This window comes from Marmota monax, unplaced genomic scaffold, assembly GCF_021218885.2.
Source record: "Marmota monax isolate L192 unplaced genomic scaffold, Marmota_monax_Labrador192_F-V1.1 WCK01_AAM20220418_F8-fsc00118, whole genome shotgun sequence".
Lineage (NCBI taxonomy): Eukaryota > Metazoa > Chordata > Mammalia > Rodentia > Sciuridae > Marmota > Marmota monax.
The window spans coordinates 6,739,216-6,811,304 of record NW_026695231.1 but is presented as its reverse complement, the minus strand read 5'-3'; positions in this window follow the sequence as shown (position 1 = coordinate 6,811,304).

Below are 72,089 nucleotides of genomic sequence, written 5' to 3'. Positions count from 1 at the left end.
CAGCTAGGCATCCTGTGCCCTAGCACAGGAACATTCCCAGGCACCAGACATGCCACAGTCATGAGGTCATCAGAGAGGCCAACTCAGACACTGCTCTCTATCCCATGCTTTCCTATTTGCTGTCTCCCTGTCAGCAAATAGGGATAGTTTGAGTCCCCCCGCCCCCCGCGCCCCAACCTTGTATCCCTTTGATTTCTTTATTCTGTCTGATTGCTCTGGTTAGACTATATTGAATAGAAATGGTGAAGGAGGGCATCCTTGTCTTGTTTCAGTTTTTAAAGGGTACACTTTTGATTTTTCTCCATTTAGAATGATGTTGGTCTTGGGTTCAGCATGTATAGCTTTTACAATGTTGAGGTTTGTTCCTACTATCCCTAGTTTTTCTAGTGTTTTGAACATGAAGAGGTGCTATATTTTGTCAAATGCTTTTTCCTGCATCTATTGAGATAATCATGTGGTTCTTGTTTTTAAGTCTATTGATGAGATGAATTATGTTTATTGATTTCCATATGTGGAACCAACCTTGCATCCATGGGATGAACCACACTTGATCATGGTGCATTATATTTTTAATATGTTTTTTTTGTATGTAATTTTCCAGTATGTTATTAAGAATTTCTGCATGTATGTTCATCAGGGATATTGGTCTGAAGTTTTCTTTCCTTGATGTATCTTTGTCTGATTTTGGTATCAGGGTGAAACTAGCTTCATAGAATTAGTTTGGAAGGATTCCTTCTTTCCTATTTCATGGAGTAATTTGAAGAGTATTGATACTAGTTCTTCTTTGAAGGTCTGGTAGAACTTGGCTGAGAATCTGTCTGGTCCTGGGACTTCTTTTCTTGGCAGGCTTTTGATGGTATCTTCAATTTTATTGCTTGAAATTGATCTGTTTAAATTTTCTATGTCTTCCTGATTCAATTTGGTTAGGTCATATGTCTCTAGAAATTTGTTAATGTCTTCAATATTTTCTATTTTATTAGAGTATAAATTTTCAAAATAGTTTCTGATTATGATCTGTATTTTCATGGTATCTCTTGTGATATTTCCTTTTTTATTGCAAATTTTAGTAATTTGAGTTTTTGCTTTCTTTTTCTTTGTTAGCTTGGTTAATTGTTTATCAATTTTATTGATTTTTTTCAAAGAACCAAATTTTTGTTATGTTGATTTTTTTGGATTGTTACTTTTGTTTCCAATTCATTGATTTCAGGTTTGATTTTAATTATTTACTAATTTTGGTGTTGATTTGTTCTTTTATAAGGCTTTGAGATGTAGTATTATAATGTAAATATATGTATATTTATTTGTTGGCTTTCTATTCTTTTAATGAATGAGCTCAATGCAATAAATGTTCCTCTTGGCACTGACTTCATAATGTCCCAGAGAATTTGATATTGTATTGCTATGCTCATTTACCTCTAAGTATTTTTTAAATTTCATCCCTGATTTATTTTGCTATCCATTTGTCATTCAGTGTATTACTTAGTCTCCAGGTGTTAGAGTAGCTTCTATTTTTAATTTTATTATTGATCTCTAATTTCATTCCATTGTGATCTGATAAAATGCCAGGCATTATCTCTATTTTTCTGTGTTTGCTAGGAGTTACTTTGTGGCCTTCAATATGGTCTAGTTTAGAGAAGGATCCGTGTGCTGCTGAGAAGAAAGTATATTCAGTCATTGATGGATGAAATATTCTCTATATGCCTGTTAAATCTAAATTATTAATTGAATTTTTAGTTCTATAGCTTCTTTATTTAGTTTTTGTTTGGAGGATCTATCTAGTAGTGAGAGAGGTATGTTAAAGTCACCCAGTATTATTGTGTTGTGGTCTATTTGCTTCTTAAAATTGAGAAAGGTTTGTTTGATGTTTGTAGATGCTCCATTGTTTGGGGCATACATATTTGCAATTGTTATGTCTTTTTGATGTATATTTTCCTTAAGCAGTATTAAATGTCCTTCTTTGACCCTTCTGATTAATTTTGACTTGAAATCCACTTTATCAAATATGAGAGTAGTAGAAAATTCACTTTATCAGATATGCTTGTTTGTGAGATCAATGTGAATGTTATGTTTTTTCTCATCCTTTTACCTTCTGTCTATAGATGTCTCTGCCTATGAGGTGAGTCTCTTAGAGACAGCATTTTGTTGGATCTTGCTTTTAAATTCAATCTTCCAGTCTATGGCTTTTGATTGATGAGTTAGGGCATTTACATTCAATGTTATTATTGAGATATGATTTTTATTCCCTGTCATTTTTATTTATTTCTGGTTTTTAACTTGAATTTGTTTCTTCATTGACTCACTGTTCTTTTAGTGTATGTTCTTCCCTTTGCTGATTTTCACTTTTATTTTTCATTTCTTCTTCATGAAATATGTAGTTATGCTTTGTAGTGTAGGCTTTTTAGTTGTGAATTATTTTAACTTTTGTTTATCAATGAAGGTTTTTATTTCATCATCAAGTTTGAAGCTTAATTTTGCTAGGTATAACATTCTGGCTGGTAAAAATTTTCTTTCAAAGCTTGGTATATATTATTCCAAGACCTCCTAGTTTTAATGATCTGGGTTGAGAGATCAACTAAGATCTGGATTGGTTTCCCTATAAATGTTACCTGTAGTTGTTCTTCTTACAGACTTTAAAAATTCTGTCCTTAATTTATATGTTAGGCATTTTCATAATAGTGTGTCTAATGTGTGGCTCTGTTGTAATTTTGTGTATTTGGGCTCCTGTAAGCCACCTGTATTTGATTTTACATTTTGTTCTTTAGTTTCAGGAAATTTTCTGATATTGTTCATTGAAAAGATTGTGTATTCCTTTTGTTTGTATCTCTGAGCCTTCATCTAGTCTTCATCTAGTCCAATAAATCCAATAAATTTGATATTTTTGGTTATCTCATATTTCTTGGAAGTTATATTCATGGTCTCTTAACATCTTTTCTCCACAGTCAACTTTGTTTTCAAGATTATATATTTTGTCTTCATGGCCTGAAACACTGTCTTCCAGTGATTTAATTAATTAGTGATAATTTCTATTAATTTTTTAATTTGGTTTATTGATTCCTTCATTTTGATGATTTCTGCTTAACCTTTTTCAGAATCTGTATATCTTTATTGAAGTGATCTTTCAACTTCCTGTATTTTCTCTCTGATTTCACTCCTTATACCATCCTTGACTTCACAGATCAGTTTAACTATGTACATTCTAAGCTCCTTCTCTGACATTACTTCCACTGTGGTGTCAATAAATTCTGTTATTGGAGTATCTTGGTTTGTTTGGGGTGATTTGATTCCTCCCTTTTTCATGTTGTTTGTAGGTCTACCCAACTAACAGTATGGATCTGAGGCACTAGAGTTTTTACCCTATGGAATCAGAGTATCCCTGAAGGTTTCCAGTACTTCACTTACTGAGAAGCTGCCTGTATGCTTTCTTGGTTCCATGCTATGGAGCAACCAGAAAAGCAATCTCCTGTATTCCACTATCTTGAAACCCCCCTAATATAACTCTTTCTCAATGCAACAGGAAACAGTGATACTTTGTTAAACAATTAACAACCAGCTTTCTGCAAAACAACAGGAGCAGTGTTTTCCAATTTTGTGATGTAAATATTTACACCCCAATGGATTTCAAGGTATCAATGTGAAGACACTGAATATGGAATCAGAAAAAGATGTATACAATTAGCTCTCATGACAGGATATGAACCACTTTAGCATACCATTACGGGGAAACATGAATGCATTCATGCTTGGCCTGTGATCATATGGACATATTAATAGTCCAAAGTTTATCTGTAAAGTAATGATTTTTGGAGAAGGACCATTTTGTCATTTTCAGATATGATCAAATTAAGCATTGGAGTTAGTCTACATTAAGTTCAAATTTCAGTCCTAACTTCATAGGCTAAACAAATTTATCTTAAAAATCTACTTTCATATAAATTTTTGGAAATATTCATTTTATGGCATCAGAGCTGGGTGGAACCTCAGGAAAATATTCTGTTTTGCAATTTGATTTTAGCTAGAGATGCTTGTCTAGACAGACATTTTAGCTTGGAGACTTTACCATATGTCTCAGATTTTTAATGAGTGCTTTATCATCCTCAAGAAAGCTCTTTTCTAAGAGATATGAAAGCTCCCCAAATGTAATCTAAATCTTTTCCCTTTGTTTTAATTGCTGAGACATGAAAAGCAATTGATTGGCTTCACCTCTTAGAAACTCTTCTGCTTTGACTCATGATGTTAAAAGATACCGTTACTAATTCCAGCTTCTTTAAAAATAGGCTTTCATCATTATATACAGGAAGATTTACACTCAGGCAAGCTGTCATTATTGGTCACCTAATAGTACAATCTTAAGACCTCTCAGATTTCCAGGCAGGAATATCCTGGTGAGATTTTGACATCATCTCGTCTTGATTTCATCCAGTGCTGAATTTTATATGTTAAAAACATTTAACATGAGCTCTACTCCCTTAGCAATTTCTTCATGCACAATAATATGGTATTGTTAATTATAGGTCTGGTGATATAGGGCAGATTGCTAGAACTTATTCATCTTGTGTAACTGAAAATTTATGTTTTTTAATATCACTTTTTTTTCTAGTGGTAGATGTTTATTTTTATATATTTATTTTTATGTGGTGCTGAGGATCAAACTCAGTGCCTCACAGGTGCTAGGCAAGCAAACTACCACTGAGACACAACCCCAGCCTTAAAGAGTTTCACCATGCATATATTTCCAGTGATGGAAATGATTTCTCATTTATCTTTTACCAAGTTTAGCTATGAGAGACAGACCCATTTGGAACATCTTGGCTGTATTATATTTAGTAAAATAGGAAAAGTAATACTGCCCTTAACTGGCATGGTCAAATTGTGCAACAGGTAGGGAGATAATTCTTATACAACAAATTTGATTTTATATGGGAAGGCATGAAAATAACATAAGGTAATAATTTTTTCCTTTTATTGCTCTTTTTTTCCTACCTCCACTTCATGTACTTATGATGGTTTAAAGTATTTAGATGAATTTTTAATTAAGCTATCTAAAAGGATGGCATAGAAAAGTATCCTAATGCCCTCTTTCCACCCTTTCTCATTGCGCACTGGTTTTGCTTCTATTGTTATTGTTGTCATGAGAAAATTAGATGCTGAATTTCAGCCTCAGTTTAAATAGAAGCAGAAGATCTTTCAGGAAAGTTACAACCTCTGACTTTCATGTCCCCTGAGTTATATCCTGATGATAGGGGCAGCAGGGAAATCAGATGCTGGTGTTTGAGATGAACAAGAAGTTTGGATAATAAAAGCTATGGAAGATAATAAAAAAGACGGAAGAAACAAACAAGCAAATTCTGGAACACAATCATGAATTATTTGCTGACCACATGAAAAAAGAATGAAAACTTATCTATGACACAGCTTTGCTTGCAACTGATCAATTCTTACTTTCTGAATTTATCACCTGAATCCAAGCTATTGAGAAGTTGTTTGAGAAGAATTTGTTGCAACAAAAAAAATATTCATTGACAAACTATGATAACTGAATAATTTTTTACTTCTTTCTAGACAGGCAGCTATAACTACATTTCCCCCAAATCCCTGGCTATTACAAGTGGCCATATAACACAGTTTTGGCCAGTAGAATTTGGGTAGAAATAATAAGTAATATATCCAACCTTTGTCTATAAAACACTTTCTTCTACACAAAATGTTATTGCTCTTCTGTCATTTGATATTTGGTCTGTGACATCCAGAGAGACTTGTGAAACCACTGAGTTTGGGGGTTTATCTGCTGCAGTGGCCTGTACGGTATCTGGAATTTTTGCAAGGGGAGTGATTTTAGGTCCTTTTATCACACAAATGTGTAACTGCAAGATGATGATTATGTTTATTTAACTGATTATTGTAACCTTTCCACCATGTATATCAAAACAGCTTGTCAGGGCTGGGGATATAGCTCAGTTGGTAGAGTGCTTTCCTTGCATTCATAAAGTCCTGGGTTGAATCCCCAGCACCAACAAACAAACAACAACAACAACAAAAACCCAGCTAGTCACACACCTTAGATATATGCTATAAAAAGAATTAGGGGATTGCAAGATGGCAAAATAGAGGAAGGAGGCACTTTTTATCTGCTCTGCAGTTTGGAATTGAAATGACAGGAATATGGCTTTATAACAGGAAGGATGTCAGAAGAAAACCATTATAAATCAATATTTGTCAGAGATTCGGAGAAGCCCAGGGATTCTGGTCTAGTGAATGGAGGGTATAAGGAAATACACTGCAGCCTGGCAGTAGCAAAGGGAGGGGCAGGGCAAAGGGAAAGAGAGACACAGACAGGCTTGGCACACAAACACCAGTGGAAGGCAGTCTATATGTAGCTGATAATGAAGTCTGCATAGTGAGCTGAGATCTAAAATGTGTTGTTTCTGAATTCTTTTTCTTTATTTTGGTACTGGGGATTGAACCTGGTGCTTTGCCACTGAGCTATATCCTCACCACTTTTAATTTTTTATTATGAGACAGCTTAGTTTTCCTAAGTTGCTGAGGCTGGCCTCAAACTTGTGATCCTCCTGTCTCAGCCTCTTTCATTTTCTGAAATTACAGGTGTGCATCATTATGCCCTGATCCATGTTTCCTAACTCCCAAGTAAAGAACTGAGGGGGAGATCCAGCTAGAGGAGTTTATATTGAATCTCTTTCCTCAGGGAACCTGAGTCCTTAACAAATACTTCTACTCTGTCTCAGCCAGTACTCATTGCCTGATCTAAAGTGCACCTGCCAAATTCCAATCCAAAAATGGTTATACAGACTATTGGATCCAGGCACATTCAAGACAGATGTACAGAGGAAAGTTCAGCCTGTCTTTCCTTTGAGCCTCAGCATGTGCAAACCACCAGTGGAAAGGGATAGGGGAAATTGACCAGGCAGGCATAATTATATTGGGAGCAGGAGAGTACAACCCACTTTCTTTTGGGGGCTCTGTGGCATTAATGACCAGCTGGAAAGGATTGGGAGGAACCAATCAGGTGGGAATGATTACTTTTGGGTGTGGAGAATTGGACATTTGTATTTGGTGGTGGGTGGACTACGGAAAACCTGCAGTGCACCGTCTACCTAGAGAAGTCAGTCACACTGTCCTGTGGGTAGAACTCTGGGAAGATGCTAGAAGCCTAGATGTCCAGCTGAGATCAACATCTCCTCAGCTCTGGGGGTGTAAGATTTAATTGATCAGGAGTATGTACTCTAAACAAAATTCCAGAGTTACATTTCAAGCTTGACCCCAGCAGTCAGGATTTCCTCAATGTTCTCTGCAGTACTTCCAACAAGGGAGAGCAGCAGACTAAGACATCCAGACAAAATCCCAGTAGAAGATGCTTCCAGTTCTATCCCCCCTGTACTGGTGAGCAGAGAAGATGAGAGCTATCTCAACCAGCTACACTTCCAATCCACTGCAGCAGGCAGAGTGGGAAAGGTCACAAAGGAGGTTGGGTTTAATATGACCAAGTTCTGGTTCTAAAAGACACATAGCCCAAGAAGTAAGGAATAGAAGAACAGTTTGGAATAGAATGTAAATACTCGACTTCAGCTACCTCAGTGGAAAAGTTCACACATTGAAGAAAAAAATTGGGGGTGGTACCAGGGTTTGAACCCAGGTACATTTAACCACCAAGCCACATCCCCAGCCATCTTTATGTTTTTTTTTATTATTATTTTTTAATTTCAACACTGGTTCTCACTAAGTTGCTTAGGGCTTTGCTAAGTTGCGAGGCTGGTTTTGAACCTGCCTCAGCCTTCCAAGTTGCCAGGATTACAGGCATGTGCCACCATGCCTAGCTCAAATTCACACACTTTTAATTTAGAATTTTTCTTTTTTATTATTATGTTTTTAGTTGTTCTGGGTATATTTGCTGATTGGTTCATGGATCTATCTATATCTGTTTTTATTCCCTATTTTATCATTTATTTTTCTTTTATTAACCTTTTACTATTTCATTCTGAAATTGTTGTGAAGTGGCTGTAGTTACTGGGGATTAGTATCTCCTTCAATGGGGTGATAGAGACTGGACACTCAAATTGAATGAAATATTAACAGCAAGATATTTATCCAATCCAGGACACATAGTAAAGAAAAATCAGCTCACCAAAAAGTCCCTTATGTGAAAGTAGGAGAGGTAATATTCCCAAAAGATGGGAAGAAATACTAACCATACGAAAAAGAAGGGAAGAAGCCACCCCAAATATCTCACAGCACAACTGACCCCATTGACACCACAATGGAGGAAATACCAGAAAAAATTTAGAAAGTTGATAACTAAAGTGCTCAGTGAACTAAAAAAATTCCAAGGAATGCACTAAGAAAGAATATGGAGAAAGTAAATGAGAATTCAATTAAGAGATTCTGAAAAAAAATCCCAGAAATGAAAGAACAAATCAAATTAAAAATTCAATAGAAAGAACCACCTATGGATTAGATTACAGATTCTCAGGACTTGAAGACAAAAATATATAATCTTGAAAATAAAGTCAACTATAAAGAAAAGATATTAAGAGACCATGACCAAATTATAACAGAAATCTTGGATAATATTAAGATACCAAATATAAGAATGATTGGCATAGACAAAGGCACTGAAATACAAACTAAAGAAATGCACAAACTTTTAATGAAATGATATAAAAAAGTTGTTCAAACCTTAGGAGGGAGATAGAAATTCAAATACAAGAGGTGTTTAGAACCCTAAATAGACAAGATCAAAAAAGATCTTTTCCAAGATACATTATCATTAAATAATATATTGAAGAAGGATATAATTCTAAAAGCTGCAAAGGAAAATAGTAGGATACATTTGGAGTTAAGCCAATTAGAATGTCTACTGATTTCTTAACTCAGACACTAAAAGTCAGGAAGGTTTGGAGTTAATATTTACCAAATCCTGAAATGTAACAGATGTCAACCAAGATTGCTATATCCAACAAAACTATCATTCAGAATCTTTTGATTCTAAAATAAAAAGTTCCCATGATAAGCAGACACCAAAATAATTCATAACCATTAAGCCAGCACTATATAACATATGCAATGAAATAGTTCACACATAGAAGAAATAAAAATTGTCAGAGCCAGTGTAGGGATGAATCTCACTAAAAGAATAATCCATGAAAGGAAAATCAAGTCTGCATTAAGTACTAGAAATAAACAAAAATGGCAGGAAGTAAAAATCATCTCTATAATAACAATGAATATAAATGGTCTAAACACTAATCAAAAGATGGATTGGCAGAATGGATCAAGAATAAACAACATATATGGGATGAATATACTGTTTACAAGAGACTCACTTTATAGGCAAAGACATCCACAGGATGAAGGAGAAAAGATGGAGAAAAGATGGAGAAAAATATGCCACACAAATAGAGATGAAAAGCAAGTATGAATAGCTACTCTCATATTTGACAAAGTAGACGTTAAGCCAAAATTACTCAGAAGAGACAAAGATAGTCATTTCATACTGCTTAAGGGAATCATCCAACAACAAATATAAGATTGTAAATATTTATGCCTATAATGTTATACATCTATGTACATAAGATGAACCTACTCAACTAAAAAACATATAGTAAAATAATAAAATAATAAATAAAAAACTAGTAAAATAATAATGGGTAATTTCAACACAAACTCTCATCAGTAGATAGGTCATCCAGATATAAAGTAAGAAAAAAATCTTCAAGACTAAATAATACTATTAACCAAATGAACCTGAGAGGTATCTGTAGAATATTTAATCCATCAACAGCTGAATTCACTTTCTTCTTAGCTGCATATGGAACAGTCTCTAATATAGTTCATATTAAGACTTGCTTTGTGCCTTAACAAAATATAGAGGCAATTGCTTGCATCTTATCAGATCATAATGGAATGAAATTAGAAATCAAAAGATGAGCCAGGCACAGTGGCATACACCTGTAATCCCAGTGGCTTGGGAGTCTAAGACAGGAGGATTGCAAATTCAAAGCCAGCCTCAGCAATGGTGAGGCCCTTAGCAACTCAGTGAGACCCTGTCTTTAAATAAAATACAAAATAGGGCTGAGGATGTGGTTTAGTAGTTGAGAGCCCCTGAGTTCAATCCCAACCCCCCAAAAAATTAAAAAGATGAAAACAAATTATTTGAACATGTGGAGATTAAATAATACAATTTTAAATAAGGAATGGTCATTCAGGAGAGAAGTAAAAAATTCTTAGAAATGAGGACAGAGATACAATATATCAAGATCTTTGGAACAGCATGCAGGCAGTTCTAAAAGGAAGGTTTATTGCATTAAATACATACATTAATATATATCCCAAATAAATAGTTTAATGTTACATGTTACATCTATAGGCCCTATAAAAAGAAGAAAATAACTAATTCCAAAGTCAGTAGAAGACATGGAATAATTAAGACCAGAGTCAATTTAATGAAAATGAGAATAAAAATATAAAGGATAAATAATTTATAAATATAAACAATAATTTATAAATATAAACAAGATTGATAAATCTTTAGCCAAACTAATCTTTTTGATTAGAGAGAGATGACCCAAATCAACAAAATTAGTGATGAAAAAGGAGATATCACCAGAGATACTTCTGAAATCCAGAGTATAATTAGAAACTGTTTGAAAATATACACAAAAATTAACAGAAAAATCTAGAACACTGACAAATTTTTTAAACACACTTGATCTACCCAAATTGAACTATGAAGATATATAAAACCTAAACTGATAGGTATGAAGAAATGAGATTAAAGCTGCAATAAAACCTTCCAACAAAGAAGAGCCAAGGACCAGATGGACTCTTAGCTGAATTCTACCAAACTTTTAAGGGAAAACTAAGGCCAGTCTTCCTCAAATTATTCTATGACATAGAAAGGGAAGGAACAGTTCTAAATTCATTTTGTGTTGCCAGTATCACTCTGATACTAAAACCAAAGACATCAAGAAAACTACAGAACAATATCCCTGATGAGCATATAACAAAAATTCTTAATAACATATTTTCAAAGTACATACAAAAACACATTAAGTAGATAGTACGCCATGATCAAGTTGGTTTCATCTCAGGAATGCAAGGTTGGTTCAAATATATGAATCAATAAATGTAATTTACCATAGAAACAGAATTAAGGACAAGAATCACAAAATCATCTCAATAGATGCAGAAAATGCCTTTGACAAAAATTTCACACCTATTCATGTTAAAAAAGCTGGAGAAACTGGGGATGGAAGGAACTTATCTCAACATTGTAAGGCTGTATATGACAAATCCAAAGCTGACACCATACTGAATGTAGGAAAACTGAAAACATTTCCTCTAAAATCAGGAACAAGGAAAGGATTCACTCTTACCACGTCTATTCTATATAGTTCTTGAAACTCTAACCAGAACAATCAGGCAAGAGAAAGAAATTAAAGGGGCACAAATAGGAAAATAAGTGAAATTATCTCTGCTGATGACAGGATCCTATATCTAGGAGACCAAAAAATTACAACAGAGGACCTGTAGAGCTGATAGACCAATTCAGCAGAGTAGCAAGATACATGATTAATATACAAAAAGAAATCAATAGCTTTCCTATACTGTAATAATGAACCTGCTGAGAAAGAATCAGGAAAATGCTTGTTCACAGTAACTTAAAAAAATTAAACTACTTGGAAATAAATTTAACCAAGGAAGTGAAGGACCTCTACAATGAGTGATACAGAACACTGATGAAAGAAATTGAAAGAAGACCTTAAAAAGTGAAAAGACCTCTTATGTTCTTGGATAGGCAGAATTAATATTGTTAAAATGGTCTTACTACCCAAAGTGCTACACTGTTTCACTGCAATGCCCCTCAAAATATCAATGATAATCTTCACAGAACAAGAAAAAAAACAGTCCTAAAATTCATTTGGAAGAATAAGAGACTCAGAATAGTCAAGGCAATACTGAGCAAAAAGACTCAGAATAGCAAGGCAATACTGATGCAGCATCACAATACCTGATCTCAAATTATACTACAGAGCTATAGCAGAAGAAATAGCATAGTATTGGCATGAAAATATATATGAAGTCTAATGGAATAGGATAAAAGAGACAAACTCAAAGAGATGCAGTCATTTGATACCTGGCAAAGATACCAAAAAATCTATGTTGGAGAAAAGACGGCCTTTTGAACAAATGGTCCTGGGAAAAAGGGATACCCATATGTAGAAGGATGAAATCAATCCCTGTCTTTCTCTCTGCACAAAAGTCAACTCAAAGTGGATCAAATAAAGAATTAGAAATTTCACAACTTTCAATACAGGTTCAATATTCCAACATATTGGTTCAGGCACTGATTTCTTTAATAGGACCCCTGGGCTCAAGAAATAAAATCAAGAATCAATAAATGGCCAGGTGTGGTGGCACAAGCCTGTAATCCCAGCAACTTGGGAGGCTGAGGCAGGAGGATCGTAAGTTCAAAGCCAGCCTCAGCAACTTAGTGAGGCCCTACGCGACTTAATGAGACCCTGTCTCAAAATGAAATATAAAAAAAAGGATAGAGAGATAGCTCAGTGGTTAAGTGACCCTAAGTTCAAATTCCTGGTACCAAAAAAAGGAATAAAAAAGATGAGATAGCATCCATCAAATAAAAAAAGCTGCAGTACAGCAAGGAAAATAATTAAAGAGCATGGAGAGAGAAACTTCCGAACGGGAGAAAAAGTTTTGTCATCTACTTCTCTAACAGGAATTAATATCCAGAATATAGAAAGAACTCAGAAAACTTCACACACACACACACACACACACACACACACACCACACACACACACCCCAATCAATAAATGGGCAAAAGAACTAAATATACCCTTCTCACAAGAAGAAATATAAATCACCAATAAAAAATGTGAAAAAAATGTATAACATCTCTAGCAATTGGAGAAGTATGAATCAAAACTATGTTCAGGCTTCATCTCACTGAAGCTAGAGTGGAAATGATCAAGAATATAAATAATAATAAATTCTGGCAAGTATGTGGAGGGAAAAGTAACACTCCTACATTGTTGGTGGGAGTGCAAATTAGTATAACCACTTTGGAAATCAATATGAATTTTTTCCCCAAAATATCATGAATAAAACCACCATAGGACCCACCTAGTTCCACTCCTTGGTATTTATCCAAAAGAACTAAAATTAGGCATACTATAGTGATATCGGCACATCAGTATTTATAGCAGTGCAATAGAAAAGTTATGGAACCAGCCCCAGTGCCTGTCAACAGATGAATGGACAAAAAGAATGTGTTATATGTACACTATGGGGTTTTGCTCAGCTCTAAAGGAGAATGAAATTATGGCATTTGCCAGTAAATGGATGGAACTGGAGAACATTATGCTAAGTGAAATAAACCAGACTCAGAAAGTCAAGGGTAAAATGTTCTCTCTCATACATGGAAGCTAGAGCAAAATGCGGGGGGAAAGGGAGGACTTCATGAAACTAGAAGTGAGATCAGTGAAGTAAAGGAAGAGGATTGAGGGGAAAGGAGGAAGGACAGGAAAAGGAGAAACTATCAAATGAAATTGGCCAAATTATGTAAGATACATATAAAGATATACCACAATGAATTCCAACTTTATGTATATCTATAAAGCACCAACTAAAAAATAAATTGAACAAAGACCATAGAGTAAGGAAGGGGAGCAAGGGGAGGGAGAAGGAAAGAAAAGAAATGGATCAAAGTATATCCCATGCATGTATGATGTAGGATTATGTCAACATGAGCCCCGCTATTACTTATAATATACTGTACTAATAAAAACATTAAGAAAATGATTAACACAGATATTTGCCTATCTCAAAAAACTAGGTGTTTTCTACATTTAAGAATCTATTTGTAACTGTTACTTTACTCAAATTTTAAAGCTCTTGTAATCATTTTTATTATTCATATTCGATCCTTAATCCTTGAACTGCTTGTCAAATGTCTTACAAGATGAAGTGAAGAGAAAGTATATAGCTTTAGGTAAAGAAATCAGAAAATAGAATATTATTAGAGTATGTTGATTGTTACTGGCAGCACTTAGGTGGCTGCTTTGGTTTACACAAGTGTCCCCTAAAGGCTCATATGTTACAGGCTTTGTCACCAGTGTGTGCCACTAAGGGAGGTGGTGAAATCTTAGGAGGTGGGATCTATGGAGAGGAGGTTAGATCATGTGGGATGGGCCTTAAAATGGGTATTGATACCCTAGCCTCTTTCTTCTGCCTCTTTTCCCACCATGATATAAATAGCTTCCTCCACTACATACTCCTACCATGATATTTTGCCTTGCCATAGGTCCAAGAGTAATGGGACCCAACTAACCATAGATAGAAACCTCTGGAACTATGAACTCAAACAAACCTATCCTCCTTATAAGATATTTATCTTGGATTTTTTTTTTATAGTGATGAGAAGCTCACCAATACACTGGTTTTTCAAAGAGCTGAATTCAGGCAAGAATTGACTGATTTGCTAGCAGAAATGCAAAACAAACATACAGAACATAAATGTTGGGGCCAAAACATTGTCACCAGGTCTAGAAAAGATAAGCAGTTGATAGGTGTCTTTACTGCAACGCAAAGCAATCGATAGGAAACCTATTGAGTTTTGAGGGTGTTCTATGTTCAAGAAACCATGACTCTGAAGTAAAAAAAAAAAAAAAACTTCATGATTTATGCTTTTGGAAGTCAGGCTGACATACGGAAATGGACAGAAGTGAACTGTGAAATATGTGCTATGCTTAAGAGAACATGTCCTCCCATTTCATGTGGTATTTCAGAGGAGAACATGCAGGGAAGCCCCTTTCAGAAAGCAAGGAATGGACCAACAAGACAGAGAACAGGGAGTTCTTTCTAGAAGCCTCCCTTATAACTGGGGGTGGCTGAGTCCTGGCAAATACAATGAGGGTGAGTCTGATGTGCACCCATATACAGGTAAGGGTTCTAAAACTCACATGTGCAATTCTCTTTCTTAAACTGTTGCTTAGGTGTTACTCCACAGGATAACCCTGGAAGCCAGTGAAATATCTAGTTTTCTCTCTCTCTCTCTTTTTTTAGTTTAGTTTTGTTACAGTAGCTATTAATACCTCAGTGACAAAATTAGCCCCATTTTAACACCCTTCCCTTAAATGCCAGCACCTAGCATGCTCCTTACAGTCACTATGTTTGTCAGTCACTTGCTAACTGTGACATGTAGTAAAGCGAAAATCTGTTGCAAAATCAAATGCCAAATCAAAACAACATGTAGATTTAATAAAGCCAATGAAAATGATATTGAGTAGCTACTTGAATCATCTGTAAATACATTGTCAAATGAAGAAGTGGTAGAGTTTAAACAAGGAACACTTGAAAAAGAGAAAATCAACAAGTTAATTGGCACATATTTGCTTCCCAAGAAAATGGGTTGAATCCTAAAGAAGCCCTTGAATATATTTTTTTTAAAAGAAAGAACCCTCATTATGAGTATCAGATGCAAAATTGTCCTAGCATGCTGTCATGCCATTTGGTAGGAATAATTATGTTCTAAAAGTCAATGTTTGGTTTGGTTTAAGAAATAGCACAAAAGTGGATTTAAAACTTTAAAAATGTAAACATCAATAAACTAATTTCTTAATTTTTATTTCTATTTCCTATAATAAAGGTTTTTAAAAGCTATTATCAAATTTTGGTACTGTTTTAAGTGAAGGAAGACAAGTATCTTGAGACAGTGCTCCATTAGAACTAAACAGTGAGAAACAGAATAATGGTGCCTGGTAAATAGAGTCAAGGGTAGAAACTAATGAGAAAGAGGTGCGACAAGAGACACATGGTTTATCTGGTGCATTGTGATTCAATAGATTATTTTAATTTTTTTCCAATTAATTAGATGAAAATAGTCTATTTACATAAATATGAGCAACATATTCTGCCCAAGTGGGCAGAATCTTAAATCTATATTAAGTGCTTCAAATTTCTGTGATTTTTAAAAAAATATTGCTTTACTGGTTTGATTCATTTATTTATCTATTTTCCAGGGCAACCATAATCATGCTGAATATATCCTTAAGACATTTTGTTTCAACAAGACAATGAAACTCATCATTTGTCTTTCATTAGGATCTGAAAATAGGACATTGCAATAGCAAAAGATTTTATTTTAAAGAAGAGTCCAACTGAATAAAATAAGCTACATTCTTAGAGGAAGCTTCCCACCTCCTCTGCTTGACTTATTGAAATGTTTAATTTTTGAAGTAATGAGTTTTATTTGAGGCTGGACGAATAAGCAAGATCCAGTAAGTGGGGTCTATGAGTCTTAAATGTGAGGAATTAGAAAACTCTCTCTAGTGGAGCAATCAATGAATGAAGTCTTACAAGTTATCTTGTAAAGGGGCATATAAACATAAATAGAATTTCTTTCTTTCTTTCTTTTTTTTGTTTTAGTTTTTGTCACACATCTTTTGTGCAGCCGTTTGAGAAAGTAACCATGTACAGAAATAAATTTACCTGTTGTTATTTTCTATATTAATGAATATCTTGGATGTTACCTCAGAGCAGTTAGGTTTTGGAAACCCATGTGGGTTATTTCTCATTTAATAGGTCTTTTCATCTAGATGGAAAGAAAAAAGGAAAACTTGCCTAAGAAGCAAATCCATAGTATTTTATTTCAGGTTTGTAAATGATAGAAAATGCCTCCAGCTAGCTTAATTTAAGCAAAAGGGATACATGTAAAAAAGATGATGAGACATTTCAAGAGCCTGCAATACTGAACAACAAGAATCAGAAAGAAAGAGTTGTTGCTCTCCCTGGCCTGAACAGGAGGGTTCGTGAATGCTGTCTTAGGAATGATGCTCTTAATACTGAGGCATAAAGTCTGACAGCCTGTGTTTCCCAGCATTACCCTTTATAATGCCAGGAGACACAAATTCATTATCCAAGGAGCAATCAGTCTAAAATTAGGCAACTCTTTTTTTTTTGTATGTGTGTTTGTATAGACAACATTTGAGAGTTACTGCATATATCCCATTTTTAGGTTAATTTTGCTGAATTCCTTTACCGTCTTTTTGTAAAAATGTTTTTCAGACCTTTATTAACATCCAGTTTGCTTTTGTCTCAAATGCAGCCCTCTTCCACAGTGCTCTTAGAAGGTAGTACTACAATGTTGGCTGACCCCTGAAGAGCACACCTGAGCTCCCTTCCTTTGATGTGCTAATGGAACCTCATCTTCCATTAACTGCCTGTAACAACCATGCCAACCTCATGGGCTTATTTTGAAACTGTAGTCAATTAATTTGAAAAGCCTTTGATTTTGTTTACTTATTTATGTCAACTTTTCCTCCCTCCTTTCCCCCACCTGTTCTCTTTCTCTTTTTGAATATGAACCTGTTCAATAGGTTTTGCTTCCCTTGCTATTTTGCATTATATAGAACTGAATCATAATATAGATTTACATCTGTATGTTTTCACTTTTATGTCCCAATCGGCATTCCAAATTATATAGATTATTTTAATTTTTAAAATCTAAACTTCATGTCTTCAAATTAAAACTTTATATTATAAAATCAATTCAAACTTTGGGGAAAAAGAAAAATATAAGAAGAAATTACAAGTCAGCTGTAGTCCTGTTTCTTAGGGACAAAGTAATATTTTAATGTAATGATTACTTTAATGTACATGGTCTCATTTTCTATAGTAGCTTGCTGTGAAGCGATCCTGTTTTGGCTGTACAATCATCCCAACCCTCATTTACAAACCCGCCTGACTGTGTGAATAACTCCACAGAATTTGGCAAAGTTTTGCCAGTTTCCACTGTGAAGACAGATGCACTGAGACTCCAGGGGGCCCCTCCAAGTCTGTATAGATTCATTATCTTCAAACACCAAAAGGACTAACAGAGAAGCAAAAGCATCTAACAATCAACCAGTTATTCTGGCTACATGATGCAAAACAATCAACTTCAGAATATTTTCCTCCCTTAATTGATGGGCTATTTGAGACTTAGTCCGAAGGTCAAAAGACTCATACCAAAATGTTCATGGCAAGAATCTTTTATTCTTGTTCATAAAAACTTCTTACATGTACTAAAGACTTTTTTTCCCCTTGAATGGATTCCCCAAGTAACTTAGGACTCAAATCCTTTTCAAATCAGGTAAAATTTGCCAATTCTGTGGTTTTCAACAGAGAAGGATAAGAGATGTCTGGAGCTTCCAACACAGTTGGACAATTGGTCCTTATTCTCCAGTGTTCTTCCCTACTAGATGGGATATGATCTATGTGTCATTGCTTCATCTACAGCAGGAAACCATTGTGTCCTTTAGTCATTTGCCGGGCACAATCGTAAGTTGCTTGAGGAAGAAGTCTCCTTTTGTTTGAATTCTGAAAAATGAGCTTGCAAACTACAGTGTTTATTTGCATACAAGTAAGAGAATTGTTGGTTCTTTTCAATGAGCTAATTTTGACTCTTGTCCAGAATACAAGTGAAGTGGTGTCAAAGTGCCGGACCAGTTGTTATAAGACCAGTTTGCTCTTGGCAACAGTAATCTGGAATGTGACTGTGAGATGTGTCACCTCAGTTTTCCCACTGGTGAAATGACTTGAAGAAAAATGGGCTCAGTGAGGCTCACCTAGGAAGCTGGCAAGCTGAGCTACGTAGTGACGCTAAGGATCATGGTTATGACAGTTTCTGCTCTTTTGTACCTAGTTCTTGGCTCCTCAGTGATCCTTGTTCCCTATACCTGTGAATATTTTCATGGATCAGTAAGGATTTAACAGCAATGTGTTAAGTGATTTTGCAAGTAACTTTACCTCTTTCTGTAAAATAAGAACATCAGACTCAATTTGTTATTATAGAATTTTTTTTTATTTTTTAAACTCATGGTGTCCCTTCTTTGTCACCTCTCTCTAGCTTGCCTGCCTCTTTCTTTCCTCTATGGACATGTTGCTGCCTCAATTGAGGCCAACACCTCTCACTTGCATTGTTGAAGCAGTGTCTCAGGTATTTCTCTGTCTCCTCTTCCAATTCATTTCCCACATTAAACCAGCATAAACAAAAATACAAATCTATTAATGTTGTACCACTTGTTTACAATTCATCCACTATTTTCCCCCCAAATTGATCTATACACTCAATCCATCCAGTAAGAGTCTCCCTTTGCTTTGTTGTTGTTGTTGAAGTTGACAAGCTGATTCTAAATTTATTTGGAAATGTAAAAGATCTAGAATAATTGAATGTGGCTCAAGTGATAGCACTCTCGACTGGCATGCGTGGGGCCCAGCTGGGTTCAATCCTCAGCACCACATAAAAATAAAATGTGTGTCTACTGAAAACTAAAAAATAAATATTAAAAAATTCTCTCTCTCTCTTAAAAAAAAAAAAGAAAAAGTAGAACAGAGTTGGAATACTTTTGTAAGGGTCCGGCGAACGTCGGAGGAAGAGACCACCAAGAGACTGGCTCATGCAACAGCAAAAGGGGATTTATTGAGGATCCAATCCAGCGCGCTGGGGCTCCAGGCTCACTCAACAAGGGAGAGCGGCCCAGAGCCCCGAGCAGGGGTTGAGCAGTGCTTAAGTACACTTTTTGGGGAGGGCGGGGACTTTACATACATCACAGTCTCCTTTAACAAATCACCATACATCGCGGGAAAATTAAACAACAATTCTTAGACATGATTAGTACATTCATTGGCGGGAACAGGTCGGGCAGGAGTGATAGGTCAATCCTAAGAAGGGGGGTACATTCAAACTGATTGGTTTGGGCCCTGAATGCCTACGTGCCAAACTGCACAGGGTCCAGGTTATTAAACAACTAAATGGTCAGGGGGAATATCTACTGGGCAGTCCCAGGAATTGTCCTAACAGCTACAGGAATTTCAGGTTTTGGGTGTAGCATAGGAACTTAACAATACCTGGTCCTTTACATTTTAACTCAGGCTTTGCAGCTTAGAAACTTTACAATACCCGGTTTTTTTACACTTTAACTTCAATTTCTTTTACTCTTACACTTTCTCTGCATAACTTCAAGATAGAGATATTGAGTTAAAATATTGGTACTAGCAGGATGATTAACAAACTAAATAATAGAATAGAATAGAATAGACCTGCATTGTTAGCCCACGTTTATATGTACAGTAATTTGATTTTCAACCAAGACAGAAGAGCAAGCCAGTGGAGAAAAAGAATATCTTTTCAAAAAAGGTGCTAAAAGCACTGGAAATTCATATGAAAACTGAATAAATCCATATGAAAATCCATAATGTAAAAATGGATTTTGATCCTTACTTACATAAAAATTATATAAAAATTAATTCTAAATGCATGCTAGACTTAAAAGTCAAATTAAAACTATGAAGATTTTAGAAGGAAACATAGGAGGGTGTTTTCATATTTATTTTAGGATAGGTATAGTTTGGGATAGGCATAGTTTTCATAGGATATATAGAGAAATAAAATTGTAATGTGTTACATTCATAAGAATATCTAAATTTTAAACCTGATAATACCAAGTGTTGATGAGGATATGGGGGTAATCAGAGCCTTTATTCACTGCTGTGGGAAGGGTTAAAATGGTAAAATCACTTTTGACAAAGTTCTGCCAGCTTCTTAGTTACACATATTCCTACCTTGTAACAATTTCTCTACTAGGTATATATCCAAGGTAAATTAAAGCATATGTCCACAAATGACTTTTAAAAGATTATTCATGACAGCTTTACTTATAATTGCTAAAAACATGGAAATGGCCCTGATGTTCAGGGAAAGAAAATAACAACAAAACAAAACAAAACAAAACTACAATATATCTATGCAATGCAAATCAAGTTCAGCAATAAAAGGGAATCAACTTCTCCTATATGCAACAATGAATCTCAAAAATATGGTAAATGAAAGTTCTAGAATAGGAAAAACTAACATGTTGAAAAAAAAAAACACCCAAAAAACAAAAACGATGGTTTCATCTGGGGGTAAAACCAGATTTACTGGGAAAGGAGATAACGTACATTTCTGGGATCGATGTATTATATCTTGATAGGGATTTGGCTCATGTAGATGTATGAATTTATTCAAACCTTATGAATGAGACATTGAAGATTTGTGCCTTATCAGCTACCATGCTTTCAAAGTCTCATTTTTTGGAGTATGAATATGGAACATATGGTATATTTAGCACTAAATATTAGGAACAGACCGGTTTGGAATGGACTTTATAATTTTTAAGGAAGGTGCTTGCTTAGAAGTGCAGGGAATTGGAATTTTCTCTACAATAGCCAATTTGGACTAATAGATTCAGATAAATATTTTCACAATTGTTACAGCTATTTAAATTTAGACTTTTGGTGAAACTGTCTTAATATATTAAGGCTTTATAGAAACAAAAATTCATTAAAAATGATTGACAGGAATATTTTGTGCAGATTTTATAAGGTAATCATAATCTGATACTAAAAATAAGGCAAAGACATTGAAATAAAGATCAACATTCTTCATGGACATAGACACAAAAATCACTAACAAAACATTAGCAAATCAAATTTAGTGATATATTACACCAGGTAATAAATCATGACCAAGTGATTTTTATCCCAGGATTGTGAGGTCTGTTCAACATTTGAAAACAAATGTAATTCACTCCATTAGTAAAGAAAAAATATGGTACAGAAAAAGTATGTGAGAAAATTTATTTATTTATTAATTATTAAACATTTTTTATTATTATAAATTTATTAATTTACCATTAATTTATGGTAAAGTTTTCAACAAATTGGGGATAAAAATGAACTTTCTCAAACTGAATAACTGTATATACAGGAAACTTATAACCAATATCACACTTAACATTGAAAGACCAAATGTTTTTCCCCAAAGATCAGAAATAAGGCAAAGATGTCTGTTCTTATCACTTTTAAAAAAACATTTTAATGGAAATCCTAACTAATATAACAAGGGGAAAAAAGTACAATCCATACATATTAAAAAGGAAAGAATAAAATCAACTTTATTCATAAAGGGCTTAATTATTTTTAAAAATACTCAAAGAATAATGTTATCAGAAATTATAAGGGAGTTTGGCATGTTTGCCAGATATGAACTAAGGATATGAAAATAATGTTTGTCTATATTAGCAATGGTCAATTAAAAATTGAAAATTTAAAAAGTCTCATTTATAACTCATAATATGCTTAGAGAAAAACCGATGAAGAAGTGTGAAAATATATATACAGATACATTCTGTTCATGGATTAGAAGACTTAGTATCATTAAGATGTTGATTCTCTTAAAACTGATATATGGATTTAATACAACCCTGTTTGAATTCTTAGCAGGTTTCTTTTTTTGAGAAATAGGCAAGCTGATTCAAAAATGTATTTGTAAAAACAAAGAAACTAGGATATACAAAGCAACAGTGAACGAGGAAAAGAAGTACTAAGCCTTACTTCAAGGCTTAGTACAAAGCCACAGTAATCAGAGTGTTAAAATTGCACTTTGTGAGAGTAGATGCATAGATCACTGGAACAAAGTAGTAGAAATAGACTCATGCAAAAAATAAGTATATATTGCAGATTTTTCCAAAGTTACTAAAAAATAGAAACACCCCAAACATCTGGCGACTGCTGAATGGATAACCACATTGTGGTATGTATATCAAAAGGAATAAAACTAGGCAAAACGACATCAAAGTACATGTATGAAGACTTGAATTGGGTGTCAACATACTTTATATACAAAAAGAAATACAAAAATTGTGGTATATATGTGTATTAAGAATTGTAATGCAAAAAAAAAATAGTATTACCTTAGATTAGGTAGAGGGAAGTGAAAGGAGGGGAAGGCAGGGGATGTGGGCATAAGAAAGATAGTAGAATGAAACAGACATTATTACTGAATGTATGTGACTGTATGACCAATGTGATTCTACAATACATATACTCAGAAAAATGAGAAATTATATCTAATCTATGTATGACACATCAATGCCGCAGTCTGGCTGGGCACAAAATCACGAGCCACCACACACCTTGTAGATTCAAACAGCAACCCTTTATTCTCGAACTGTCACCGGCACTTTACACACATGTTCTGGGCAAATCCACGTTCTGGGCAAAATCCACACACTCCACCAGGCTCTGAATCCCAAATACTCTCTGAATCCCGCGAGAACTCAACGGGAACTCAAGGAGCGGGCGCGCCTGAGGCAGCAGGATACGCCCTAATCCCAGCAGGATACACCCTAAACCTGGATCCGCCCTGGTCCTTGAGCAAAGTCACCTTACATGCAATGTCACTGCAAATGACCTGGGTCATGCCATGCGTCATACCTACTTGGCAATGGCTCTCAGCACATCAAAGTATATAAGTACATTCTACTGTCATGTATAAGTAATTAAAACAAATAAAAAATGAAAAAACTTGAAAAAATAAAAGCCCTAGAAAAATGAACTATTGCTACACACTACAAAATGAATCTTCGAAGTATTATGCTAAGTGAAAGAAGCCAGACTCAAAAGTTCATACATTATCTGAATCTATTCCATATTCTTCAAAAGACAAAACTAAAAGATGAGAAAGTGAATCAGGAAAACAGTTATCTACAAAAGGTCACAGGGAAGTTTCTGGTGAGATGAAAGTTTTCTGTATCTTCATTGAGACAGTGGTTACATAGTCATGTATGTTTGTCAAAATTCATAAAATTTGCAACTAAAAGGTAAAAATTTTACTTTATACAAATTACACACCAATAAATATAACTTTACAAAACAAACAGATGGAAATCACACACCTCCCTTTGCTCCAGAAGAAGACAATATATCTACATTCCCAGGATATGTGTTATAAAAACATCCACGACAAAGAGGAGTCTTGCTCATTAACTTTGCTTGTAAAATGGGCAGAAATTTGAGAGAACTATGAACAACTTTTACCCACTACAGCTCTCCAAATCTCTAGTCTTGATAGTTCTAATGAAAATAATGTTTCTCTATTAGCAATTATCACCACACCTGCTTTGTTAAGAAGTGTATCTGTGTGTTCACAAAATGTAAGAAAGTTCACTTTATCTCAGTATTAATTCTGCCAAATTATCTACCGTGTGTATACAGAAACATCACATATATATTTTTCTTTTTGTTCTATTTGGAAACATGGAAGAAATTATGTAGACTTTCCTGATTTTGGGATGGAAAAGAATAATTTCAAGTGAACAGTATCTGGAAAAAAATTCCCAAATATATAAAAATTATTGACTGTACCTGAAAACTTGTTTTAGAAGAATATGTTGAACCTAAATATATAATTTCTTGGAAAAGAATGTGGTCAATAAGAAGTCTCTTGCACAGTACTTTTATTATGCATAGAAAATATTTGTTAATACATACAGACATTTTTAAAGAGGCGATAATAAGTCATCAAAAGTTTTATCAAATGTTAACTTTGCTACAGTTTATGACAGACAAAACTGTAATCTGTGGTAACATAGAGTCACATATATATAATACCAACATTATGTTACTGCTGTTTTTATAGAAATGGAGAAGAACAAATACACGCAAGATGTGTGAGTTTTTTTTTTTCTGTTACTCTGAATTTGAGGCTAATGGTTCTCACCTGAAAACAGAAGGATTCAAATCCTTTGCATTCTGCTTGACCTTCTTTGTAGTAGGATCCAGTTACTGACCTGAGCAAGGAACTTTCAAAAGGAGAAACAAAACTCTTTCCCCCACTGACCACACCTGCTTGTATACAAAGACTAAGGAAGGGAGAAGAGAGAGGAATTGAGAGTGCAGTGTTTGTAGGAGAGATTGTTTTTACTTTCTTTCCTGTAGGGCAGACGTTCATTGAGACAGAGTGTAGAAGAGGAAGAGTTTTTTTTTTTTTCCCTTTTCCCTGGCTGGGTGCTTACTGTGCTGTAGAGTCCACAGGTCCAACCTGAAGTAGTGTTCAGAGTGCTGCTGAACAAGGGGCTGAGGTCCACTTGAGTTAAATCATGAACTTTTGAGTTGGGTACTTGCATTTTACCTGGGGGGGTTACCTATACCAATGGAGTGGGGAGATCCTATGAAACGGTGTCTGAGGGAAAAGATTTCTCTTCACCTTCTTCAGGTTTTGGAGTCTCTCAATGATTCCAGTGGATTCACACTCAAGGGGCATAAAGTTTAGAGGGGAAGGAATGAGACTTGGACTGTGAGGGGAAATCCATTGCCATGAAAGAATATGTCACAGCTACAGAAGGTGTTGGGAGAATAGTCCAGAGGAGATCCACATCTGTGGAGTGATGCAGGGACAATACTCAAAAACAACCATGTGCCTTAAAAGGAGATGTCCTCATCAGTGGAGACCCCCAGCGCCAGAAGGAGCCTGCATGAGCGAATATGCATTTTTTCTGTCCTATGGAAGCAGACCCAGTAATGAAGGGGGAAAAGGACCTCAGAACCAGAACTCTCTCCTTCCAAGGCTGGTTGGGAGAAGCTGTGAAAGACCCCATCAGGTCTCCTTCCTAATCAAAATCTTGTATTTGTCAGGCTAGGCTCATGCTGTGGTAATAAAAATATCCTTACAATCTCAAAGGCTTAACACCGCAAAGGTTTATTTTTCATTTTCACACAGTCTGTTGGGAATCTGGAGGTGTCTAAGATGGACCGTTTCTAGTGATCACTAAGGAATCTAGTCTGCTTGCAGCTTGTAGCTCCTTCACCTCCACATACGGAATGTGGAGACAGGAATGGGAGATAGAGATCATAATAAATTAAATTTCTTATGTTTATATTTTATATTATACAGTTTACTCATAGATCATGAAAATCAATGGCTATTACAAATTATAGTTGTATTTTAAATTTACCATTCACCTTTTTTTTGGCAACCAAATTATCTTTCTAATTATTTCCTTTACAAAATAAATCTTAAGAAGATATTAGAACAATAATAAATCTGAATAAAACTTTTTGAGATTAAATATAAAAATGTATATATCGAGGTGAAGTAAGTTATAGAGGATTGAGTCTTGGAGAAAACTTGTGATGGGAGGAACTTGGTTAATATTTATAAACTCAGTTTTTAATCAAGAGTTTCATCTTATGTGCAAAGCCTTTGTTTTGATCCCCAGCACTTTGTGTGACTTTATACAAGTGTTACACACACACGCGCGCACACACATACACATTTAGAAATGTTCATATATTTCTGAGCCAAATTTCTTCATAGTTCAAGGAAATGAGTGGGTTTACAGAGGGTGCATATTTGGTTCAGGGAAATCCAATTTCTGTGATTATCCATTCATTGTTCTTGGCTTATGAGGTAATTACTTCCAGCATTAGTTGTTGCCTACTATTCAGAAGTACTGGAATAATCTCTTGTCAACTGATTTACGAACTTCTTGGCAGCTTAATTTAGTTGCCCATTGGTAACCACGATTGCCTCTTTTTCTCCTTTCCAATGTGACTAGAGAAAAATGGTCATTGGCACAACCATCCAGGATGTTATCAGTAGGAATCTCCTGAGATAGGATTTTTAATTGAATATTCTCTCTATCAACTTTGTAAGACCCATAATTAGAAATAAGAACCCACGATTTTAGAATATTCAGTTGTATAATAAAGAATTTTTTGTTTAGTGTTTATTTAGTCTTACAAAAAAGGGGTACAATTTTTTTTCTTCATTTCAAAGGAAATATTTCAGTTTAGACCCCTAGGTCCTTATGTACTATTATTCTTTTATTTCTTTTCAAAGGCAGTGACTCTCTTGGTGCTGGTCAGTCCTCTTGTGGTTTTGCACAGACTTGGTCTACTATAAATTTCAAGATAAGGCTCTCTAGTGTTTTCTCTGAAAAATTTTCAGTATTAATTTATTCCTCATCAATCATGTGCATGGAACACTCCAGCAAATTCTGACAAGGGTATATAGAAAAGGAAATAAAGAATTTGTCATTGGAGTTCTTGAACTACTGAAGAAATGTGAGAAATGCAAAGGTCTGCCTCATGCCCACTTCTTACAGGCTGAGCGTTTCTGTTTCTGTTCCCTTCCCAATTCATATGATGAATTCTTAACCCCCAATGTGATGGTATAGGGAGGTGGGACTTTTGGGGGTTGATTAGGCAATGAGAATGAATCCTGGATGAATGGCAGTAGTACCCTTCTTAAAGACATCCCTCAGAGCTTTCTAGCCCTCTTTCTACCAGGTGAGAACACAAGGAGAAGTTGGCAATCAGAAAGACCTTCCACAAATGACCATGCTGAAATCCTCATCTCAGATTTGCAGCCTCCAGAATTGTAAGGAAATAAATTTCTATTGTTTATAAGCCACACAGTCTATGGTGCTTTGTTGTAGTTGCCAGAACAAGAATACCATTCCCCTCTCCCTCTTTGCCCAAGGACAGATACAATCAGAACTTGGTAATATAAATTTAAGGCGTCATCACCTGGATTATCCGAAATAGTCATGAGCTTTTCAGTACTGTATCAATTCTCTAAGTTAGCTCACTGGGACCCAGTGAGCCAGGAGTTCAATGTAGACAAGGAGAAAATTTAGGGATGATTTTTTTCTAAGTTTGGATGAAACAATTGAGTTTGTAGTCTCTGACTAAATTCCAAAATCAAACAAAAGTGATATTTACTTTTTTATAGTTTTATTTGCCTCTACATGTTCTTGTATTATTTCATTTCTTAAATTAATGGATAATTATATGCAAAACCACTTAAAACTACCAACAAGTACTGGAAGGTGAATGGAATGATATCCAAAATTATAAAAAGCAAAGGTCAAATTTTAGGAATTCTGTTTTTCAGATGAGGAAACCAAATTAAAATAAAACCAAATAATGAGGCTGGGAATGTAGCTCAGTGGTAGAGTGCTTGCATAATATGTGGGAGGGAGGCCAGGGGTCAATCCCCAGAGCAACAATAAAAACCAAACTATATGTATGTTAGTATGTATGTATATGTATGTTGTGTATGTATGTATGTATGTATGTGTATGTATGTATTTCAACTCATTCAGAGTCAGGATAGAAGCAGAAGTATAGAAGTATTCTTGCTTCTATTCTCTTTGTCTATTTCCCTCGGAATGTTCGGTCTAATTTTCAATGTGTACTGGCATGCAATTATTGAAGTCCACACTTTAAAAAAATTAATTGGCACATTAGTTTGTCATCATGCTAACTTGTTTACTTGTGAATAGATTCCAAAGGAATTGTTTTCAAAACAATTTTATGTAGCTGCAAAGTGTTGATGGACTCTACAAATGAGGCTTTATAAGATGGTAAGGTTGCTTCATTTTTTTTCTGTTGGCATTTCTTTGGCTTCTTTTGGAGGATTTATTTTGCATTAACTCATTAATTGATAACTTATTAAAGAATCTCCTTTGAGTGCCTATCATGTATCTTCAGGCACTATCTTCAGGCACAAAGAATATAAAAATGGGTAGAATTCTGTCCCTAGCCCAAGGATGTGGGTGGTCAGCTTTGTTGGATGGGTCTTCTGAAAGACTTCACAGAGATGATGTTAATTTTGTTTAATCAGAATTTACAAGTGTTACTGAAAGGTCCTTGTTCCTGATGCCAATTCAATAATGAGGACATGGATTTGAGAAAAAGGAAAAAAGAAGTTTTATTATTTTGCTAGCAAAGGAAAGGCACAGAGGACTCCTGTCCCAGAGTCTGTGATTCTCTTCCCCATCTGGGAGAACAGAGGGTTTTTAAAGAAGTGATTCATTCCAGGTGTTCCCCGAGTACGTGGGTGGGTGTGATTCACTTGTTAATTTGGGAGATAGCCATTCCTTAGATCTTCTGGTACCATCCCTGAAGTCTGCATTACTTGGTTCCTGGAGTGGGGTGTGTGCTCAAAGACAGATAACTCTCAGCCTAGGATGGGGTAAAGGTAATCCTGTTTCCCACCCCTCCAGGTTAGGGATGGGGAAAGGGAGAAGAGGAAAAGAAAACATGTCCATTTAAAAATAAGCTTTTGTGGCAGAGCAGTAAGGGCTATATTCAAAGCATGAGGTGGACCACTGTTACCCATGGATGAGTATGATCATTTGGGGGGAATAAAGGAGGAAGACTTTCAGGGTCTAGGGAATAGCATGTACAAAGCATGGCAAAATGGAATTGTAGGTAGTCTTTGAGTAAGGACAAACAATTTAGTAGTTTTGGAGCATAAAATGCAAAGAGGCATAAAAAGGAGATAAAGTGGTACAGATTGAGAAGGGCTCGGCTTACAAGTGTATTGATTGCCTAGGGTTGCCATAGCAAATTACCCAATCTGGAAAGTCTTGAAACAACTAAAATTTTTTCCCCTTAAAGTTCTGAATGCCACAAGTCCAAAATGCCTGTGAAAAATCCTCCCTTTCTTCACTTGTAGTTGCTCAAAATCTTTCATGTTTTTGGCTTGTAGCTGTATCACTCCATTTTCTGTCTGTCTTCAAGTGGCCTCCTTCCTTCCCTCTGTGTGAGAGTCCCTGTGTCCAAATTTCTCTCTTTACAGGGACAACGATTATTGGATTTTGGGCTCAACTTAATCCAATATGATCTAATTATTTTATTTTATTTTTAAAAATTTGTTCTAATTAGTTATACATGACAGTAGAATGCATTTTGACACATTGTACACAAATGGGGCAAAACTTCTCCTTCCTCTGGCTGAACATGGTGCAGAATCACACCTGTAGTGTAATTATACATATATAAAGGGTAATAATTTCCATCTCATCCCACCATCCTTCCCATCCCCACCTCCCTTCCCTCCACACAATCCAAAGTTCCTTCATTCCTCCACCCTGTTTGTGGATTAGTATCCTCTTATCAGAGAAAACATTTGGCCTTTGGTTTTGGGGGGTTTGACTTATTTCGCTTAGCATGATATTCTCCAGCTCCAGTAATTTACCTGGAAATGCCATAATTTTGTTCTTCTTTAAGGCTGAGTAATATTCCATTGTATATATGTACCACATTTTCTTTACAATATGATCTAATTTTAAGTTTGATTATATCTGCATAGATACTGTTTTCAAGATCATCTTTATAAATTTTAGGTAGACATGACATTTTTTTCCTGCTCTTTTCTGTACATGTTTTCAAAGACCTTGTTTTTCTTCCTTTATTGGTTTCCCACATTTTTTTATTAGTGCTTTATGATTGTACATATTGATGGGATTAGTTGTTGCATTTTTGTACATGTACACAATGCAACAATATAATTTGGCTGATATTACTTTCTGGCATTTCTCCCCTCCCTTCCTTCCTCCCCTTGGTCCTTTTCTTCTCCTCACCTTCCTTTGATTTTTACTTTTGTTTTCTTTTTTCCTCTCTCACTTCCACATGTAAGAGGAAACATATGACCTTTGACCTTATGAGTTGAACTTATTTCACTTATCATGATGGTCCCAACTTCCATCCATTTTCCTGCAAATGATATAATTTCATTTTTCTTTATGGCTGAATAAAACTGCATTTTGTATGTAACCCACATTTTCTTTATCCATTCATGTTGATGAACACTTTGGCTGGTTCCATAGTCTGGCTATTGTGAATTGTGCTGCTATAAACATGGGTATGCATGCATCACTGTAAGATGAATTTAATTCTTCAGGGTACATATTAAGAAGTAGTATAGTTGGGTAATATGATGGTTCCATGCCTAGTCTTTTGAGGAACCACCATACTGATTTCCCTAGATGTTGTAGTAATTTTCAGTTTCACCAAGAGTGTAAAAGTGTTCCTTTTTCTCTGCAACTTCTCCAGCATTTATTATTATTTGTATTCTTAATGACTGCCCTTCTGACTTCTGTGAGATGAAATCTTAGTGTAGTTTATTTGCATTTCTGAATTTGCTAATGAAGTTGAACTTTTAAAAAATATATTAGTTGGCCATTTGTATTTCTTTTTTTGAGAAGTGTCTATTCAGTTTATTTGTCCATTTATTGAATTATTTGATTTTTTGCTGTAAAGTTTTTTGAGTTCTTTATATATTCCAGATATTAATCCTTTGTTAGAAGATTAGCTAGCAAAGAATTTTCTCTCATTCTTTAAGTTTTCTCTTCACATTCCTAATTGTTTTCTTTGCTGTGTAGAAGCTTTTAAACTTAATGCAGTCCCATTTGTTAACTCTTTGCATTACTTCCTGAGCTTTAAGGGTCCTATTAAGAAAGTCATTGCCTGTGCCTACACGCTGCAATGTTGACTCTATGTTTTTTTTCTTCTAGGAGTTGCATAGTTTCTGGTCTAATTCTGAGGTCTTTGATCCATTTTCAGTTAATTTTTGTGCAGGATGAGAGATAAGGGTCTAATCTCATTCCTCTATGTATGGATAACCAATTGTCCCAGCACTCTCTATTAAAAAGACTGTCTTTTCTCCAATGTTTGTTTTTGGCATCTATGTCAAGGATCAGATGACTGTAGATGTGTTGGTTTGTGTCTGTGTCTTCTATTCTGTATCCTTGGTCTACGTATCTGTTTTTATGCTGGTACTATGTGGTTTTTGTTACTATAGCCCTGTAATATAATTTGAAATCAGGTATTGTGATGTCTCCAGCAATGCTTCTTTGGCTTAGACTTGCTCTGTCTCTTCTGGGTCTTTTATTCTTCCAAATGAATTTAAGGACTGTTTTTTTTTTTCACTTCTGTGAAGAATGTCATTGGTATTTGAATGGGAATTGATTATCTGTATATTGCTTTTGGAAGCATGGTCATTTTTTTTAACAAAATTAATTTTGCCTATCCAATTTCTTTATTCAGTGGTCTATCGTTTTCATTGGAGAGGTCTTTCACCTCCTTTGTTAAATTTAATTAGTTATTTAGGTATTTAGGTATTTTATTTTTTGTGAATGGAATTGTTTTCTGTGTCTCTTTCTCAGCAGATTTGTTGTTGGTATAGAGGAAAGCTACTGATTTTTATGTATTGATTTTTGAGAACTGCTACTCTGCTAAATTTATTTATTAGCTCTAGCAGTCTTTTGGTCGAGTTCTTTTTGATTTTCTCAGTATAGGATCATATTATTTGTAAACAGTGATAATTTGACTTCTTCCTTTCCTATTTTTAATCCCTTTTTACTTCCTCTGTTATCTAATTGCTCTGGCTAGAATTTCTAGCCCTGTATTAAATAGGAGTTGGGAGACTGGACATTCTTGTCAAAAAACATTTTTAAGAGCAGTTTTAGATTCACAGCAGAACTAAGAGGAAGGTACACAGACATCATGTATATTCCCTGTTCCTATACATGCACAGCCTCCTCCACTATCAACATCCCCTAGAGTGTACATTCATTGCAACTGGTGAACCTACCTTGCCACATTATTGCCATCCAAAGTCTACAGCTTACATTATTAGGGTCCACTCTTGGTGTGGCACATTTCATAGGCTTAACCAAATCTATGATGGCAAGTGTCCTCTATTCTAGGATCATGCAGCATAGTTTTACTGCCTTAAAGATTCTCTTCACGCTGCCTGTTCACCCCTCCCTCCCTTCTCATCCCTGCAATCCCTGACTTTTTTTTTTTAACTGGCTTACAGTTTTGCCTTTTCCAGAATGTCATGCAGTTGCAATCATTCAGTATGGAGTCTTTAAGATTGGCTTCTTTCACTTAGTAATATGCATTTAAATTTCTTCCATGTCTTTCCATGGCTTGACAGCTCATTTCTTTTAATGCTAAATAGAACATGAATTTTGGGCGGCATATAATTCAACTCAAGATGTCATGTAAAGAATGTGCAAGAGATGGCAGCCGTGGACAGTGCTCTACTCTGTAGCAAAGTGGAGGAAGCATGTGAAAATCAGATACTAGGAAGTCCTGTAGGAGATCATCAGAGCATTTGAGATGAGAGATTGCATTGGCTTATCAAAGATTGGGCCCAGCTTCTTCTGTCTGATAATTTCCCACACATTGATTCATTGTAAACCCTATTTCCATCTTCTCCTGACTTTTCAGTCTTGGTTGATTTTGGTGGAAACAGATGGTAACAGCTCTTGATAGCAGGTTTTGGATGCCATTAAACAGAGATAGTAAAGAAAAACTAGAATTTTGCTAAAAGCTTGTGAAGAGATTTTTCTCATTAGCTCTTGTGTGTGTATGTACTCCTCATACTTCCAAAAGGAAGTACCTTCTGATCTGCAGCTTCCTCCATGAGGTGGCACAAACTCTCACACTAAGAGTTTTGTTTTTGTTTTGATATTAATGTCTGAGTTGTGGGGACTCCATTTCTAAGTGAAGCTGTAAACTGATACAAGGAAATGTCACTACTCTGAAAACGAATTCTTGGCCCTTATATCTTGAACTTTTGATATTCTAACACATTATTAAAATTTTAGTAAAAAGCAAACAACATAGCATTTATCATTTTAACCATTCTTTTTGTATCCTGTCCATCATCTACCTCAGCTCCCATCTCCATCACTCATTGTAACTATTTTTAAGTTTACAAGTCAGTGGCATTAAGTATATTCTCAATGTTGTGCAACCTTCACTACTATTTGCGGAACTTTGTCTTCATCCCAGAAAGTGTACCTATTAAACAATATGCCCCATAACTTCAGCCCTTCAGCCTTAGTAATCTTTATTCTATTTTCTGTTTCTGTGGATTTGCCTAATCAAGGTACCTAATAGAAGTGGAATTAAAAAAAAAGAAGTGAAATTAGACTCTCTTTGTCTTATTGTGCTTGGTTTATTTCATTTAGGATGATGTCTTTAAGGTTCACTTATATTTTGGCATGTACTAGAATTCCATTTCTTTTTTTGTGTGTGTGTTATTTTTTTTATTGGTTGTTCAAAACATTACAAAGCTCTTGACATATCATATTTCATGCATTAGATTCAAGTTGGTTATGAACTCCCAATTTTACCCCAAATACAGATTGCAGAATCACATCAGTTACACATCCACATTTTTACATAATGCCCTATTAGTAACTGTTGTATTCTGCTACCTTTCCTATCCTCAACTATCCCCCCTCCCCTCCCCTCCCATCTTCTCTCTCTACCCCATCTACTGTAATTCATTTCTCTCCTTATTTATTTTCCCATTCCCCTCACAACCTCTTGTATGTAATTTTGTATAACAATTAGGGTCTCCCTCCATTACCATGCAATTTCCCTTTTCTCTCCCTTTCCCTCCCACCTCATGTCTCTGTTTAATGTTAATCTTTTCTTTCTGCTCTTCCTCCCTGCTCTGTTCTTAGTTGCTCTCATTATATCAAAGAAGACATTTGGTATTTGTTTTTTAGGGATTGGCTGGCTTCACTAGGCATAATCTGCTCTAGTGCCATCCATTTCCCTGCAAATTCCATGATTTTGTCATTTTTTAGTGCTGCGTAATGCTCCATGGTGTATAAATGCCACATTTTTTTTATCCATTCATCTATTGAAGGGCATCTGGGTTGGTTCCACAGTCTAGCAATTGTGAATTGTGCTGCTATGAACATCGATGTGGCAGTATCTGTGTAGTACGCTCTTTTAAGGTCTTCAGGGAATAGTCCAAGAAGGGCAATAGCTGGGTCAAATGGTGGTTCCATTCCCAGCTTTCCCAGAAATCTCCATACTGCTTTCCAAATTGGCCGCACCAGTTTGTAGTCCCACCAGCAATGTACAAGAGTACCCTTTTCGCCACATCCTCGCCAGCACTTGTTGTTGTTTGACTTTATAATGGCTGCCAATCTTACTGGAGTGAGATGGTATCTTAGGGTGGTTTTGATTTGCATTTCTCTGACTGCTAGAGATGGTGAGCATTTTTTCATGTGCTTATTGATTGATTGTATGTCCTCCTCTGAGAAGTGTCTGTTCAGGCCCTTGGCCCATTTGTTGACTGGGTTATTTGTTATCTTATTGTCTAATTTTTTGAGTTCTTTGTATACTCTGGATATTAGGGCTCTATATGAAGTGTGAGGAGTAAAAATTTGTTCCCATGATGTAGGCTCCCTATTTACCTCTCTTATTGTTTCTCTTGCTGAGAAAAAACTTTTCAGTTTAAGTAAGTCCCATTTGTTGATACTTGTTATTGACTCTTGTGCTATGGGTGTCCTATTAAGGAATTTGGAGCCCGACCCCACAATGTGTAGATCGTAGCCAACTTTTTCTTCTATCAGACGGCGTGTCTCTGATTTGATATCTAGCTCCTTGATCCACTTTGAGTTAACTTTTGTGCATGGCGAGAGGAGGGGATTCAGTTTCATTTTGTTGCATATGAATTTCCAGTTTTCCCAGCACCATTTGTTGAAGATGCTATCCTTCCTCCATTGCATGCTTTTAGCTCCTTTATCAAATATAAGATAGTTGTAGCTTTGTGGGTTAGTCTCTGTGTCCTCTATTCTGTACCATTGGTCCACCCGCCTGTTTTGGTACCAGTACCATGCTGTTTTTGTTACTATTGCTCTGTAATATAGTTTGAAATCTGGTATCGCTATACCGCCTGATTCACACTTCCTGCTTAGAATTGCTTTTGCTATTCTGGGTCTTTTATTTTTCCATATGAATTTCATGATTGGTATTTAAGGAAGAATAATATTCCATCGTATTCATATACCACATTTTGTTCATCCATTCTTCTGATGGTGATATTTGGATTGTTTTTACTTCTTGGCTATTGTAAGTAACACAAGGATGACCACTGGGGTATGTACAAATATCTGTGAGTCCCTGCTTTCATTTCTTTTGGACATATATCTAGGACCAAAGCATTTTTCTCACATAGCATCATCTTCTAGTTGAATGGCAGCTGGGTGAGTTGGTATTATTCCTATTTTGCAGATATGTAAATTAAAATATTAAGTGACTTGCCTAAGACCATTTAGCAAGCTAAAAATAGATTTGGGAGAATTAGTGCCTTCCTCCTAACTCACCTACTGCATTTCATTTCCCATTATACCTTGCAATTGTCCCACTGGGCTGATTTGTTGCTGAGGTTGGATTAAAAAAAATTCTGGCATGTTGGTCATCATGGTAGCTTGTTTGGAATTTCTAAGGAACAACATCACACATCTAGTGATAAATTATCCTATCTAGTTGCACATTGGTCTGTATTATGAGCCTCAAGCCCACACTAGGAAATTCAGTTTTGGTTTGTATCTTTTTAGCTACTCTGAACATGTTCAGGATATTATTTCACCAGAAAATATTTAGCAAGGGGAACTCTATTAGTCCACGGGCATCATGGGAGCTGTCAGCCTCTCTCTCTCCATGATCTGAAAACAACCTTTCAAGTCATTCAGTCCTGAGCACGAACTACCCAAATTTGTTGTTCTGGAAGCCTCTGGATCAAATGAATGTCAATGAGCTACTCTTATATACTGTATCCACACAGTACTTCAATCCTCTAGTCAAAGCTCTTGGAAATGTAGTAGAGAAAAGATACTTGATAATTTCCAGGATGGGAAGGATGGATTGTCTATATGTTCTGGGTTAGTGTAAAACCACTTTTGTTCATATTTCGTTTTGTTACACGAAGAAAAAAATCCTTATGAGTTTTGGCTAACCTTCCCAGTGGGGTAAACTGGAGATTGGCATTCCATATCATGGGTCTCTGGGAACTCTCATGCTTTTTCTTGCTGTCCTTGAACAGCCTGTGGGCTTCAGATCTTGTGCAAGGGCCCTCTTTTTTTTCTAAGAGAATTACCTTCCCTCTCCCAGAGGAGTTTGATTTTTTCATCTCTGATTGAATCATATTGGGAGTTATCTTTCAATTTTTGGCTACCACAGACAGAAAATTCTGTTAGCTAATTGCATTTTTGTCTAACTACAGACCCAGAGGCAGTATAAAAAGTTCACATCTGACACACCAACGGGAAAAAGAAGAAGAAGAAACAAGCATGCTGTGTGCTTCCTACTGTGTAAGGGTATAGACTCATTAGGGGTCTCCGTATCTTTTGCATACTGTGAACATAGTTTGGGAGGTAGCCGTGTTGGACAGGGAGTTAGACTTCAGAAGTCTCGTGCCTCCCTCAAGAGCTTTGTCACTGACCTAAGACATGGACTGAATTTGAACCAAATTTTCACTGCTCTTTCTAAATTTGAAGAAGGGAGGGGGATAATCACTTTGCTCCTCCTCCAAACAAGCCCTCCACTTGTAATGATGGGCTTTGTTCTAGGGAGTACATTTTTCAACTTGGCTCTCATGCCTGGGTAGTTTGGCAGGCTGTCTGATGCTTTGGGGCAATCTGAATCACACCTGAAGCTGATGGGTTGCTGACATCTGGAACTTTAATTAAACCAAGCTGAAAGAGGAGAGCATCTGGAAGCCAGGGTTGGGCCTTGGGAGGGTCTGGGTGGTGCTTTTTTTGATTATGTGTTTTTTGTTTTTTTTTTCAGAGACCATGTTTATCTTTTCTACCAAAAAAAAAAAAGTTGGAATAACATGAATAACCAGATTGAACTTGGTCAAAATGTTGTGTCAAGAGAGATTTGTTTTCTTTTGTGAGTGTTATAGGCAAAGCTTGAAAGAGCTGAAGTGGGATTTGATCATGAACACAGCTGTTTGAAGGGCACATTATTTCTGTCTCAACGGAACGTCTCCCAGGATTGATTTTCATTGGCTTTCAGGGAAGCTGGTGGACAACCACTAAGTCAAAGGTGATCCAAAAGCTCATACCAGGAGGAGATTTTCTGATGCAGAACTTACAACAGATGATCATTGTGAAGATATTTCTTCGTTCCTGAAAGTGAACTATCTATAAAATCAGTCTATAAAATTTTGTCTTTGGCCACACAAAACATGAATTATAGGGATTGTGGCTCAATGGTAGAGCACTTGCCTGGCACGTGTGAGGCACTGGGTTCTATCCTCAGCACCACATAAAAATAAATAAAATAAAGGTATTGTGTCCAACTACAACTATAAAAAAAATCACTTATAGCCTCTGTGTGGGTTAAAATCTAATTGATACTAAATTATAAGAAGAAATCAGAGTTCTTTTTGACTTCTTAAGTATTTATTCTGATTTAGACAAGAGCAATTGACCCTAAGGATACAAGTATTCATTAATTCACTTACTCACTTATTCATTAATTTACTCATTTCTTTCAGCAATGCTTATTATGTGCTAGGCACTATTTTTAGGCACCAAGGATAAAATGAAAGGCCTAGGATAAAATCTCTGGTCTGGTAGCAGTTGCTTTCTTAAGGGAGAGTCAGGCAATAAAAAAAGCAAACCTAGAAATCAAGAATATAACTTTATATAATAAAACAGGAGATAAAGCGAAGATAATATGACAAGTACACCTTTGTTAATTTGCTCAACAAAATTTTACCAAGAGTCTTCCATGTGGAAGGCACGAGGAGCTGGTGGAGACTCAACTTTGATGATTACTATTAAGAAAACAAAAGGTTGAGATTAACTAGAAGTAGGGGTTGTGATGGAGGTCTGTGTGGACCTACCGGACCTTACACAGTTGTTGGAAGAGTTTCTGGGGGGACCTAAGATAGGAGCTGGTGGTGATATTGGAATGGGGCTATGTGTGTAAAAGTGTATGTGTGTTTATGTGTGAGAGAGAGAGAGGGAGAGAGAGGCAGGGGGACACATGTATGTATGTTGGTTAGTGGGGGTGGAGCTGGGGATAAAAGGAAGATTATTCTAGATGGGAAGCTGACTACACTCAAAGGCTCTAAAGCAGAACAGATTTCATGAGAATTGTTCACAAAAAGCAAATTTGGCCATGCTTTTGAAAACCTGGATGACCATTGGAACCTAAGAAGAAGATGAGATCAGATCACAGGGGAGCCTTGACAGCCATATTAAAAACTTTTAACTTTATTCTAAGGGCAGTGCAAATACACTAAAGAACATAAGAATATGGAGCCAGAATACAGAATGATCTTTTGTGTATCAATATCTCTTTCACCATTATGTGTTAGAGATGGGTAAGAGTAGATGTTGGAGGATGAGCATAGGGGCTTTTTCAATGATCTGGGAAAGAAATAGGGAGAGGAGGAAGCTACTGACAGCCTTGTGTGCAGTATATAGCCCTCTGATAGTGTTTCTCATGTCCTTCCTCATTGGATCAACGAGAGCAGACCAAATATTTCAGACTTCTGCCGGCAGTCTATTGAATGCCTAGACTAATTTGAGATTTATGAAGTTACAGGGATCTGGAAAGATAGTTTCTAATTAAAACTTAATTTTATTCAGAATGTTTCCTAAGAAGCATAATCCTTCCTTTTGACTAGGGTCTTGATGTTGATAATAACAATAACCCGAACCTACAACTCCGTACGTAGTTAATCCGAATTTGGTTTTAAAAATCCAGGGAATGTCCATACTCATTGAAAATAATGTTGCAGCCTAATTTTTTTTTTCTCTGTTAGCCTTGTTTGGGAGGATAGCACACCCTAAACAAGGCAAACCATGCCGATGGCTTTTAGATGAAATTTCCCACCTAGGCTATGAATATTTTACGGTGGTAAAAAGGAAAGAAAGGGAATCCTAGAGACGATCAGATCTGGGTTTGAATCTGAAGTCCATTGATGAACTGAGTGTACTTGGCAGAGAGGGGAAGTGCTGGTGTGTGTGCTTCCTCACACAGAGACATGATGTGTACAGTAATTGACACATTATCAGCATCCAGAGTGTCCCCTTCCTTTGTCTCCTTCCTGGCTTTCCTCTTCCCTCTTTTGAAGGGCGTCTCACTTTTCTTGGCTGCGACACATTCTCAAGATATTTGGTTCAATTTTCTTCCATCATCACAGAAATATGAAAAGGATAAACTAAATCTTTTTTGTTCTCTTCTCTCCCATCCCCACCCTTCTGCTCTGCTCCCCTCCCTTTCTTTCCTGTAGCCTTCTGTCCCTCTTCTTTTTATTTATTTTTGGTGGGAAGAGTGCAGGTTAGCAAGTATACCCTGAACATTAAACCCGGCATCCGGCACCACGCTTCTTACTCTCCCAGGCATGAACTCATTTGATCTGCAGAACCATCTCCAGGGGAAGATGCTAACATTCCTTTTTTTACACCTGGCTTGGAAAGACTGCTCACCTACCTGATTTCACACTACCCGTAAGTAACCGCACTGGAATTTAAATCCAGGTACTCTGACTCTGGAGCCCTTGTAGGGAACCTTATGCATTTATTCAATTTCTGAGTCCCTTTAGACATTTTTTTCCCTCACTGTGGGGAGTTGGTGACCTTGGTGGAGAGGTGGGGAGTCTTGCTGGGAAGTGAGAAGGACTGGCGTTTATGAGTGCATGTAGGTATGTGCCTTATTCATGAAAAGTAGTTCCCCCCGCCTTCATTGTCTGCCATCTGGGTCACACCTGGATGCACTCAGTATTTCCCAGAAATATAGACCATTCAAACAATTATTTTCTTATACTGTCTAGCCTCCCAGAGGAGGGAGTGGAGGGGAAAGTTCATTTACAAAGATCAGTTATGCTTTCAAAGGCATCTTAATTTGATGAGTTGGAGAAAGCTGGGTTGCTAATTGATGAGCTTGTTTCTTGACCCACTAATTGAGACTTGGTCTTTATTCACATGGCTCCTAGGCAGTGTTGGCTTCAGTTGTGTGTCCCGCTCTAAGCTTGCCAAAGTCAGATGCTGTGGGGTGTAGTGTTAACAATCCGGCAGAGCATCTGGAGATGTAATGTAGATGCTGTTATGGAAAAATGAGCAACTTCCCTCCCAATTAGGGAAGATTGTTCTATTGCTTACTCTGTGTTATAAGATTGCTCTCTTATGTACGTCTGCCATTGCAATTCCAAAAATGAGGCTTTTTTTTTTCAAAAAAGGGAAGGTGAAAGTTTAAATATTATTTATATTACAAACTAATATTCTCAAGTAAAGTGCTTGACAGTGGTAAATTGACTCAGAATAGTCCATCTAGGACTAGGTTGAGAGAAAGAGAAGGCTTCACGTGGCTCTGGTTTTATTGGTTCTTTTTGGTTATACACAGCAGTAGAATCCACTTTGATAAAAGTATATGAGTATGGAATACACCTTATTCTAATTAGGACCTCATTCTTGTGGGTGTACACAATGGTGGGATTCACTTAGATATTTTCATATATGTATATAGGAAAATTATGTTAGATTCACTCATGTGGATTTTAATTAACTTTTCAGAGCGGTGAGAGCTGTGATACAGTTTGCAGAGAGGGGACCAGATTCAGTGACAAGATTTCTGATAGGCTGTTGACCTCTGTGAGCTCTTTGGATCTCCTTTTTCCTGGGAGCAATGTAAGTCATGATCTTATTTCCCTTAGTATCTTCCTTCTGAATCCTCACAGAGTGGTCAACTGCCTTGATCCATACCTATGCAGACATGGGGCCCGTCATAAAGCAGTAAATCTTATTTTCTGTTTTCACATTATAAAAAGTGAAGAAAAGTGACTCAAACCTTCCAAAGTAATAAATCATCAAGGCATTGTTTTTTTGTGTGTGTGGTTTATAAAGTGGGAATAATAGTTCCCCTTTTTTGAAGATCCATAAGAAACATATTTAAAGCCTACAATACAATGCAACAAATTAATTCATATTTTAGTGTATTTCTGTGTGCTTATCCACTGGACCCCCCGGTTCTCTGTCCATCATGTAATTTATTTCTTCTGTTCCCCCCTGCCCCCCACCGCTTTTTTTTAATAACTTGTAAACTGTAGACTACATATAAATTGGTAACTGAGTCATATAAATTTTTGTCTAGAACATTTAAGCTGAGTAATCCTTATTAAGAAAACAGTTCCCAGGCTCTATTCACTGTTTTTTCTTTTTTATTTAATGATAATTTCTTATCACTGTGTCCTCTGTGTGGAGTTGGAATGGAACTGGGTCTGGCAACCTGCCTGCCCACTGTCCTCATCTCCCATCTTCATTCCCTCCTGCTTTCCCAACGGCCAGTCATTGGAAGCCAAGTCCAGGAAATACACATGCTGATATCAGAAGATGTGTTTGACTGGTAAGCCCTTTCAAAAAGCAGAGAATTCTCAGAGTTATATAAAATGAAGACGACTCATGTGTGGTTGAGATCTCAGAGAAATAAAACAGGCTGCCAGGGCAGGACCTGCCCACTTGCTTACGTTATCTCCCTTTTGCTCCAGGTCTCCTCTTTATTCGGTTAAGCAGTTGAGTCACAATTTGAACTTGGGAATCATTTTGTCTCTGAAAGTGTTAGAAACTAGATCACATGAGATGATCTCAAAATTCCTCTTTCATCCCTGAGCCTTTTGGTGGCTTTTGTGAACAGAAGGAAGAAAATATGCCATCAAATGTCACTTACTCATGAAGTTCATGAGCCACAGAACTTGAAGTCTATTCATTTTGTTCCTCTGAAATTTGGGTAGTCTTCAAACACGTGTCAAGACAGCTTGGCTTAATGTCTGTATATTTTACTAAGAGGTTGGTGGGCTTATTTGATTTAGCTCATGTGAGAAGTGTAATTGTTTTTTTCTTCTTTCTTTGCTGCCAGGGACTGCATCTAGTAGAGTAAAGCTTTGTCCGGGAGCAATGCTCCTTCCTTACACATGGGAGAAGGCAGTGGCAGATGGCCTGATTCGTTGAGGTTCCCAATGAACCATGTGTTTCACATCAAGTGAGCAAATACCTTTTCAGCTGAAAACCTTTCAATGGCCTCAAGTTTCCAGACCAGACTTTACCTCTGGGCTCCAAACAGATCCAGTATTACTTCATGTTGGTTCACCCTTCACATTGGCATCATAGATGCTGATTCATAAGAGTAAGTTCCAAGACCTGTTTGGGATTATGCTTCAAGTCTTACACTCATTATTATTACACCATCCAAGTCCTTTTATTCCATTATAGGAAGGAAGCTCTATGTAGGCTGATAATATTGATGACATGCTAAATAATTATACTCCTGGTTCTTTAGATGAACCCAACAAAGCAAAAGAGGAGGAAAGAGGCTCAGGAAGCTCAAGCCACCTATTCAAGGTAGCAGTGTTAGCACACAGTGTCATGATGAGAACCTAGGTTTGCAACAACAAAGTTCAGGTCCCTAACTCTTATACTATACTTTAGGATAGGAACTCATCTAAAGTGGAAGAGGTAGATGCCGAACCCTAAGAGGGAAAGACATTGTTTTCTTCCTGTTTTGATGAAATTAATTTAGAATAAAAGGGATCTTTGAGACCATCTGATTCACCTCCTGTGTAGATGAAGGAGTCAAGGCATGCAATGGTGGGTCATTGCCGCAGTCTGGCTGGGCACAAATAACTGAGCCGCCACTGTAAGGGTCCGGCGAAGCGTCGGAGGAAGAGACCACCAAGAGACGGGCTCATGCAAAAACAAGTGGGGTTTATTGAGATTCCAGCGCACTGGGGCTCCGTGCTCACTCAAGAAAGGAGAGCAGCCCAGAGACCAGAGCAGGGGTTGTGCAATGCTTAAGTACACTTTTTGGGGATGACGGGACTTTACATACATCACAGTCTCCTTTAACAAATCATCATACACCGCGGGAAAATCAAACAACAATTCTGAGACATGATTAGTTCATTCATTGGTGGGAACAGGTCGGGCAGGGGTGATAGGTCAGTTCTAAAGCGGGGTACACATTCAAACTGATTGGTCCAGACCCTGCGATGCCTACGTGCAAGGCCACACAGGGCCCTTAAGTTATTAAACAACCAGGCGGTCAGGGGGAATATTTACTGGGCAGTTCAAGTATTGTCTTAACAGCTACAGGAATTTCAGGTTTTGCATGTAGCATAGGAACTTAACAATACCTGGTCCTTTACATTTTAACTCAGGCCTTGCAGCTTAGAAACTTTACAATGCCCGGTCTTTTATACTTTAACTTTTACACTTTAACTTCAATTTCTTTTACCCTTACAGCCACAAAGCCTTGTAGGTTCAAAGAGCAACTCTTTATTCCCGAACTCTCACCGGCACTCTACACACACTCCCCGGAAACACACTCCCTCCACCAGGCTCCACTGCCAATTCTCCAGGAACCCCGAGAGAACTCAACGGGAACTCCAAAGTAGTGGTGCCCAAGGCAGCAGGATCCACCCTAATCCCAGCAGGATCCGCCCTAATTCTGGAGCCGCCCTAATCTTGGAGCAGGATCACCTTTCAACCATTCCCTCTAGCAAAATGCCAGACATCATTCCGACTAAACTGTGGCTCTCAACAGGTCATTTGCTCAGGGTCATACTGCGGACAGTGCTCGCACCAGAACAAAGGCCCCCATGTCCATTGCAGCAAGGTACACTGGGTATGGTGAGAATCTAAAATTACAGGGAAGCAGGATGGTGCTGGCCAAGAGTTAAGGGAACTAAGGCTTTGTCCCAACCTAAAAATGAATCTACATTTTCTTGAAATAAAAGGATATAATTAAAGAATATTGCATATGTAAGGGGCTGGAAAACTTTCCTGGTCCAGCCTCTTGGTAAAATCCAACTTCCTTTCTGGGCTTGCCAAGGTGATGCCTGACCTCTCCCAGGCCTTCATTGCATGAGTCTCTTCTCAGTCCTACAAACTAAGACCATCGCACCTACTCCCCCTCCTGTCTTCTACTTGCCTCAGTTTAAATAACTACCTTCAGAGAAGCTTTTCCTGACATTACTCTAGGTATGAATGTCCTCTGCCTCATTCTTTATCACTTTAACCCCCACATCCCAATCTCACTCCTTTGGCCCTTACCACTACTTGCATGGATTTCTTTGTTGGTTCACTTAATGCTTGCCTCTTTTGCTGGATTATAAATCTAGTGAAGTAGGGCTATGCTTGTGTAGTTCAGCTCCTAAACCCTGGCATATTTGTTGAGAGTCTGGCTTGCTGGGTGGTTGGTTGGCTGAATAAATGAATGAATACACTTCCATCTGCCAAGCCTCATGTATTTACTGCTTAGAACTGCATTGCCTGAAGCTCTTAAGGGTGAGGGCTTTAAGTGCTCTGATTAAAATTCAAATTTTCCTTGACCAAGTTGTTAATACTTCCTTATATTATGTTTAAAACCAAATAGCCAGTCACTTAGCAAAATCCCAAGAGAATGGGACAGGAGGCAGGCATTTTTGAGGGACAAAAGGTGAAGGATCAGGAGCTACCAGAGCTTGGTGGTACTGTATGTTGGTAGTGGCTTGTGTTGGCTTGCATAAACTTCCTTCTCCAAATTTTGAATAAAAAAATTTGAGTTCCAATTAGTATCTATTCATTCTTTCCATACATCAAGCTCTTCTGTAATAGAGCACTTTTCTTTACTAGGAGACAATCTGATGTCTCTGGTGTCACTGGGGACAAATGCAGTGCCAGTTACTCCACAGAAGCATCTTAGACTGTAAGAGTAAAAGAAATTGAAGTTAAAGTGTAAAAGACCAGGTGTTGTAAAGTTTCTAAGCTGCAAAGCCTGAGTTAAAATATAAAGGACCAGGTATTGTTAAGTTCCTACGCTACACCCAAAACCTGAAATTCCTGTAGCTGTTAAAACAATTCCCGGGACTGTCCAGTGGATAAATAACCTGGACCCTGTGCAGTTTGGCACGTAGGCATTCAGGGCCCAAACCAATCAGTTTGAATGTACCCCCCCTTCCCGCCTGACCTGTTCCCCCCAATGAATGTACTAATCATGTCTAAGAATTGATGTTTGATTTTCCCGCGGTGTGTGGTGATTTGTTAAAGGAGACTGTGATGTATGTGAAGTCCCTGCCCTCCCCAAAAAGTGTACGTAAGCACTGCTCAACCCCCGCTCGGGGCTCTTGGCTGCTCTCCCTTCTTGAGTGAGCCTGGAGCCCCAGTGCGCTGGATTGGATCCTCAATAAATCCCCTTTTGCTGTTGCATGAGCCGGTCTCTTGGTGGTCTCTTCCTCCGATGTTTGCCGGACCCTTACAAGACTGTCTTTCATACAGAAAACAAGTATATACATTTTGGAATGAAATTAGCCTGTATTTTATAAATATAAAATAAATCATGATAAAGATATTAATAGAGATTATTGAGTGCTCATCATATGCTAGGCAATAAGTTGCTTTGCTTTCAACATTATTTCATTCTTTTTAAATTTTTAATTTTAATTTGTTATATATGACAACAGAACGCATTACAATTCATATTGCACATATAGAGCACAATTTTTCATATCTCTGATTGTACACAAAATAGAGTCACATCCTTCATGTCTTCCTACTTGTACTTAGGGTAATGATTACCATCACATTCTACCATCTTACCTTCCCCTTTCTACCCCAGTCCCCCCTCCCTTCCCCTCCCTCCCCTTTTCCCCTTTGCCCTATCTAGAGGTCATTTAATCCTCCAATCCCTGCCCCCAGCATATTATGGATCAGCATCTTTAAATCAGAGAAATCATTCGGCATTTGGTTTTTTTGGATTGGCTAATTTCTCTTCGAATTATATTCTCCAGCTTCATCCATTTACCTGCAAGTGCCATGATTTTATTCTCTTTTAATGTTGAATAATATTACATTGTATAAAGATACCACATTTTCTTTATTATTCCATTCTTAATTGTGACCCTTTGGAAATAAGAACGTTTGTTATTTTGTTTCATAGGAGAGAAAACTCAAGCTATGGTAATTGAAAAACCAACAAAATACAAAAACAGAAAAACAAAAACCAAAATAATCCAAACGGTCCATGTCTCATAGTCGATCAGCAGAGAGCTAGCATTCAAAGCCAGTCTGTTTGATTCCAGAGCTTTTACACCTAAACACTGTCACAAACACAAGTTCACCTTCTCACCTTCCCCTTTTCCTGTTGATGTGGTTGGACACATATGAATGGTCTAACTGGTATCAGATTTGGGGAGAAGATGAAGAAAGGAGTCCCAGCTGCTTATGGGGAAGAGGTAACTCTGGGGACTTCTCTCCTCTGTAACTGCTGGTTGTAAGATTCCAAAGAAACTCTGTGGCACTTTTGGGGTCAGAATATTCCCCTCCAAGCAGAGCCCCAGGACAGAGTTTCTTGTTAATGTTCAAGGCTGAGGGGGTAGTGGGGCAAAAAACAGGTCCAAGTGTGGCTCTGAACTTGCAACTCATCTAAAGTAGAGTTTCTCCTCTGTGCATTAAAGTCCAGAGTAATGGCTATCTAATAGCCTACCAGACTATTCTCTGGACCCATGCGCGCACAATGTATTTTAATGTGTTTTGTATGCAACGCTATTTTATAGATGCAAAACTAACTAGTGATTATTTTTTTTAATGAAAAACTCAGTGTCCTTGGACCACACAAAAGTGACCAATATGGTATGCTGATTGACTGACACAACATCTAGGGTCTGACAGGCCTGAGTTCCACTGGCTATTGTCCAGTCTCTAACTGGGTGGAAGATTTCAGGCTTCCAATACTAAGGGCCCTTACAGTGGTTTCCATTGTTGAAAAGATAAATGAGGCCAGCCCATAGGTTCTTGAACATCTGGAACATTTGCCCATCAGAGCTTATCGCTGTGAAGCATAAATTGTGTACTTTAGTCCTTTGCTCTGGCACATTTGCATTCGTTAAAAGCATTCACCCTAAATGTAAAACCATAAGAGTAGTGGCCAAACCCTCTGTCCTTTACTGATAGCCAGCCAAGCTTTGCATAGTGATCACACCGGAAAATCACCATGGAGCCACAAATCTGCTGGGGGAAGAAAGGAAACATTTCCAATCATTTCTGAGTCAGCTTTCTGACTTATTGGTTTTGTCCCTTTCCCACATGAAGCATTTATAGAAATGTGCTTGGCTGCGAGAAACAAGCTTCTCTGAATGGAGAGACACATGCCTCAGTTAGGGGTGTTGAGTGGCTCCAGCAAAAGTTCTCAAATGAGAAATGAATGGTTTCGTGTTTTGTGGTCCTGAGAGTTGGGGGTTGGGGTAAGACTTCCTTAGAAGGAGGATTGAGAGAACCCATCGGACTGAACACAAAACACTTCCCCTCAGCAAGGCCAAACCAAACCACTTCTGACTTCGATTGGAAAGGGGAGCTCTGACCTCGTGTCACTGTTTATATAGCAGTTTCATTCCTTGGCAAGAGAAGATGGAGGCAAATCACACAAGGAAACCGAACTCACATAAAATCTTACTATCAGTGGGGAGGTCTCTACTTTTTGTTGCAGGTCCTGGAGGAGTTGACAGTGGCCACATGCTTCATCACCAATTTCTTAACCACTCTCGAAAATGACAGGGAGATAAATGTTCCACCTCTAAAAGTCATGGGGATGCTGACAACCTCTCTTCTCTGTACAAGCAATGCTGCTTCTGACACTGTCTGATAATGTGGTGTTAGCCCCATGTGACCAAAATGCTGGCCCATCCTGGAGTTGTCAGTGTGTACAGCAAGCTGTGTGCAAGAGGGCAGCTCCGTGCACTGTGCTGTCAGATGCATGTCTAGTAACAGCTTGTCCTTAAATATTCTATTTGTTCTGAGTGTTTATTCGGAACCTGTAAGTCACCAACAGCAAACTGTTCCTTACACTTGGACAGTTTAGATGACACATGCTCTAGCAGGGTACCGTGTATACATTTTCTTTAAAAAAGAGGAACATGTTTCCCTAGCAAGTCTGGAAGCAAGAAGGAAGTTACTTTCTGGTATCCAGATGTGAGACCTACTGAAACTCATATAAAAATACCATCAGGATCTGCATTGTGTGGAGGTGTGCATCCCAGAGTAGGCTCCTGTGATCCTGATTGGCTATATCGATACATAGAAGAGGTAAGCAACATAGTGAAAATTGGGAACTATGGTCATTTGTGGATTAATGCATAGATGCATAGTGTCAAAACATCTACAGTATGTGTGAGGCCTTGGGTTCTACACACATATATGCATACACGCATGCACATACACATACACACACAGTCACATTCTCACACATGCACACACACATCTGGATAAAAATTTTAAAAGTCTATTTTGTTATCTATACATATGGATGTAAATGGGTATATGTATAATTACATATATGTTCATACATGTACACAATGTTAAATATCTGGATGAGTAGCAATATAAATTGCTTTTTCAATTTTTATTTGGACTTTTGGACTAAGTGTAGACATGATGTGTGAGTTCTACAAATAACATGCAGATTGTTCATAATTCAGGGTGGGCGAGGTCTTTTCTTAGGAAGTGGCTGGTGACATCTGTGGCATTTCCAGTGCAGTTGGACCCACTTGACAATATCCCACATTGGTGAAAGGAATGAATCTCCATCTTTTAGGCAATAGAGTCAAACTGGAAAGGCACTACCACCCCTGTCATGCAGTGGAGTCTTTCTTCACAGATTTTTGAAAAGTTTACTTCACCAAGCTGCTGGGCTGCAGTTTCTAGGTGTTTGGTAAATAAGAGCAATAATAGGTCATTCCTTGAAATGAAGCAGCTGGGGTGTGGCTCAGTGGTTGAGTGCTTGTCTAGCATATTCTGAAGTATTCTTTATTTTTTTGAAGTTACACCCAGATGTAGGTATGTGAAAATACAGTTTGGGGACCACTAGTAATTCTCTGGGGACTTCTTAGTTGTCGCCGGTCCCATTTGTATGCTACTGTGTAGGTCTGGGTTTTGGGTATGAGTGAATTTATTTGTACATATTATTTTATGAAAAATGTACATAATCTTTGGGGCTTCATCCAAACACTGCTGAATTTACTTAATTATTTATTTGTTTTTGTTACATATAAGTTTTTTTCCCCCTTATTGATGTTTTCTAGAGACAATAACATGGTATCTTTTTTTCTTTTAGTACTGGAGATTAAACTCAGGGTATTGCGCACATTAGATAAACACTGAACCACTGAGCTACATCCCAGTCCTTATTCTATATTTAAAATAACAATGTATAGTAATACGAATAATTTATAATATAACTAATTTAATATATATTGTTATGCACTGTGACAAGTGCTGTAGTTACTCAGTCGAAGAGATAAAATTCCTGCCCTTAATGAATTCTCAACCTAGTAGAGGAGACAGGATAAATGATGATTTTAGAGACCATGAAGCCTAATGGTTTAGTGCTCGGCCCTGGAGCGAAACTGTCTGCACCTTTGCTGTGCTGTGTACTAGCTGTGTGCTCTCAGACAAGCTTCTTAATGTGACAATCTCAGAGATGATAACCATAACCTAAATGAGGATGAAAACTGTACCTTCTAAAATAGTTATTGTGACAATTAAGTGAGCTGATACACACATGAAGGACTCAGAACAGTGCCTAATGTAAAGCAGAGGCCTAAGAAACATCAGCTGCTACTGTAAGTACTCAGAATTATGTGGACAATAAAAAAAATGTTGGCATTTGCTTCACAATCACAAGGGGAGCAGGGAGGGTCAGGGGGAAGTTTAGTTAATACAGATTCCTAAGCCTTCACTTTGGAGTTTCTGATTTGGTAGGTCTGCATAGCACTTGAGATTCTGCAACTTCAGCAAACATGCTGGGTAGTTCTGATGAAGTGGGCCACACTTGGAGGACCACTGGTATGTTGAAGGCAGAAGCAACACTGTTATGGTTTGGATGTGAGGTGCTCCCCCAAAGCTCATATGTGACACATGCAAGAAGGTTCAGAGGAGAAATAATTGGGTTGTGAGAGTCTTACTTAAACCAATCACTGAATTAATCCCCTGATAGGAATTAACTGAGTGGTAATTGGAGGCAGGTTTGGGTGGCTGAAGGAAGTGGTTCATTGGAGGTGTGGCTATGGGGTCTATATTTGTATCTGGCAAGTGGAGACATCTCTCTCTGCTTCCTGATCATTATGTGAGCTGCTTCTGCCATGATGTTCTGCCTCACCTTAAGCCCCAAGGAATGGAGCCAGCCTTCTATGGACTAGGACCTCTGAAACTGTGAGCCTCAAACAAACTTTTCCTCCTTTGCAGTTGTTCTGGTTGGGTCTTTAAGTCACAGCAGGAAAAAAGCTGACTAAAACAAACACTGAGGAGGGGAAACAGTCTTCCTTTAGGTGTGGTATTAAGAGAGGCTTCATAGAGAAGGTCATGGTATGTATTCTGAGTTTTGAAGGATGAATAAGAACAGGTGGAAAGAACAAGAGCATATGCAAAGCCACACAGTTGCAGATCACTGTGGTTTGTCTGAATCATTCTTTTTCCCATGTCTTTCATTCTTCTTTCCATGATGGTTAAAAGGGTGGGTGGTTGGAGAAGTTGTGTTGATGAATTCAGATAGAGGTGTAACTTTCATGATCACCTAACTCTCTAATTAAAGAATCTCAGTGAATAAATGGGTCAAATTGTTTTCTGGTATCATTTGGATGAGAACGAGGGATAGACTAAAAGTTGGCAGTCAGTTATCGTTGTGACAAATATTTGCAGTCACCATTTGGCTGATTAATCATTCTCAACTTCTGCCCTGACAGCCAGTGCTAAGCATTTCTAGGGAGAATTCAGCTTTGCATTGTTAGTGGGGGATTTTTAGACAGGACAATAAGTTAAAAATAAGGTTGTGAGATCTTTCTTCCTTCCTCTTATGAATACCCAATAGGTGGCTCTCACCATCTCACTGAGATGTGTAGATATTTTGGATATTTTAGATAGTTGACATTTGGATGTTTGGGGAGTCATTAGGTAATGTCTCAAAACTCTTTATACTCCAAAAATGAAAAGGTAGATCAAGGACACAAATGTTGTTTTCCCTTTTTGTCAGCCCAAAGAAAATTAAAAATTTAGTGGGAGAAACAACACCCTTTATTACATATAAATGATTGTGAGGCAGAATAAGTGATTTTCTTTTTTGCATTGTTTTAGATCAAGGAGATTCACAATTCAGTAGAACAGGAAGTAGGTTCCATGTGAAATCTGGTCACATTGTTTTCATAGTGGAATGAAGTTTTATGGCAGCTGTTTGGTGGATTCCATGAATCTCCTGATCCAACAGAGGGAGGGGGATTCTTGGGAAATCTTGCTCTGTGATATACAGTTTTTTGTAGGTCAAAGGGAAAGAATTAAAATATAGCTGAACTCTAAGTGGCATAGCCATTTAGGGGATTAATGTTCTTTTTGACCTAAAATTGTCATTCTTTGTAAGCTCGATAGATATTGGTTATTTATCATGGAATTGAGCAGAAACTATATGTCCTACAATCAAGTCAAATCCTCATCTGATTTCACTGCAGAAAGAGAATTCTCCTCACTGTGTGCTGCTCCATCACTATCGTTATCATATCAGCTTTTGGCAATAACCAATGTCTGTGATGAATGAATGGATACTTGGCAAGGGCAAGAAGCCTGTTCTTTCATGCTTATAGCAAGTTGATGGAAACTTGCTTAAAAACCCATTTGGGGTCATAATGGAATATGTCTCAGCAACATTTTCCCCCTTAGGTATGGCAACCAGAAGGTAGTGTCAGAAAATGTAAATGACTGTTGGACTCCTAGATGTTTCTGAGAGAGCCTGTGTTTAGATTAATGGATGACAGACTGAATAGTGGGTCATGATGGGTGGCCAAGTACTTGGAGACACAGTAGGCCCATTGTATACCTAGGAGTTACTACATTTGAAGCAATTCATGGCTTGGATGCTTCTGTGACTCTACATTAGCTTTTAAGCACACCAGATATTATATCTTTTCTTAAGAGAAGAAAGTGAGAGAGAAAAGAGATGAAACAAACAAGCACCCGGGGAACTTTTTTTTTTTTTTTTTTTTCAATTCCTACTCCTTTTCCTTCTGACATTGTTTTCAAAGTTGCAGCTGTCCTGCGTGAATGAATATGGGTTTTTATCCCTGAAAACAGAGGCCTGCTGTCTGACGCCGGCTTCTCTTTCCTGTTTGATTGGCAGGGCTTTCTGTTTTACTCCCTTTAGAGAAGAAATACTGTTTAGATTTCGACACAAGATATTGCCAGTGGAATAAACAGTGCCATTTTCATGATAAAGTAGATATTTAAGATTAAGGGTTTACTTAAGCCAACTGGTGGGCGACATTCCACTTGAATTAAGAGACACTTTTAAGGAAATAAATTTTATCGACTCAATTTTCCGAGCTTTCCCTACCTAGCACTCAGCAGCAGAGTCTGCGGAGATACGGAGATACGGGGTACCCTTTCCTTATTAGAGAACCTCCGCACCCAGGGGGCAATCCTTTCCGCAGTTGCGTTGCGCTCCTGGAAAGGCTGTGTCTGTTGTGAACAGCAGGGGGAGCTCTAAGACTGACTGCGACGCAGCGAAGCGGCCACGCCGCCGGGTGAAGGCAAAGAGGTTGTTGGAACAGCTACCCGACCTTCCCCCTGCTTTTCTTCTTCTTCTTCTTCTTCTTCTTCTTTTTTTTAAATGTAGGAAAGGAAAAAGAAAAGAATCGTGAGCCAGGAAACAAAGGGCGCCAGAGAACCTAATATATGCAGCTGAAGAACTTAAAAAAAAATCTGGAGACTCAAAGGGACCTTGAGGCCACTTATTCTCATTCTCCATGTCCTTCTGCAGATGCCCAGGCATAGGGTTCTCTTCCAGTCACACACCCCATTCCAGCCTAGCCCCCGATTTGGTCCTATTTGCCAACATCGTGGCCTACCTTTAGGAAGACTCTGGGTCCACAATGATGTCATGCTCAGCCAGAACATACTCCTCCCAGCAACCCCATGGGTATTACTAACCAAAGTTAAGTGAGGGTCCCCTGGTGTGTGCCTTGGGGCGTTTCCTCAGCCCCTTTTTGTAAGGAAGGTAAGGTGGGAGGAGCTGGAGGCTGTACACCTGGTTCTTAACCCAGTTCTTCCCTTAAGGCCTCCTTTAACTTCCTTTGAATGCCTTCATTTGTCAAATCTGGAAATTGGGCTAAATAGCCTCTAAGCATTAAGGTTATGACTGTTCATAAAATCATAAGTGAGAGGTTAAGGCAATAAACCAAATAAGTCAACCCCAAAGCAAGATTTTTATTGCAAAAATTTGAGAGGATGTGGGGAAAATATTCTCTTCTTTTCTTTCTGGAGGGTGAATTACCTGATAAAAAGTCTTCATTTCTTCTCTCTGTCTCTGGTGGTAGATCAATAGATTTATTGAACTTTCACTCATTGAAAGGGAGAGGAAAAGATTAGATTACACCTTAGTTGGCAGTTTTCTTTCTTCAAATTGCTTACTTATGAATTAACAGCAATTTTTTTTTTCATTAAGGAAAAATATTGATTGGTAAATTGGCAGATAATGCTTGCATGAGCTCTTTTTTTTCTCAGAACAAACTTTAAATATACTTTCTTGCAGGTGAAGGGGGTGTTCTAATTTAATTGGCCCTTTTGAGAATCAGGTTGCCCTTTAGGTTACAAAATAAAAATGTCAATCTGTGTCACATTCCCAGTGATGGGCAGAGGTGTACTTTGACTGGAATAAGTGGAAAACATGTAGAGACAAAGAGAGGTCTTTGATAAGGCTGAGATATTGTATGTAAATGTTAAATATCTTGTGACTGTGGGACAGAAAGCTCTCATCTCACAGTAGAAGGTCCTTAAACAGCAAGAAAGAGTGAATAAGAACTCAGATAAAGTTGGGTATATTATACTTCAACAGAAGACCAAACCATTATTTCAATGTGAATAAACCTTTTCCCTTTCACCCAGGAAGTGAAATGCTCTGTAAATTTATTCTAGAATGTCAGTTTGGCTCATTTTCCCTTAAATATTTGTATTAACAATTTCCTAAGTTTCTTGAGGGCACACTTTAAAATCTATTTGGCCCCACAACATCTCTTTTTCATGAAGTCTTTTGCAACAAGAGGTGTTCAAAGGCAGTTGTTGATCACTTTAAAGTTTTCACTCTTTAATGCATCAGTGCAGCTATAGAAACAAACGGTCCAAAAAAGAAAAAAAAAGTACTTGCATGAAATCATAACTTGGCTCACACTGGTGCTGAGTCTCTTTCCAGCACTAATGACTGGATGTTCACCACCAACTCGATCTAGGCTGCTGGGAATGGGCTGCACCAGTTGGGAGAGATACTGTGTATTGCTCAGGTCATAAAGGCTGAATGTGCTAAGCACCAAGACCCAGATTTAGTACAAAATAAAAAAGAACAAAAAGCCTTTGTTCTTTGAATCCAGTTTTCTGAGTTACAAAAATATTTATTTATAATAATATTAAAGCCACTTTATATTAGAATCATTTTAAAAAGCATTCTGTACTAGGGCAATGTGGTATATAGAGAAGCACTTAGCTAGATAAGAGCCTCCCAGAGTCCTATTCACACTCTCATTGGTGGTGCTGCACTTGGGAGGACTGGCTCGTTGGGAGGGGCCATGTGATGATGATGGAATGATGGTGGCATTGGAATAGGAGATGAAGTATAGGATGTGGTTAAAATTTCTATTTTTTCACTGAGTGTTTAAGCTCTCTGAGTCTTTGATTCTTCATTTGTAAGAAGGAAGTTTTTATGTTTAAGTTGTTGAGGGTTAAGGAAATGTATGTAGGCTGCGTAAAACATAATAGGCAACCAAAAGTAGGCTATTTTCATTATCTAAGATAAGTTCTAAAAAAAAACCCCTCTTATCCCCAGGTATATCTCCAAAGAGCCATCAAAAATATATTTAGTTTTTGATGAAGATTGGGGTTCTCTGGAATTACTGGGATAGAAACACACTCCTCATTAAAACACAATCCTTTATTCCTCCAACTTGCAATTCTTTCCCTCCTTCCCTCTTTTCATTGCTTTTCTCTGTGTAATTTCCAAATTATGTTTTCATCATACTCACATGATAATAACTTAGTATGCTTTTTCTTCCTAAGGATTTATAATTATTAATAAGAAACAAAGTATTCCACTAAGAAATGGAATGGGGATTTCAAACCTTGGTCAACACATGGAAATAGATTTTTTTTCAGGGTACTACTTCCCCCCCCCAATTTTCTTGAAATTAAATTCATTGGAGTTAGATAGTGAATGAATCAAATCATCTATTTGATCACCACCATAGACCATGAATCACTATTCATTTATTTACTTGATATTTGAAAGGGATAAATTGCTATGGACCAAAGAACATTGGTGCTAGAAAATCCAAAGTCTTGAGGGGCAGAATTGTGCTCAGAATTCATAGTCTTGGGTTAAACATAAGAAGAACACTGGCAACCTGGAGGCAAAGTGAGGAGGACCTCAAGGAAGGTTGCCAAGGGGCCAGTACTGACTACCTCAGTCTTTGGAAAACACACTGGCCCTGCTAGGTGAGAAGGCTGCACAGGCCATTCTAAGTGTGACCAGGGCAGTGTATTTGTTAATTGACACCGCACTGGGTCTTTATTTTTATTTTTTTAAGGTGTGGTCAGACCAGAATTACTTTTCAAGCAGGAACTTGTCTTAAAACAATGGGGCCAGAGAGATCATCTGTGTGGCCTCTGTTTAACCTTGAGACTATTTATGATTTTAAACATTTTCATTGCCTAGTTGAACAGGGGAGACGTCTTCTGTTTCCACCCTTATATCCTCTATTATACTAATTGCAGGAAGAAGACTTCTAAAGTCTACCATTAAAAGCAGTAAAGAAACTCTACCCATGACATGAAACACTACACCGAGCCTACGTAAAAAATCACGGGATGGTGCCCTTTATTTGAAGTTGTCAGCTGCGCTGTTGTGGGTTAACTGTTCTGGAAGCACACATCTTTTTCTCCCCCTAGGCAGTAAAGCTGTTTCTATAGTCTTATTTTATTTGGTAACTATGCTATGATTAAATATAGTTTGTGGGTAAAATTATCATAAGTTGGCATTTGCACTTTATATGGTTTTGTATCAAGAAACTTTAGTTAAAGAAAAAACACAGGAACTCAGGCAAGTGTCCCTTCCTCAAAGCATGTGCTGCAGGTCCTCATCATGGTGTTGTGTTCTGCAACCCTAAGAAACAGTAAAGAGGATGGAATAGAAGAATTCAAAACACTGTGACATCCAGTTAATTCCAGCAATCTGACCAAAAAAAAATCTTAAAGTCATATACCTCCATGTGAAATATTGTGGAAAATGTTCAGTTGTTTTGAGCAGGCAGATATTGCAGAGCTGAACTGATGATTGTGAGGGCTGGAAACCCAGGACCTCTCAGAATTTAAGCTGTAGCCTTTATCTTTTCCTTTCTTTCTTTTTGGCTTAGTGTATTTCAGTTAATAAAATATTAAACATTAAACTTTGTGTTTACAGACCTGATTATGAGATTTACGATCCAAGTAAAGATGTTACAATTGTTCAAACCTACAAACAGAGAACTTAAGAGGTTGCATTAAAGGAGGGATCGTGGTGGGAGGCACATAGGTGCACTTCATTACCACTTTCAAGGCATTTTCTTTGTGGTTGCATGGACTCAGTGTGTCATTGGCTTCTGTTCAGATCACCAAATTAGGAGACAAAGGCAGTAAGATTTGGAGCTGGCTGACTTCCCATTGCCTTCAAATCGGGCTCAAAGTTGAGGACAAAGAAACAGCAAGCATTTCTCATTCTAAAAGAAAACCCAATAATTTGGACCAGACATTTCTTTTAGGGATTCCAGGTGCTGCTATTTCCATGTGTGACTCTGCCATCTTGTGTTTTCAAGGTCATCGTGGCAACCCATGCCAGGACATATTCACTCATCTATCATTGACCAGAGTTTGTCTCGTGGTTCAGTAACTTCAAGGAGTCTGAGGACCACGAGGTAGATGGAAATTGTATAAATCAATTGTTATTGCAATAGAGTCATTGACAGGCTTGAAAGTGAAGTGGCTTTTCTTGTTTCCTTGAAACCATACTTGGTTTGGAGGGCTTGAAGGATTCACTGGTAGAGATGAAGGGGAACTGAAAAAGGGTAAGACTCTCTGATAGGTAATTTGCTTAAGCAATAGGCTTATCAAAGTATCCCCTCATCTGTATTTATCTAAGCAGAGAAAAGACAATTACTGAAGAGTGATGGTTGGGCAAAAAGAGGAGATGGCATTGGAGTGTTCTACACTCACACTGATTGGAATTTAAATGATTCAAGAAAAAAAAAAAGACATGGGATCTTCCCACAGGCTAAATGGATTCTATAAAAAGTTGTAGTGAATTCACTTACCAGTTCCCCATTCAAGAGAATGGGCTTCTGGTGAAGGGACCTGGCATCAAGAGGCTGGGAGATGCTCTACCAGGTGCAGGAGCTATGAGGAATCAGCTATGAGGAATTGCAGAATGTTGAGCTAGAGCCAGAAATCCCACTTCAGAACTCTACTGTGTTGATGATCTTGCAGAATGCTGCAAACAATTTTCAGTGTTGAATGCTTGGCTACTCAGATGGCATTGATGCTGGTCAGAGATAGGCGTAGTTGGGGAAGAACCCATCACAGGAAGATGTTTCAAAAGAGGGGAGATGGAAATAAAGTAAGACAGGTGCTGCTTCCTTACCCATTGATCCTATGACCCTCAATATCACAAGTGTAAATGATGTGTCAGAGATGGAGGAAATATACATTTCCTTCCACCCTGAAGGAGAAAGGAGGAATAAAATGCAGATTATGCCTTCTCCATTCCAGCAGGGATGGAAGAGGTTTTGAGATGGAAATTCAACTGTATCCAGAATATGAAATGACAGGAAAATGATGAAATGTTCTAAATACATTGTTTAGGGACCAGAAAGAGTTTCAACAGAGCAGGGTTGAAGGCAGTTATTGGAGAATGAATAAAGCAATTATGCATCATAATGCCCATAGTAAGCCTGTTCAATATACTGGTTATAAATTGACAAGAGCCTATAATATGGCTTATTAATGTTGCTTATGTTTCTGATGGGTGAGGCCAAAAATTTGATTCTGACTTAAAATCAGAGAGACTGATATTTTGATGGATCTGTGACATCAGTGGAATTAAAAGGGGACTGTGTGTTCACCTTTCACAAGCACAAACTTGGGACCAGAGTTGGCATATGGTTAGCTTCAGATCAAATAGCTGCTTAATAACAAAGAGCTACCTTGACAATTTTCAAAACATTATTAAAATTAATACTTCTTATTTTAAACGTGGGATACTTTATCTTTTAATGTCAGAATAATTAGATTCATGTTGGTCCTCTGCAATGATGAGGTGACCTCACTCTTTTGCCTTCAGTTTATCTGTAGGTCCCTTAAAACCTAGAGAAAGCACATTGCTCAGAACTCTCTTTGTCATCAAAGTCCATTAGAATCATGACTAAAGGACAAAAGCCCTTTTACTGTATATTCTCAGTGTGACTCTAACTCCTGTATTAGCTTACATCTTTGTTCCTGCTCTTCTTTTGAAGAAGAGTTTATTGCTTGGTCAAATCCCCAAAGTCAATCTAGGTTCAAGGAGCATTAGAGTATAATGTAAATTTTACCCAAGGTACCATGGTGTGGGGGAAAGGAGAATGGTCACACCCCACAGCAAAACAATATTCTCAGTCATATAACTTGTCCCCTCCAGTGCATCTTCAGGTATACCAGCTGCCTCTTTTCACTAAGTGCCTCTAACCTGCAGCCTCTACAGCCTCAATGACTCCATCTTTTCTTGCTTTCTAGAAATTTCCAGATCCCTCTCTCACTAAAAGCAATTGGATCTTCCTTTAGTTTCTCCTGTCTTGCACCCTCACTCCATCATCTTGATAGGAAGAGAGTACCTTGAGGGCAGTCTCCTTAGAAAGTAGAAGGAGATTCTAAATAAATTATTTCTCTGAAATAAAGTGTTTCCCAGTACTATTTGTAACGTCTTTAGACAGTAGAGTATTCTTCTTCTATTTTAGTATATCACGAGCAGTTGATAATTGAAGACTTTCCTTACTTCTAGAAGTCTAGTCCCTCTCTTAAACGAAGGGGATGCCTTAGCATTGGATATGGCTTATAGAGAATCAAGCCTTTAAAGTTGGTATGGGCACCCATCTATGTCCTTCCTCCAGGCTGACCTCATGTGTGGACTTGTTTCTCCCTTGTCTTTCTCTTCTCCACTCTGATCTCAGATTTGCACATGGGCATACCATGGTGACCTACATTGGGCCCCACCCATCTTCTTAATGAGCTCTCATTGCATGAATTACTTTTTTTCAACCTTTCATCTGCCCAGCATTTGGCATCTGGTTTTTCCTAGTTTTAGAATGTGACTTCCCTGCATCGATCTGATAGTTGATCCACAGGTTTAGGGACAAACTCCCTCTCAAGTAGAGGGAATTTCAGGATGCCAATGCTCATGTTAATACTGTCTTAGGTGGTGTTGTAAAGAGAAACTCTCCTGTTCTAAGATATCACTCTGTGCCACTACCAGGTGAGAGATCTGGCATATCCTATATAAGAAGTATTTTTAGAAGCAGTTTGTATCACTATCTAAGGGATAATACATGGGCAGGCAACTCCACCTTAACTTTCAGTTGAAATTTTCCAAAAGTATAAATAGATGCAATTCTGTGAAATTGTCAGTGCCTTCTAAAAAAGCTTACTCGGAATTAGTTCATAAAAAGTTAGGCGTTTTGACCTCAGAGCCTGAAATCACGAGCACTGGAATATCTGTGGCATGGGGTTTTGGTGAAGCAATAATACTGGTCTCTGGCTTTACCATGTAACTAGTGACGGACTCCAGCTTACTGCCTGGCACCAGCCTCTCAGTAGACTTGCCCTTTGTTTGGTCAATGCCAGGGACACTTTTTATGAGGTAAATCATGTGCTATTCTTAAATTTGGGATTCTTGAAAATCTTGGGGTTTTGTCTAGTTTCTCAAGCTCTTACTATTTATTAGTTACCTCCAGCCCAGGCTATTGTCTGTAATATGCTGCAAACGTCACCACACTGCCTGCCTGGACCATACTGGTCTATCTATTCAACCCCTTCAAAAGTCTGCAGCTACCCTTTCCCAGAAAGTAGGGCAAATCCTCCAACCTGAAATGAGAATATGGGATGTGAGTCTTGGTTCTAAAACTTACCCATTCTGTGATTTCAGGAAAGACCTTCTCTTCTCTGAACATATTCTCCTTACTAATAAAATAAGCACAAAAAATTCCTTCTTCATAAACATGCAAAAAAACTTAACTGATGTTAAGAAAGGGCTTTCTAAAGTGTAGAATTCTTGCAAATGCCATGTGATACTATTCCCTGGCAATCAATCAGTAGGACTGAGAATATAAACTTTGCTTACCTTGTGTCCCCTCCGGAACAAGGGAGAATAGAAATAGTAACTGGTTATTTTACTCTAAAGTTTTCTTGGAACTTTCATATCAGAGAGCAATTTTTCTCTTTTATTTTGTTGGGAAACTGTCAATTTTAAAAAATATCATCTTGAACATTATAAAGCTGACATGAATTGTGTGTTAGGATATTAATACAGCATTACATTATGTAGCATAATATTATATTATCTAGTTTTTACTTATTTATTCACATATTCCACCCACATACTTCTTGAACCATGGTAGGTACAGGGAGGATACAAAAAGAGAAGGGATGATATTTTGTAGATCTTAGTGCTTTCTAGCAGGGAGGCTAGCATCTATAAAACAATTAGGGGCAAGAAATAATTATCAAGTACTCGAGAATTGTTTGTTCACTTAGCCTAGTTATAGGAAACTTTAGAGGCTACCTTCTTTCAAGTTTTGTGCATTTAAAAAAACAACATCATCTAAATTTGGCATCTCAACTCAGAAATCCATGCAATCATTAGGCACTTTTCACAATTCATTCATTGTGTTCTTGAACCCCATGCGTGTCTCTCCAATGTGAATTAAGAACATGTTTTTGCATCTGTTACTTAAGTTCCATTTTAAAAGGCTCTCCTCAGTTTCACCTCTTTTTTTTTTATTGTGGGATTTCAGCTTGAATTCTAAATTTTGCAACCAAAAGTCCATGGTAGGCAGAAGAAGGGGTCAGTTTTATACATCTAGTCTCCTTGAGTTGAAGATGCTTTTTTTTTTTTTTCCTGTGGGACCGTGAGGGTGGGAAGGGTTAATGAATCGTTCAGTTTCCTGCTCTTTGCTCAGGTTCCAGTGGTAACCTAAACCCAGTGGAACCACATAGACCTGTACTCAGCTTTTCCATCATTTATATTTCTGGTGCCTGAAACAATGTCCTTAAAATGAAAGGAGCATTCTTGGCAAAAACAGACACCTGCTGTTTGGGTGAACTTGAGATTCTTTTGGTTTGCTTTAACAAAATAAATATTTCAGGGAAGAGCAAGTTCCAGATCTAAAGATGACTGAGGTAGGGCCGGCTCTATGGAGTACTAGCCAAAGTATTCAGGATAATGGAAATAGATGATCTCTGTAGGAGAGAAGCAGGAAAGAAGGGAGAGGGAAGCTCTGGATGAGATCATGAATTAAAGACAGTATGGTTTGGCTGGAGGAACAGGAGCTGTGCTCTCTGGATGGATACAGGAGCTGAATATGGGGGTAGCCATGTTTCACTTCTCAGAGGACTGACTGGAGTCATTGTTCAAATTTTACCACCAACAAAAATCAGTTACACATCTTCAGGAAGTTAGGAGGCTGTCTGCGTAGATAGAATAGATATGGAAAATATAATGAATAATATGGTCAAGAATGGGAAGAGAACTAAAATTTATGGTATCCCTTTTATATGCACAGTACTATACAAACATTTCATTAATCTCTGTTGACTTCAGTGAGATTATACCAGTTACTGAAGGTAAGAGAACAAGAAAGAGTAGAATTAAACTTTGAATCCTCATTCTTCTGACTCCAGTTTCAGCTTCCTCTGGTGTAGGATTCATCCTTTCACAGTCTGTCCTAGGTGGGATCTTGCTCCTCATAATTCGTCCTGATTGCTGCTGTCATTTACTGAGCACTACACTATGCATTATATATATTACTTATCATTCTCACAAAAAACCCTGAACATAACCTTTATTATTCTTATTTAGAGATTATGAAATGGAGGGGTAGATAGATTAAGTTGTACTGTAAGATATACAGGAGCTTGGAACTGAGATTCATTCCTTAGATTGTCTCTGAAGTGCATGTTGGTTTTTGTGTTTTAAATAATCATTCTTAATACAATGAAACAAAAAAAAATATTCCAGATAAATTTCATGCATTGACTTTGTACCACCATATTTTTTTTAATGGGTGGGGGGAATACAGAGTCTTGTGTACATATGGTTGTCAGGAAGAGAAGGGAACAGACTGGGTTCAAGTTGCCTTACATCTATTCTGCCACCAAGTAGCAAAAAAACTCTAACTATTCACTTCTAAGTCAAAAATATAGCTTACATTAAACAATTCTTAGTAAGCTCAAAAGTAAAACAACAATCTACCAATGGATAGATTTAGGAGTAAAATGAGGAATGGGGCCAAAGGCAGAAGGGATGCAATGCTTTGCTCCTTTTCCAGGTGAATTTAATCTCTCCCACTCAGTCACTGATTATGTTATTAAGAATCATGGCTTCAGCTTGTTTAATGCAAGGTCCTTCAGTCTTGCAATAGAATCTAATTCAATATTCATGTTCCTTCAAGAAACACCCAGAACTTACTATATATCTGCTGTTATACTAGATGTAGGTAGATAGCTTTGCTAAATTCAATCTCTGTCCTCAAGGAGCTCACAGGTTACTGGGGAAAATAGGTGTATAAACTTCAGTTGTGAAGGAGGCATTTCTGATAAGTTTTCATAGTGACAAAATCTAAAATTCAAGGAGCCAGAGTATATAGTTAGAGAGTATATAGTTCCCTTGTCTCTGGTGCCCATTCAAATTAAAGCACAGATGTGGAGACCTACAAGTCAGGAAAGAGCCACAGCCCAACTGATCATGTTGTTTCTGTGGGTGAGAAGATATTCTCACCTTAAACTCAGTCAAGCAAATATACTATCTTCTCAGTGTTATGGTTTGTATGTGAGGTGTCCCCCAAAATCTCAGTGTGAGACAATGCAAGAAGGTTCAGAGGAGAACTGGGTTGTGAGAGTCTTAATCAGTGAATTTGATGAATCCCCTGATAGGGATTAACTGAGTAGTAACTGAAGTGCTAGGGTGTGGCTGGAGGAGGTGGGAATTGGGGTGTGGCTTTGGGTATATATTTGTATCTGGTGAGTGGAGTCTCTCTTCTTTTGATGGTGATGTGAGCTGCTTCTGTCTACCTCACTTTTCTGCCATGATGTTCTGCCTCACCTTAAGCCCTGAGGAATGGATCCCAGAACTTCTATGGACGAAGAACTCTGAAACTGTGATCCCTCAAATAAACTTTTTCTCCTCTATAATTGTTCTGATTGGGTCCTTTTAGTCACAGCAGCAAAAAAAGCTCAGTATAACTTATACTTCAGTTTAACCAAAGTGTTAAGGGGAAATTTTTTTAAGATACATTTCAGCTAATAAATTCAGTAGGAATTTTAGAATTATTTGTTGATCTTTGCATTTTTGTTTCAAGTGAATATACTGTAAAAACAAAGAAGCAACAATAACACAATAGCCTACAACTAAAAACAACTAAAATGGCCTCAAAATGGGTGAAGGGATCAAAATGGTTGTTTATCTTTGCAATATGATAATATTCAGCAATGAAAAGAAACTATTGACAGATTTCAAAATGATTACACTCATGAAAGGAGCCAGTCCCTACTGCCTGCTCCAAAAGAGACTACATATTTTATTATTTCATTTATGTAAAATTTTAGAAAATACCAACTAATCTATATTAACAGCTGGTGAATGGTTGTCTGGAGATAGCGGTCAGTTGGGGAAGGTGTAGGGAAGAATTATAAAGGGGCAGAAGCAAATATTTGGGGGTGATGCATATACTCATTGTCTTGATTATGGTGATGTCTCATGTGCCCATATGTTTGTCAACATTTATGAAAACCTGTAGTTTGTGTATTTCAATTATATTTTAAAAAGCTGCTCTAAGAAAAGTACAATATAGAAAGTGTAACAAAATCCTTCTTTCATTGCATGTATATTTGACTTTTAGTTCACTTTCAGTTAAATTCTCAGCACTATTCCCCTAGCAACCTCATAAGGTAACATGTTTACTATGTTGCTAGGCAATACTGCTTATGGCAAAAATGATCCCTAATTGGTAAATAATATTTGGACAGGGAGGAACTAAAAACACACTATAAATACTTCATTGGTGACACCAAAGAAAAAACAAACACAACCCAAATTTCAAAATAATTTTCCCTATGACATTGGCTAAAGCTGACAGCTCTTTGCATTTGCTAGTCTGAGTTGCGGTGCCATTGTTAATGGTGGAAATACAAAGAATGTTAACTTTGAAATTGAACTTGATGAATTAAAAAAAAAGCTGATGCACATTATTTCAAATTGGGAACATATGGTAAAATTTTATTAAGATATTGGATTATAATACTTTAGACTTGCACATTTCAAATTGCCATCCAACATGATTGCTGCATAAAGTAATATGAGGATGTATTTGCATTGATTCCTGTACATGAAGCAACCACAGGAAACTGCCAGGAGCTGGTGAAGTTTAAGGTGGAGGGAGAAATGGACAGGCCGTGTCAGACAGAGGGTGGTGTGTGTGAGAGAGTGGAAAGTAGAAGGTCGGTCATGGAGAACTAAAGGCAACTTAATGTTGCTGGTGGAAAGTGAGACAAACAGAGGGCAGAGGTTGCCAATGTTGGCGCAGAGCACCTTACCTAAGTGTTAAAGAACTTAGGACTTTATCCTGAAGTTGATGGGGATGTTCCCCAAATATCCTCTGACTCTTTTCTCTTGTTATTCTATGTGTCCTCAAATGTTACCTCAAAATGGCCATCCCTGAACAACCCATTAACAGTGGTCTTTTTTGATGACTTCTACTCCTTTGTCTTTTTTTTTTTTATATAGTACTGGTCATTTCTTGACATGATGTTACCCATTTATTTAAAAAATTGCTTGACTCTTCTTTAGCAGAATATGTGAAGGTTAAGACACAGTCCTTTTTTTTCACTCTTGTATCCATAGCACTTGATGATGCCTGACTGATAGTATGTGCCCAACACTTTGCAAAAAGAAATGAGGTTTTTAAAGCAAAACGATGACAGTGCTGTGTTTGTCAATTCTTATTCTGGTGACTGCAAAGGAAGTGGGTAAGGATGATGATATGGAAAGCAGGTGGGCCAGTTAGGATACAGCTTTAGTCATGTGGGCAAGAGGTGCTTAGGGTTGAAACAGGACTGGAGAGAAGGAGGTGGACTCTAAAAATATTTTACTTGGAAAATCAACAGGAATTGATGCCTATTGGACATGAGGTATGAAGAAGAAAGCATTAAGAACAGCATCTGAGGTTTTGATTTATATGATTTTGTGTGCTACTATTTATAGACAATGCTGGAGAAAAGAACAACTTAAGGGAAAGATAGTGGCTCTGGTTTCTGACTGTCAAGGTTAAGACATCTTTAGTATAACCAGGTAGAAACTTCTAGCAACAGACTTGTAACTGTAAGTTTGAATCCCTGGGCTACAGATGACCCTGGGTAGAGAAATTGATTTTGGAGCTAGCGACATGAAAGTTGTAGGTGGCCGTAGCAGGATTTGCGAGTGGTTTTGACAAATGGTTCACATTTCATAGATGGGTAAACTTTTATATGAGAGTCGGAAAGGAATTATTTCAAAGTAGACATAAGAAGGCAGGAAAATATTAACCTTTTAACACACAATGTACTCTATTAGGGATAATGGGGCTAATCAAGGAGGTGGAAGTGAATTTTTGAATTATAACAGCAAGAATGTGTTCTAAGGATAGAGAAAGGTAATGTCAGTGGTCAGTCAGGCAATTGTGCGGGGAGACAGCAGCGAGAGACTACGAACAGGTAAGGGATGAGAAAACAGAAAGCAAGGGACAGGGGTGGGGTCGAAATAGAATAGTCTTTCACTGAATAAATTAGAAGCTAGTTGGAAACAATTAGTTTCAAACACATGACTTTGACACATAGTGCATTAGTGCCAAGTTGACTAAGGATCCCAGACAGCAGCATTTGCCCTAGTCCCAGAGGGATGGTGCAAACCTATTTTATAAAGGGGTTTTCTTGTCCAGGCATGGTGGTGCATGCCTGTTATCCCAGCAACTCAGGAGGCTGAGGCAGGAGGATCAAAAGTTCAAAGCCTCAGCAGAAGTAAGGCACCAAGCAACTCAGTGAGACCCTGTCTCTAAATAAAATACAAAATAGGGCTGGGGATGTGGCTCAGTGGTTGAGTGTCTCTGAGTTCAATTCCTGGTATGCACCCTGTGCCCCCCCCAAAAAAAAACACATAAAATGAAGGGATTTTCCTGGCTCCACAAAGTAGCCAAGAGGGTCCAAATGAGTTTCAGGCTTTAGAATTGTGTAAAAAATTGAAGTAGGCATATATCCTAATGATTAGTAGCAATAAAATCGAAATATGATAAAAATATTTTGTAGCTGATGGTAGCCATTTCAGCCCCTCCCTTCATTGGTTGGGTATCTGTTCTTCAAAAATGTATCTTGTCTTTTAGTAATCTGAAAAATGAAGATGACATTAGTGGAGGAAAGTGAGGTTCAATTGATAAATCCAAAACACCTAGGAATTTGAAGGATTTTTTTTTTCAACCAGCTGGTATATCCTAAGGACATTAAAGGCTGACTTGAATTTTTCAGTCAATTCAATACCACAAACATAATATGGTGTTAATACAATAAAAACAAGTACTGCCTTGCCACATAATAGTATGCGAGTTCTCTTTGAATTGGCCATAGACTATTACATGTGTGGTGGCCACAGTGACACAATCCCACGGTATTCATGCCCTTTTGTAACCTCTTCCCATGGTGAATTTGGCTATAGTCATGTGAATCACTTTGGCCAGCGGGACATTAGCAAGCATGGGATTGAAACGTGCTTGCACAGTGGGATTTGTCATCTGGAAACTCTTCCTCTTCCAAGCGAATTACCATAGTGTTAAGATGCTCAGGCTAGTGTACTGAATGAGAGGCCACCTGGGAAAAGGCTGTGTCACATGTTGGACCATCTGGGACACTCCTGCCGAGGCTGACTGCTCTGATGAATAAAGCCACAGAAATGACCTCATGTGTACCAGGTAGAGACGAACTTTCCAGTTCGGCCCCATCAAACCACAGGGATCAAGACAAATTGCTTTTTTAATTCCCTAAGGTTTGGAGTAGTTGGTTATGCAACTGATCCAGTCTCTTCGTAGATAATCTGCTTCTTACAAAGCCAGTCTTTGAGGGATAAATTTCTCACTGAGCTGTACCAGTTAATAAATAATCCCTTCATGTCCTTTATTGTGAAGACAAATGTTTTCGACTCTTTTTTTTGGAAGAAGCTGCCCCCTCCCCTAGTATTTCTCAGGGTGATGTCTCTAATTGTATTATAACCAGTCTAATTAATATAGAGATATTCAAGTTTTTACTATACTTTGCATTCATGTGCCTGGATCTTATTGTTATTTCCATGATTGTGTCATGGGATAGTTTTTGGTCAAATGACTCCTGTTCAGAAGTGCCAGAAAGATGTTTCCAGTATTATTCTAGGGATTCCATCAGTTCTTATTTAATGGAAGTATGAAAAACAACCAAATGCAAATCCAATACCCTGTGACCCACCTACCATAACCCCACCCCTCTGCTTACTCTTAACTCCCACTGCTCTTCCAAGAAGGACAACAAACAGGTCAGCCAACATGTGGACTTTATAATCTCTGCTATTTTAACTTTTTAAAGACTCCTTGTAACATTGGCAAGCAAGTTAGAACTCTGCAAGTATCCTTTTGATTGCAAAACACACAGGAGCTTTCTCCTGACTAGATTATTGTTTTTCCATACACAAATGACTTTTCTTTTCAAAATGTGCTTAGGGAAAGCGTCCAGATTCAACTGAATTCCCATGCTTTTGTACCCATTTTTCTTCCCTACAAAGGAGAATCATTTAATACAAAAGCCAGGAAAGATTAGGGGATTTCTCGTACTATCCTTGCCAATCAGGTTACAACATATTTATTAGTAGAGTGACATTTGTTTGAGGGGTTAAGCTGGGACTATTATGCTATCATAAAAAACACTACATTTCCTATGTTAAAAATACAAACTTACATTTTTTTCTATTTCCTCAAGCTCAAGTTTTCCATTCTAATAGATTAAATCATAGTCTTTTATATAACTAATAATTTCTAAGTTCACCAATACTGGAACAATTATTTATTTTAAGAATAGTCCATTACAATTTCTACCATATACAACCTTAAGAGGCTCTTTGAATTATCCTTTGTTATCATGTAATTCCTGTGTTCAACTGAAATCCTTGGTGAGTTATGGTGGAGATGGTTATGATGTTGATATCTCACTGGCCATTTTACCAGTTCCACTGTAGACATAGCTCTGATACTGTGTTAGAGCTTATCATCCTTTTTCTAGGAATGGAGATGAATTTATACTGAAAGGTCACTCAAACAAGAATTTGTACTTAAAAGCATTTTATTAATGAAGGAAACTTAAATTGTTGCTCCTTTGAAAAGTGTTTGTCTACTCTGATTTTCAAAAAAAGAAATTCTGTCCTTGGAATTACTATTCCCCAAAGATGGATGATTTAATTTAAAATCAATATGTCTTGGTCTTTAGTTAATTCTCAAAATATTACACTTGTATATACCTAATCACCCTCAAATCATATTGCTTGAAGAGACAATGCCACTCTCCCACTGTAGGTCTTGTGGTATTATTGTTCCTGGAAGATTCTTGGTTCCAACTTAGAGTGGTATTTATTAAATTCCTCTGTACAAATTGAAGATTTTCTTTAACAAAGACTCTTAATAGAGGTAAGCAACACAGTAGGCTTCACTCAATATCTTCATATAAATATAGTTCAAGTGATGGACCAATGTTTGTCAACTTTTCATCACTGTGACCAAAAGACCTGACAAGAACAATTGAGAGGATGAAAAGTTTATATTGACTTATGGTTTCAGAGATTCAGTCTATCTCCCAGCTGACTCCATTGCTCTGCACCTGAGATCAGGCAGAACATCATGGCAGAAGGGAGTGGCAGAGGGAAGTCATTCAACTCATGACAGGAAACAGAGAGTGCATGAGGAGTCAGGGACAAGATATAATCCCCAAGGCTTGCCCCCAGTGACCCACTTCCTCCAGCCATGTCCCACCTGCCCATAGTTACTGAACAGTAATCCATTCAAATTAAGTTATGGCTCTTACAATCTAATCATTTTACTTCCTGCATTAACATAGAAGTTTTTTGGGGACACCTCATATCCAAACCATAATGGCCAGTAATATTTCTATTTCAGTGATTTTTGATGACTGTACCTGGCTCAATTTTGCAAAGACTCTGTAAAATTCAGACTTAAAATATTCAAAGTAGAAAATTACACATTTCCCATAGCTTATGTATTATGGAAAGACTTTTCCAACTACTTGATAGGTGAAGGAAGATACTTCTAGAGGATTCATGAACTACAAAAGATGTTTCACTCACTTGGAATTTACATTCGGCTTCAGTAGACAATTATAAACATAGAATAACTTTTCCTGTTTGGTAGCTCCATAAATCTAGAGGTCTTCTAAGCTACATGGTTCCACAACATATCCCAGGTACCACCTCATTCACACATAACATGGTGTGATGGGTTAGATACCATCATTTTGAGAATGTCCATAGAATACAGCAATGGCTAATGATTGATTGTGAAATGGTGTATATTTTCCCTTCTTCTAACACACAGACTATCAGTGTTTGGTTGTTCTTGGGCTCAAAAGTACAATAATACCTGTCTTGTGTGAGGGAGATCCTCTGCATTATTTAATGGCCACCAAAAAATCAATTTAACTCACTGTTAAACTGTATTATAGTTAGAATTCTATAAAACTCTATAATAGGAGTTTATGATAGTTTTTCTAATAACAAATAGTATGAAAGTTTTAAGAAATTGATTACTTTTTAAAAATGGGCTTATTTACTCATTAGTATTTTAAGAGATAATTTCATGTTGCTCTAGCCCGATAAGTCTCGACTGGGTGATTCTGCTTCCCAGGGACCCTTTGGCAATGTCTAGAGGCATTTTTGGGTCATTGTAAATGGGAGGTATGATTGGTGTTTAAGTAGGTAAATGCCAGGTGTTTTAGTCAGTTTTTTTTGTTGCTGTGATCAAAAGATATGAAAATAGCAGTAGGAAAAGTGTATTTTAGGGCTCATAGTTTTAGAAGTCTCAGTCCTTAGATGGCTAACTCCATTCCGTTGGGGCTGAGGTGAGGCAGAAGTGTGTGGTGGAAGAATGTAGCTCAGGACTTGGTACTAGGAAGCAGAGAGAGAGAGAGAGCTCAACTCACCAAGGACAGAATATATACCCCAAAGGTACACCCCAATGTCCAACCCTACCTGTCTACAATTACCACCCAGTTAATCCCTATCAGGGGATGAATGCATTGATTAAGTTAAGGTTCTCATAACCCAGTCATTTCACCTCTAAACTTTCTTGCATTGTCTCACACATGTGCTTTTGGGGGATGCCTAATATCAAAACCACAACAACAGAGCTGCTGCTAAACACCCTGAAATGTACAAGAGAGCTTCCCTTTCCATCTCCCAATAAAGAATTATCTGGTACAAAATGTCAATAGTGTCAAGGTTGAGAAACACTGCTCTTACCCTCTATAGAGGCATATCTAAGGGAAATTCTATAGTGTAATGGGATATTCATTGTACTGGGGATTTGGGTTTCTGGGTTTGGGTGGTCATTAATAGATGAGAAAATTTGTGGGAGAACAGCTTATGTTACTCCGTTTATTTATAAAATGATAACATTTATTTATTTATAAAATCATAACTTATTTGCTATTTTTTGCCTTATGAAAGTGAGATATTCATTTAGAAATAAAAGTGGAGTGAAATTATAGTGACATTATTGTTGATTCTAGTTCTCTCTGGTGGACAGTAGGAGATTGGAGAGAATGTATTGTTCATTTTTAGTACATACAGATTAATAATCATTTGCAATTCTTTGTAGATGCCTGGATTCTGTGATTGTAATCATCGCAGCATTCTTTTCTCTGACAGCTTACTTGGTCTTTAGGGTTGTGATCATGCAGGGATTGGATCTTATTCTTTCCATCCTTCTTTGGGGGACCATGGAAAGGAAAGAGCTCCCTGTGTGTTCATGTACTGGCATATCTTGCTGATTGAGTAAGACCACACACTCTATTGTTTTGATATTTGTGGGATAATGTAAGTGTCTTGCTGTGGCATTCTGATGGGAGCTGCCAAACAGTGTGGGGCTGGTAACTGGTGCTTAGCGTATGGAACAAATTGAAGAAACTCCATTCCAGTGATGCAGATTCGAAATTGATTTTCCTTTATGACTGACCATTAAGGTTTAAAAATAG